We start from the raw sequence: 65,055 nt of genomic DNA, 5'->3' as shown, positions 1-65,055 counted from the left end.
ATTGTTGCAAACCATCCATGGGTTGTGTGTGTGTGAGCTCTGTGCATTTGAGTGTATGAGGGAACTGGACTGACATTGCTGCCTAATTGGGCTGTGCGACCTATGTGTGTCATTTCTCTCTGCGTTTGATCCAACACAACACCTGAGATGGGTGTGGCCTTCCAAGATGTCAGTCAAACTGCTGACCACAAGACATCACCAAGCAAGACTGCTTGTTTTGAAACCTTGCCTTATTTGGCTGGAACATTTTTGAATATCTTTTCCCCAATAAATAGAAGGTTTCAGGTGTGCTTGCTGTATTGCTTCTTCCAGCACTGGAGCTGACCCTTGGGGTCACTTAGCAGAGCTGAGCCATCCTGCCTTAGAAACTTAGGTTTGTGTGCTGTGTGGTTTCTTCACCCTTTTATTAGTTATTGATCCAGCCAGCCCCTTTGAACCCAGGTCATATCGCCATTCAACATTTCCTCCCCTTTTCCTATCACTCTCTCTCTCTCTCTCTCTCTCTCTCTCTCTCTCTCTCTCTCTCTCTCTCTCTCTCTCTATCTTCCTCTCCTCCACTAAATTTTTCCCATACCTTTATGACCCCTTACATTTTTCTCTTATTTTGCTCTAGCTTCTGCATATGAAAAATAAAAAATAAAAATCCAACCTTGATTGTCTGAGTCTGGCTTATTTCACTTAGTATGATGTTATACAGCTACATCAGTTTACTAGAAAATTCCATAATTTCACTTTTTTTATGGCTCAGTAAAACTTTATATATATATAAAATCACATTTTCTTAGCATATTCATATGCACTGCTTTTGTACTTGGCTATTGCAAATTATATGCTATAAAAGTGATAAAACTATATCATTATCATATGCTGATTTTAGTTATTTTGAATAAATACCAAGGAGTGGAATAGCTGGGTCATATGGTGGCCCACTCCTGATTTTTTGAGGAATCTGCATACTGCTTTCCAAAGTAGTTGTACTATTTTACAGTCCAATCAATATTATATGATTGTACCTTTTTCACCACATCCTCTCTAGCGTTTATATTATTTCACTTCTTGATATTGCCATTACAACAAGAGTAAGATAAAATCTTCTGGTAGTTTTGTTTTGCATTTTACTGATCACTAGAGTTTTTAAATACTTTTTCATATGTTGATCATTTGTGTTTTTTTCTTTTGAGAAATTTCTATCTAGTTCTTTTGCCCACTTCTTGATTGGTTATTTGGTTTTGGTGTTAAGCATTTTGAGTTCTTTATGTATTCTAGATATTAATTTCTTATCAGAGGAGAAGCTGACAATGACTTTCTCCCTTTATTTAGATTCTCTGTTCATGCTCTTAATCATTTCCTTTGCTATGTAGAAGCTTTTAATTTGAAGCCATTCCAAATATTGGTTCTTGGTTTTATTTTTTGAGTTCTGGTGGTTTTGTTAATGAAATTGGAGGCTGTACCAATATGTTGGAGTGTTAACCCTTTGTTCTATTCTAACAGTTGCAGAAATTTTAATTCCAGAATTAGGTCTTTGATCCACTTTGATTTCACTTTTGTGCAGGGTGAAAGATTGAAATCTAATTTTATTCTTGTCCATATAGATGCTCAGTTTTCCCAGCACCATTTGTGAAATAGTCTGTCTTTTCTTCAACATGTATGTTTGGGCACCTTTGTCAAGTATCAGACAGCTCTAAGTATGTGGAATTTTTACTATGTCTTATGTTTTGCTGTGTCATATGCTTTAGGACATAGAAATTAACATGAAACCATACTGTTTAGAAAAATAGAAAAAAATCCAAAACATGAGTTTTTATACATCATAAAAACATAAGCAACAAATTTTTAAAAATGATAAACTGATGAAAAATTGTCACATTGTATGTGATCATGAGAGACTCCTAAGTGTTAGATTAAGTGTGTTACATAGCTAGGTCATAAATAAAATTCAACTGTATAATTTGGTTTAACCTTTTTTGAGGGCACTTTAGTAAATAAATATCAAAGCCTCAATATGTTAATATATTTTTATTCTGAAATTTATTTATTTAGTGCAAAAAGCCTTCACCCCATCTAGAGACAACAATACCAATGCCTTGAAATCAAGAGAGGAAAATACTTGAAACAATATTTTATTTTCAATCCAAAGAGAACTAGAAAATATTTCCTAGGTAAAAATTGGACTAAAGTTATTGGTTAGAAAATCTTTCCAGTTTGTTGGAGATTAAAAACTTGAAGAAGCCAGGCATGGTGATGCACACATATAATCTCAGTGTCTCCAGAGGCTCAGGCAGGAGAACTGCAAAGTTACCAGTCTTAGCAACTTAGCAAGAACCTAAGAAACTTAGTAAGACCCTAAGCAACTAAGTGAGACCCTGTCTCAAAATAAAAAAGGACTAAAGAGGTGGCTAAGTGGTTAAGTGCTGCTAAGTTCAATCACTTGTACAAAAATAATAGCAGTCAAGAATTCTAACATTTTCCAAGCACCAATCATAGGAAATGGGGACGAAGGACATACACTAAGACAAGAAAACCATTCATAAAATTTTGCTATTAGGTCATCTTCATCAAATTATCCATTAGGACTCTTGTTAAAGAATCAGTTCAAGCTATTGTTAAGTCTCAGAAGAATAAATACAATGGCTATTTTATTTCATTTAAGTTCATCTTTTATTAATTTGTATACTGATTTTCTCTAAGAAGCTGGTTTGACATGATTTAACCAAATCACATGTGATTAGTTATTTGAATTATTATATAAAGATTCACAGGTCTTATTGGGTTGTCTTTTTGAATGCTGATTTTTATTGTTATGTAACAATAATATGAAATTATAGGTGATGGAACATTATTACTTTCACACCCTAACTTTCCTTTTTAAAGGAAAAAAATGAGTATCTGCACTAAAAATTTCCAATGTAACACTTTATTTGCTATTGAAAAAATTAATTATCCCTGCATTTTAAAATATAAAAATCTTTAAACTTACAACCATTTCCCTAGTCTTTGCCTCTTAAAAACAAGAAGTATTAATGAATGTTATAAGTAAGGGACATTTTGGGGAAAAGGGCTAACATGCAAGAAAGAGTTCAGGAAAGACCTTACTACCATATGATACCTCTAGGAGCAACTGGATTGAGAAGAAGGAAGCTGAAAAGAGTATCCTTCCCTTCAATAAAAATGATCCATTGTAGTTATTGTGTCCCATAGTTCTTAGGAATGACACAGGTCTTCAAAAAGTCTTTTTTGGCTTTTCTTCCCAATGGTGGTGTAACAAAACTTGAGATTTAATTGCAGTAACTGTTCATATAATTAAGAGGATATCCACCATGATCTTTTCAAATAGTGACTATTTTTAAAAAGAAATAACATTCACAATATATGCTTATTGAGTCTTATTAGAAAATGGTGGTTGGTGGGAGGCTGTTCCTGTTCATCTACATAAGATAAATACTGGAGATATTAATCTGAATATGGTAATAAAATTGTGTGACACTTGAGGAAAATCTCTAGAAAACTTGATTCAAGAACTGAAAATTTCTTAACTCTCATTTTGAAATAGTATTAAAATATTGATTGAAGAAGCATAAGCAAAAAATCTAGGGGAAAAATTTTTTTGTAGAAGACAATGATGAAATCCTTAAATATAAACTGAATAGAGAATTAACCATGGTGTAATTGTATGAATTAAAACCAAATGTGACCAAAACCTGCATCAACTAAAGGTGTCAATAATTTTTCAAAAAGATCTACCATATGGTACAGTGATTTGAGTGTTACAACTATAACAGTCACATGTGAGTTGAAGAAAATTAGTGATAGGAACTTTATAGATGATGCCCTGGTAAATGTACACAAAAGTGTCATATATATATATATTTTTTTTCTTTGAAATTACATTCCTGAGAATCATGAAATTGTGCATTGTGCAAATCATAAAATGTTTATAAACATATGCTTATTTTAGACATCTTAGCAATTGTGGAAAACAAAATGATGTATAATATCTTATTAGGAATTGGTTTACAACTTGTGGTATATTCATAAGTTTATTTTAATATAGGTAAAATTTTGAAAAAATAAGAATTTGCAAAACTAAAAAAAATTATAAACTGATAACAAACATACAATGGGCTGAAATTAGAATTAATTGCACTTATAGATATGTAAAAATATTCTTTTTAAGTATTTAAAATATTCATTTTAAGATGTCTAGCATGTAACATTGTGAATTCATATATGCAAATTTCTTGCCTTCTGGTTTGAATACATTACTGACAGATGCCTCAAGAAAACAAAAATTCACCAAAGATACATTTATCTGTTCAAGAGCTAAAACAAGGAAGAGATGACAATCAACAGTTTTGTTGGCACGGAACATAACAACATAAGCATATGAGTGATTCTTTCATAGTATGACACTTTCACAGTAGCAAAGAAAAAAAATGTCAAAAACAGGGACATATGAAATTTAAATAATTAAAATCAATGACAAAGTAATTTCAATATGAAGCCCAAATAGAACTTAAGCAAGCTTTGAATGTGTAGGCAAGTTATATAGATATGTATCTATTCATAAGATATTTCTTACACACTGCTCATAAATCTAGGATTGTGTTAGTTTGGGTAGATATCCTAGTTTAAACAAAAAAAGATAACATCCTAATTTCAACAATCTCAGTTTCTCAAGGGAAATGCTAAAATTGAAATAAAAATTACTTGTCACAGGAAAAAAAATGAACAATTAACATAGATTTTTAGAAGACTTTCTAATAGAGCAAATGCTGAAACTGAAAATCACAATAAGTAGATGGACACAGGCAGACTGTGGAGAGTTCATTTAGCATTTGGAATTTGATGTTTTACTCGATCTTATTGTTATCAAGGGGTTAGAATATTTTTCATCCTTAACAGGCTGAAAGTATATAAGTAAATTTTTTCCAGCTGTATATCCTTGATCAAGCATTTCTTCATTTATAGCCACATTTGTATCCCAGTGGACACTGAAATAAATTACATACTACCAGAGAAATGTAAGAAGAATCAAAGGAGTGAGCCAACAATGTGGCAGTTACATTTTAAAATACAAAACAAACTACATACACACAGGCTTTGTCACAGTTGGCAAAACATGAGATTTAGGTCATAGTGGACTGACAAACCTATTCATGAAGTCCAGATGAGATGTTAGATATTTGCATTTTAGACCAAATATTCTAGGAAAGACTGGAAAAAATAATTACATTTAAATATTCACCTTTAAAATACGGAAGATCTTAACCATAAAAAGAATTTATAATTTTATTGAATCACAAGAGATTGTGAGCCAAAGCCAACAATGCAGAATAATCCAGTTATTATAAATTACAAATGTAGAATAAAAGGAGTAGCCACGCCCATCAGGATATTGACAACATCAATTGCAATTTACAGAAGAAACTACATGTGTGCTGCAGTCTGGCTGGGCACAAATCACAAGCCACTCAAGGAGGAACAAACTTTATTTCCAAACTCACATGAGTGCCACCCACTCAGCCACTCCCTCCACTGGCACTTTTCCAACCAACACAAACTTTCCAGGAATCCCCATGAGAGCTCAACTGGAACTCAAGGGTAACTTCCTGGAGAACTCAAAAGTAGCTGGCACTCAAGGCAGCAGGAGCCGCCCTATTGCCTGACAGCAGGGGTCTATATACAACTGAATACACAGCCTGTTTCATTCCAGCATCATCCTGTTACAGCAATTATACACAGCTTAACTTAATTATCATCATCTTAATGGCTCTCTGGCATCACCTCTCAACCACTCCTTCTGGCAAAATGCTAGGAACCATCCCAAGGCTGTGGCTCTCAACACATGTGCATTAATTTTCTGTCTCCAGTAGTGACTATTTCTTTCGGGCTTTCATGTCACTCTTGTCAGATAAAATAGCTCTAAATTTTACATGAAGATTGACTAAATAAACATCAGTAGTTAGTGATGAAAAACTACACAATAACAACCTTCTCTCTTTTGGGACTAATAGATGACCCTCAACTTCAGATTCCAATTTTTACATTTCTATTTCTCACTTACATGTTGAGTATAACTGGGAATCTGAACATCATATCCCTCACTTTATTGGATCCCTACCTTAAAACACCCATTTACTTTTTCCTACGAAATTTTGCCCTATTAGAAATTTCATTTACATCTGCTTGTATCTCTAGATATTTGTACAATATAGTAACCAATGACAGGTTTATTACTTATAATATTTGTGTCGTTCAAGTGTTTTTTATTGACATCTTTGGAGTAATAGAATTTTTTTCTTCTGGCTCTTATGTCCTATTATCACTATGTGGCCATCTGCAAACCCCTGCATATGTCACTATCATGAGCCACAGAGTCTGCAGGAAGCTTGTCCTCTGCTGTTGGATGGATGGTTTGTTGACCATACTCCCACCACTTATTCTCTTCCTAAATTTGAAATATTGTGATTCAAATGTTACTGATTATTTTTTTGTGATGCATCTCCTATCTTGAAGATTTCATGCTTGGACACAAGGCTCATAGAGCAGTTCGTGATTGTTTGTGCTGTGCTGACCTTCATTCTGACCCTTGTGTATGTTGTTCTGTCCTACATATACATCATCAAGACTATTCTAGGATTCCCCTCTGCCCAGCAAAAAAAGAGAGCCTTTTCCACTTGCTCTTCTCACATGATTATGGTGTCCATCACCTTTGGAAGCTCTATCTTCATCCCTGTCAAACCTTCAGTAAAAATATCTGTGGCTATCAATAAGGATGTGGCGATGCTAATGAGGTCCATTGCTTCCATGTAGAATCCATTCATTTACACTCTGAGAAAGAAACAGGTAAGACAAGAGCTCAGTGATTCCTTCAAAAAACTTGCTTTAGTCTCAAAGAGGAAAGAAAATGTTCAAATATAGAAATAAAATATTAACTAAGGATAAACCATTAAATTCCATATCTATTTATCTCTGCTTGATCTGAACTCAATTCACATAAACCTTCTCAAATACTTTATACACCCAGAACAAATAGTGTCCATCACATAAATTCACTCCTTTAGTCCCCATTTAAACAAACTCTTTTCAAGCTAAGTTCCCAATCTAAAAAAGTGATAATGTTTTTGTAATTAATGTAAACCTACTTCACTATTTTTAAACTACCCCCCAAAAAATAAATAAATAAAAGAAAGAAGAAAGAAAACAAAGCAAGATAAAACAAAAGCAAAACCCAACAAGGAAATAAATAGCTTAGCTTCTATGTACTTGTACTTCCAAGAAAATAATTCATATAGATTTCTCAGTACCTCTTCCACTCTAAATGATGCTATATGGTTTTAAAAATAATTTTTTTGAGCACCTAGCTCTTAACACCCAAAAAGAAAAAAAAAATTATAATATTCTTCAATTTTCTTAGCTCACTAATAATCCTCTATATCTAAATTTTTTTAAAAAAATTACCATTATCTATAAGGGACATGATATAATTAAAAAGTAAAGAAAATTAAAATAAATGCATATCCAAATAAACGTGTTTTAAATAAAATTAGATTTGATATTTAGGATCCTAAAGTTTATTGCTAAGTATGTAATATTTGCATACATATAAAATGCTAAAATTTTAAAATTAAAGATTCGTAAATTATACAGACTAATAATGCTAGGTGTGCTAATAGCCACCATTGTGTTGCTTCTTCACATGGTCATTCCTTTATGTAAGCATATCCCTGGTAGTATCTCTCATTGCAAATTAAAACAACGTTGAGACCTTGGGCCTGCAGCATAGTGGAGTATACAGAAACTGAAACCCAGATATGTGAGTTAGCAGCTAAGTCTATGTGGGCCAAGCAATCCTGAAGAAAGGCAGATGCTGGCAGCATTTTACCCAGGGGAACACAGGTTAGAGAGGCTAAACACAGCAAGGCTCTCCCCGATAACACAGGTCATAAGGTGCAAGGGGATAGATAGGTTGCCTGTAGTGGGTTGGAAGGTTAGAAGAGGCTCTCAGCTCACCCATTCAGCTGGTTCAGCACAAACTGGTTTCCTGGGGCCCACTTTGGGCAGCACTCAGTGGACCCTGACACTAGCCAAGTCCCCATCTTCCTCCCCAGCCCAACATCTACCAATCCCTTGGTCCTGCCAGGTTCAGCATCAGTCTGGCAACCAATCCTCAGTCTCCCTAACCCTCCTGAGCCACCACCCCAGCCCAGTGCTTGCAGCTACATGGCCAGCCTGCAGATTTCATCACCTCGTCTTTATCCACCCAATACTGAACAACTCTCTGAGACAGGCACAGAAGTCTCAGTGCTCAGCCATCAGGACCACCTGGGAGAGTAGTGCCTAACTGAAAATTCAAAAGGGTGGGAGCAAGAAAGATCAAGTTTGTAGACTATACCAGGGACCAGGAATTGTGGGGTCCACAGATGATGTAAGGGCTAAGGTCAGGCTCTTACATCACATAAGTGGAACACAAAGGAGATTCCTGGGGAACAGTCTTCTAACATGGAATGGCAAATACTATACCCTACCTCCAGGAGTTCCACTTCCAGGACTAAACCTTCAACCCAAGCAACTTGAGGGTGGAGCTACCAGCAAAGTATAGACAACTCCACCTATTGGCTGAGAAAGGAAACTGAGAAACTTGAACTCCAATGGAAACAATTGTTTAATTTTCTGTTGAGATCCTGTTTTTCCCTTTCTCTCTCTCTCACATTTCAACTATTTTTGCAACCAAGTATTTTCATGCACCAGTTATTGAGGATGAGCATGTCTGAATAATATATTAAGTTTTGTTATGTATTCTTTTATTTTTACTTTTTCTTTTAAATTTTTTTTTTATATTTCTCATCTCACTTATCTGTCTCCCTGGATTCTGTTTCTCTCTTTTCTCCTGGTAACAGTCAATCTCTATTAATTCCTCTTCACTCTTTCTATAATTATTTACTTCTATCTTACCTTCTCCTTCTTAATACATCATAGCCTACACCACTTCATTCCCTCTTTGTTCATCATTTGAAATCATATACCCACTTGCAAACTTAGCATTTATATTGTAGAAAATAATTGAACATATTATTTCTGCTTATTGTGACAAAACTGTGTCTTAATATGATCTATTTGGTATAAGGTTGTATGATGTTAGTATTGGGTGAAGTTAATATTGGTCTCCCCTTTAAAGATGAGGCACTGGAAAGTTTCAGGGACACTGCAAGTCTACAGAGTAAAAATCAGACTACCAAGTGCCCCAAATAAACCAAGATGCTCTAATCATAGAATCCATTAACAACATAGTAGAAGAAATGTTATTTTAAAATGTTCATAGTTAAACTGATCCATGACATAAAGGACAATGTAAGGAGTAAAATCAGAGATAAACTTCAGGAGGTGAAATATCACTTCAATAAACAGAAAGATTATAAAAAGAAATCAAGCAGAAATCCTTGAAATGAAGGAATTAATAAACCAAATAAAAAATTAAATAGAAAGTATCGCCATTTGGAAAACAGAACCACAGACAATGAAGAAAAAATACAAAAAATATACAGTCTTGAAAATAAAGTTGACCACACAGAGATGATGGTAAGAAATCATAAACAAAAATTCCAAGAATTATTGGATAACATAAAAATGTCAAATTTAATATTTATCAGGATAGAGGAATCTGTAGAGATACAAACAAAAGATGCACAATATTTCTAATAAAATAATATCAGAAAATTTTCCAAACCTGAAAAATTAAATGGAAAATCAAATACAAGAGGCTTACAGAAACCCAAATGTACAAAATTACAACAGACCCACACCAAAGCATACTATAATGAGAATGACTAACATATGGAATAAGGATAGAGTTTTAAATGCTGTTAGATAGAACAACAGGTCACATTTAGAGGTAGACTAATCTGGATATTAGCTGATTTCTCAACCCAGAAGCTCAAGCTAGGAGATCTTGGAATAATATGGACCAAGCTCTGAAAGAAAATAGATGCCAGCCAAGAGCACTACACCCAGCAAAATTAAGCTTCACATTTATAGATGATATATAAAACTTCCATAATAAACAAAGCTAAAAGAATTCACAACTATAAAGTCTGCACTACAAAGCATACACAATAAATTATTTCAGGAAGAAGAAACAAAAATAAAAATGAAAAACAACAGTTGGAAAAACTATACTAGAAAAATAGTCCATCAAGGGAAAACTATTACAAATTAAAAACAAGAAATAAATCAAAAGACGGGAAATAAAAGTCACTTACAATAATAAAAATGAATGTAAACAGCCTAAACTCAGCTGTCAAAAGACTGCTTGGCATATTTTATTAAAAAATAAGACTCATCAATATGTTGCCTACAAGAAACTCACCTCATAGGCAAAGACATCCATAGACTGAGGTAAAAATTGGAAAAAAAAAAAGCAAAACCCAAATATATCATTCACATGGATCTCACAAACAAGCAGACTTTCTATTCTCATATAAGATGAAATGGACTTCAAGTTAAGTTAATCGGAAGAGACAAATAAGGTCACTTCATACCACTTAAGGGAATTATATGTTAACAAGACATAACAATTGTAAATATTTACGCCCCAAACTATGGAGCACCTATGTACATCAAACAAAACATTAGTGATACCAAGAATCAAATAAAACACAACACAATTATACTGGGTGACTGTGCTTCTCTCAACACAGGACAGATCTTCCAAAAACAAAACAAACAAACAAAAAAAACTAAGAAGCTATAGCTGTAACACTAAAAAATACAATGTATAATTTAGACCTAATAGACACTATAGAATACTTCATCCATCAATGGTGCTTATACTTTCTTCCCAGCAGCATATGGATTATTTTCTAAAATAGATTATATGTTAGACAACAAAGTAACTCTTAACAAATCAAAAAAAAAGATACAGATAATACCTTGTGTTCTGTGAGATTAAATAGAATAAAATTTGAAGTCAATGATAAAATAAAAAATAGAAGCTACTGTAAAACCTGGAGACTAAAAATATGCTATTATAGATTTATAATGATAAATGCATAGCAGAAGAAGTCTGGGGCAAAATAAAAATACTTAGGTAAATAAGAATAGTGATACAACATACCAAAATCTCTGGGACACTATGATGGTGGTTCTAAGAGGAAAGTTCATTTGTTCCATTGAGCTCATTCATTAAAAGAATTGAAAGACACTATATATACAATCCAATACTACATCTCAAGTCACTAGAAAAAGAAAAATCTCACTAAAATTAGTAGAAAACAAGAAATAATTAAAATCAGAGCCAGAATCAGTATAATTTGAATAAACAAATTCAAAACGCTATGAAACACAATGTTGGCTCTTTGAAAGCATAAATAAAATTTATAAACCCTTAGACAAGCTAAAAAAAAGAAAGCAGGGGAAAACTCATTATTAAAATTAGTAATAAAACAGAAAATATAACCACAGAATTTACTGAAATACAGAAGATACTCAGAAGAAATTTTGAAAATTTATACTCTTATAAATTAGAAAATCATGAAGACATTGATAAATTTTCAAAGACATATGACCTACCTAAATTAAACCAAGATAATGTAGAAAACTGTAAACATCAATTTTAAGTTATGAAATTGAAGCCACCATCAAAAGTCCACCACCACCACCAACAAAGAAGCCTAAAACCAGAATGGAATCACAGGTGAATTCTACAAGACCTTGAAAGAACTGACACCAGCACTCCTCATATTACTTCATGAAATAGAAAAGGAAGAAACTCTTTAAAATTCTTTCTATGAAGATAATATCACACTAACACCCAAACCAAAAACACATCCAGAAAATAACACTTCTCAACAATATACCTCCATGATGAACATAGATGCAAAAATTCTTCATAAAATACTGGTAAATCACATATGAAAACACATTAAAAAGATACTACACTATGATCAAGTGAGGTTCATCTCAGAAATGAAAGGTTATTTCAACATACAAAATTCAATGCAATTTACCACATAAATAGACTTAAAGACAAGAATCATGTGATTATCTCAATAAATGCAGACAAAAAATCGACAAAATACAGCATCCATTTATGTTTAAAACACTAGAAAGACTAGGGTAAAAAAAAAAAAATCTACCTCAACACATTGTGAAAGCTATGCACATCAAACCCAAAGCCAACATCATTCTAAAATACTACAACAACAACAAGAAAAACAAACAAAAACCACTGTGGAAAGTATTATGAATATTACTCAAAAAAAAAAACAAAAAAAAAAAACTAGGACCATATCCCTATGAGTTAAGGAATCAACCCAAGAGCCTACCAACAAATGAACAGGTTAAGAAAATGTAGTATGTATATACATTAGGATTTTACTTAGAAATAAAGAGAAATGAAATTATGACATTTATGTAAATGGATGGAAATGAAGAACAACATTCTTATAGATATGGGCCAGACACAGGAAAGCAAAGATCAAATGTTTTCTCTCAAATGTGGAAGTTAGAGCAAACAGAAGGGAAAAGGTTGGTTCCATTAAAATAGGATGGACATCAGTGGAATAGAGGAAGGGGATTGAGGGGGGAGAAGATAAATAGAAAAGAGGAGGAACTTAAGAATGAAACTTACCAAATTATGCTTAATACATATATGAACATACCACAGTGAATTTCACCTTTATGTATATCTATGAAGTACCAATTAAAATCATAAATTAATAGAGGACAAGTAAAGTAAAAAAGGAAACCAGGGAACGGAGAGGAGAGAAAAAGAGGCAATAAACTGTACTGGGGACTAAAATGGAGCAAAATGTATTCATGCATGTATGATCAGGTTAGAATGAGCACCACTATTATGTATAACCCTATGCTTTAATAAAAATATTATTACTATAAAGAGGCTTTTCATGTTTCATTTTTCACTATTGCCAGGTTCACAGCATCAGTTCCCACAAGGTTTTTACCCTCTTAGTGATGCTCAGTGTTGGCTCCCTCTTGGGTTGGTTTGGAACATCTTCCCTAGCTACCTTTTCAAAGTTAATTCTCAGTATTATTTTTTTTTCCAGGAGGCTAATTAACATTTCTGGATCTAGGTCCCTGGGCATTAATCTATCCCCCAATGTCTCTGCTGATTAAACTAGAAGAAATGTGCGCCACTGAAACTGGTATAAAATTGCAATGAAGTTCATTACCAATCTTCAGACAAAATGGAAAAAATAAGACTTTAAAGAGTAGGATGTTCCCTGATCTTTGATGATTTTAAATCAGCCAACTTCTTAAGGAATTATGAGAGGAGTTTTGATTTAAATCAATGGAGGAAGGGCAGCAATTGTTAAATGAAGGGACAAATAGAAATGCCTTTTTCTCAAAGCCTGCCTGAATACTTTGTGAGTGATCAGGGGATACATTAGTATTAAGAAAGAAAATATGTGATAATTTATTGGACCTTTTCATGCACATCTGACATCTCAGTTCTGACACTATGTAGCTCCAGAGATACAATCCCTAATCATCTTTCCTATGTCAAAAAGTGAGTATGTACAGAGGTCATCAATGTTATCCTTCCATAGTGGTGAAATATCAGATCTTTATCAATTTGAATTTCTACTAATCTTTGGGGCATTTTTATTTAAAATCTTGTTTTTAAAAATTTTTAATGATCAAGTAAGCATGAAGTTAAAAAAAAAAAACATTTTTGGCTGGTTTAAACAGAGGTATTTCCTCTAAACAAGTTTCAAGGGAAATCTAAACCTGTGCTCATGTGCTCAATATTCCTCAGCTACTTTCCCCTTCCTAACGCTGTTCTTCCCTTTCTCAGCTTCACAGTCAATTAAAGTTGCAATGAAAAACCACTCTTTGACTGAATTCATCCTTCTTGGACTAACAGATATTCCAGAGCTTCAGATTATCATTTTCATATTTCTCCTCCTCACATACCTGTTCAGCATCATTGGGAATCTGACAATCATCATCCTCACATTGCTGGACTCCAACCTTCAGACTCCCATGTATTTCTTCCTCCGGAATTTCTCCTTCCTGGAAATTTCCTTTACATCCACTTTCACTCCTAGGCTGCTGTTCAGCATCTCAACTGAGATCAAGACTATCAGCTTTGCTGGATGCTTCACTCAATATTTCTTTGCTATTTTCTTTGGGGCCACTGAATTTTACCTTCTGACTGCCATGTCCTGTGACCACTATGTGGCCATCTGCAAACCTCTGCATTATACCACCATCATGAACAGCAGGGTCTGCCTCCAGATGGTTCTCTGCTCTTGGCTGTGTGGCTTCCTGATCATCTTGTTCCCAATCATCCTGACCAGTCATCTGGATTTCTGTGGGTCCAATGTGCTAAATCATTATTACTGTGACTATGGACCCCTCATAGAAATCTCTTGCTCAGACACTAGTCTACTGGAACTATTCGACTTTATCTTAGCACTTCTGACACTGGTCGTCACACTGGTGCTGGTGATCCTCTCCTACACAAACATCATCAGGACCATTCTGAAGATCCCTTCTGCTCAGCAAAGGAAAAAGGCCTTTTCCACATGTTCTTCTCACATGATTGTCATCTCCCTCTCTTATGGAAGCTGCATCTTCATGTACATAAAGCCTTCAGTGAAAGAAGGAGTTGCTTTCAATAAGGGAGTAGCTGTACTCAATAGCTCTGTTGCCCCTTTACTGAATCCATTCATTTACACTCTAAGGAATAAACAGGTAAAAAAAGCCTTCAAGGATATGGCCAGAAAAATTGTGCATCTTCATTTATTTTAGTGGCTTCAAAACAAATGAAAATTGTTAAAGATGTTCCTGAGGGTGCTCTGCAGTTGTTAAAGTGATTTCTTAGATTAATTCAATGTAAGTACCTATTGAATTTTCAGACTAAATTTCCACCAAGAAATGGTTAATTAAAGAAGGTTAATTCAAATTTGTCCAGGGGATAACTTTTAGATTTAAAAAAAAAGAGGAAAGTATTTTTTAGACTATGCAAACACAGACAAAATGAACAAACAAAGAAACAAACAAAAACAAAAACAAAAAACCTGCTTGAAAACTCTTTTGCTTATCATAAATATGACAAGCTGAATGATCAATCCTCTATCCCCCAAGGAGCTCTAGGACTCATCACTAATTATCAGAGTGTTTATACAGGTCATAGTGATAGAACACTTCTCTTGAATGTTCAGAAGTTAAAAAAAAAAAAAAAGTAATTATTTTGTTCTTATCAAAAAGTTGTAAATGTACTGTGTTAAATATGACTGGCTGTTTCTCAGAAGAGATTTTTCATTAACTATGCTCCAAAATACTCTACAATAACACTTTTTCTATGATTTTAAACAGCTTTATTTCTGAAGATACTCCTTTTATTTTATTTTACTTTTTTTAGATGTACATGAACACAATATCTTTCATTTATTTATCTATCTATCTATCTATCTATTTATTTATGTCATGCTGAGGACTGAACCCAGTGCCTCATATGTATGAGGCAAGTGCTCTACCATGGAGCCACAGTCCCAGCCCATGAAGCTACTCCTTTTGATGACTCCAAAAACTGCTTCTCTGCCACCACCTACAGAAATCATTTATTATGGTACAGTGTTAGATGACATAAATATTTTTAAGGACATTTCTGGCTGTCTTATTTGAGTGCTGAAATTAGAATGAAGGGTGTTAAATGGAATCATCTTGTTTCATTGAAAAGGAGACCCAGGCAAAGAGAAATCACAGGGAACTTGGCAATGATAAAAGTCCCACAAGGCAAGAGTGTAACAAAGCTGTGTCTGACATTTAGAGGACACATTTATAGATGATTCTGGGGTGATTAGGGTGATTAATAAGGATGCTATGTCATGGTCTATTAACCTCTCCACAGCTCCTGCCTGAAGGTCCCTTGGATACCCCTCTGACCTTGCCCCTCATTGTGAGGATGGTAGACCCCTGGCTTCTCTGCTTAAGTGGAACCACCTGGCAGCTGACATCCTCAAGAATATTAACAAGCCCAACTCTATGGCTATTTATGTCCCCCATGACCATCTATCTCTCCCACCATCCTATGTGGTGTATGAAAGCCACTATTAAACATTAGTGATGCTTGTTCCCTTCTCAGAATCCTAGTCCTCATGCCCTTGGAGAATGTGGGACCTCCTCTGGAATGAATCTTTGTAGGGCCTTATAAGATATTTCTACATCAGTGAGCATTGGCCATGGCTTTTTCCAGGCTCTATGGGACACCTTAGCCATGAAATGAGGTCCTTGCCTAGATGTTAAATTCCATGTCTTTAGAAAGTTTCCCATGTCCATAAATTTTAGCTCAACACTCTTACATGCCTGACCCCTAAGCAGTATCTATATCTCTGACTCCACCCAGGACAAGTTGTCTGGTGATTACAACTATTTCAGTGTATATATTTTTTTTCTACCCCTTAAGTCACCATGTCTCCACATATATGATATGGGATTTAATGCATTAGCTTAGCAGCTAGGAAAAAAGATGAGAACAGCTCCAGAGGGAAGTCTTTCCTCTCTTGCGTAGTATAGACCCCTGAACCACCTGCTTACAACTTCTAACTAAGGAAGAATGCATCACAGTTATAATTCCAATTGTTCATAGGGTTCAAAATGTAAAAATACTCAGGCCTATATATCCAAACATCCTTTATCTCATATTTCTAGTCATGTTCCCCCCCATCAGGGTCATTAGCTTTATAACACACCTATGTTGTGAAAAATTCAGAGGTTTTTGGAGCTCCATGACTAGAACAAGCAGATCAAGATGCCACTCACATGCTTGTTCTTACACTACAGAAAATACATCCTCCTTTGAAAGCTACCATGTAGATCCTCTGGCTCTCACAATTAGCTACAAACTAGTTATTACACTCTTGTGATTCATCTTTAGGGCATCAATATAACTTACCTTTAACTATTCATTTACACATGCTCTCCAACATAAAATAAAATACTACATGTCAAAAAGAAGAAGAAGAAGAAGAGGAGGAGGAGGAGGAGGAGGAGAAGGAACCATTTTTGCTTTCTTATGCAAAACATAAAGCACTAAATATAACTATTCTCAGATATGACAGATACTCACATTATCAGACAGGAACTTGGAAATTATTTTGATGACCATGATAAGGATTTAGTGAACAAGGGGGCAAATATGTCTGAACAATTTGGAAACTTTGTGGAAGCACAAAGTATTTTTTAAGAATGTAGTTGAATGTTAAAGCTATAACACATAGTAACAGAATTAAAGAATTTCTACTTAACCTAGTGGACACAGTTCAAGAAAGAATTAGTATTTAGTTAAGAGAAAATATCCAAATTAAGTGCAAAGATAAAAAACTGAATTGAGGGACAGACTATTTCTGAATCATGGCACAATATAAATAGTATAAAATATGTGCAATATGTGTTCCAGAAGAAGAGAGCAAAAATAAGGGAAATGAAATATTTGCAGTGTTATGGTCACACAAATATTTTTAGAAAAAGGAAAAAGAAGACTTATTGCTTTGCTAGCAAAGGACAAGCACAGAGGACTATTGTCCCAGTGGCTGTGATTCTGCTTATCAAGTTGAGCAGGAGATTTTTGCTTCTGAAGAGGTGGTTCAAAGGTTATATTCCATCTGATCTCTGTTGTAATTCACTTGTTAATTTAGGAGAGGTTCTTCTTCCATCTTCAATGAATTACTTCATTCCTATGATGGGTGTGTTCTCAAGGACAGATAACTCAGAATAGAATGCAGAAGAAAGATAATCCTATTTCCCTGAGATTAGGGAGGGGAATAGATTAGGAGGAAGCAGGGAGAGAGGAAGAGGAAAAACAATGTTCATTTAAAAAATAAGTTGCAGTGGCAGAGCAGATCTTCCAAACAAAACTTAAACAAAGAAACAATAGAATTAAATAATACAATCAATAATTGAGACTTAAGGGAGATATGTAGAATATTTCATCCATCCATCCATGACTGAATGTGCTTTCTTCTCAGCAGCACATGGATACTTCTTTAAAATAGGTCATTTTTCCTGCCAAAAAGAAACTCAGAAAATGAAAAAAAAAAAATTGAGATACTACCCTGAACTCTATCAGATCATAATAGAATAAAATTAGAAATCAATGATAAAATTTTAAAAAAAAAGATACCCCTGAAAGACCTAAGAAACCTCATTTTACTAGGGAGCTCATTTTGCTCTGAAACTTAACCCCTGACCAACTGCAGTCCTAAAGTCAGGAAATACCACAGAGATCTCTGCACAAACAGTTCTTGGAAAAGCTGCAGATGATGATTGCCTAAGATAGGCCACCTGTTGAAATATTTGAAATTCTAGATGCTCTCCCCACCCCCCACCCCCCACCCCACCCTGCCAGGTTTGGTGACCAATATCTAAACCAGAAGCCCTGCAGCTTGGCACTTACCTCCCTTGCAACACCCTCATGGTTTAAACCAATCATTTTAAGTGCATCAACTCCTTGAAGTAACCAATAATCCTTTCCAGAATCTTTCTGGCCACTTGATATGCTAATCATGTTTTAGAGTTGTTTTATAATTTTCCAGTGGACTGTGATGATTTGCTAACAGATGCTATGATGTATGTGAAGTCCCTGCCTTACCCAAAGAGTGTATAAAACTGCTGCAATCTCGGAACTTGGGGCCTCTCAGTGTCACCAATTTCTGTGTGCAGAGGACCAAGCTAGCTAGCAATAAACACCTCTTTGCTGCTTACATAGATCTTGGTCTCTGGTGGTCTTTTGGGGGTCCTGAACTCAAGCATATCAACCCCAACACTTGGAGACTAAGCAATACATTTTTGAATGACAAATAGATAACAGAAGAAATCAGTGATCAATTAAAAATACTTAAAACATATAAAAACCTCTGGGACTCCATGAAGGCAGTGCTAAGAGGAGAGTTCATACAATGACTCATTCATTAAAAAATGGAAAGTCAATGAATAAATGACCTAACATTACATCTCAAAGTCCTAGAAAAAGAACAACCAACCAACACCAAAAGCAGTAAAAGATAGAAAATAATTAAAATTGGAACTGAAATCAATAAAATTGAAACAATTTAAAAAATTGACAAAACAAAAAGCTGGTTCTTTGAAAAAATAAAATTAACAAACTCTTAGCCACGGTAATAAAAAACAAGTTACTGAATTCATGATGAAAAAATTAATATCACAATGACACTACTGAAATACAGAAGGTAATCAGAAAGTTCTTTGAAATTCATACTGAAAAAAAAAAGAAAAGAAAAGAAAAAAGAAAGAAAAAGAAAGAAAATCTTTGAAGCAAAAACTAAGGTCAGGCAGTTAGTGTAGGTAGATGAATTCAGTTGGGTAGGAAGATGGAAGATGAATAGGGTTGGGAAGGTGGACATTGGATCAAAGGGGAATGGAATGTTAATACCTTCAGGACACTTCACATTTCCCTAACGGATATCCAAACAATACCTGCCACCCAGGAGACTGGCCCTCCCAGCAGGGAATTACTAATGAGTATTTCCTGGCTCACTCCCCCTGAATTGCCTCTTTCCTGCTTTTTCACCACATGGCGGGATAAAAGGTAGGACATGAGAAGTAAAAAACACAGAAATTATAAGAAGGACATGACTCACCCCCTCACATAATTATGAGAAGAACATGACTCACCACGCCAGCTCTGTTCTCCCTTCTCTGCTGAGAAGACTGTTACTATTCTTTAAATCAAACTTATTGCTTCCATATTTCCCTGTTGTTCAATCTTCACATCTGGGGATCAGAACTCATTATCACCAGTAACTGGCTGTGATATCTTGATGACATCAACAAATTTCTAGAGACATACAATTTACCCAAGCTGAGTCAGGAAGACCTACACAATTTAAAGAGATCAATTTCAAGCAAGGAAATGTCAGCTTGATGGTGGTGACTTAGGAACAAAGCACCAAGCAGCCCACTGAGCTCAAAAGAAACATTGATCAGGCACCTACAGAACGACCTGTCAATCAACAGGGTCTCCTGGCCAATCCTGGATCTTAGCCAGTTCCTCTGACCAACTCCACTGGGACAAGGGACTCTAAAAATCCTTTTTCCTGTTCCAAGCCTTTCTCTTCCTGCTATAAGCCCCATAAAATTCTAGTCCAGTGGAGCCTCCACTCAGTTTCTCCTCAGACCCTCTTCCTATCCTCTCTGTTGGTCTGATAGAGTTCTGCCAGGGAGTGGAGTCTCAATAAAGCCTCATCAGCAACCTTTTAAAATCTGCCTCCTTTTGGTTGCCACCCTTGCCTTACTTTATAGGAAATAGGAGATAGCATCAAAATTCTACCAAGAAAGAAAAGCCCAGGACCAAACATATTCTCAGCCAAGTTCTACAAGACCTTCAAAAAAGAATTAATACTAATACTCCTCAAATTATTCCATGAAATAGAAAAGGAGAGAACACTTCCAAACCTATTCTCATAATATATATATATATATATATATATATATATATATATATATATATATATATGAATGAGAATATATATATATTGTGGTTGGACACAATACCTTTGTTTTATTTATTTATTTTTATGTGGTGCTAAGGATCAAACCCAGCCCCTTGCACATGCTAGGTGAGCACTTAACTGCTGAACCACAACCCAAGTCCCCCAAATCTATTCTATGAGGTTACTATCACCCTGATACCAAAACCAGACAAAGACACATTAAGGAATAAAACTTCAGACCAATACCCATGATGAACATAGATGCAAAAATTCTTAATAAATTTCTGGAAAATCTCATACAAAAACATATTTAAAAGATAGTTCACCATGATCAATTGAGGTTCATTCCAGGGATGCAAGGTTGATTCAACATATGGAAATCAATAAACATTATTAATCATATCAATAGACTAAAAGTTAAGAATCATATGATTATATCAATAGATGCAGAGAAAACATTTGACAAAATATAAAACCCTTTTATGTTCAAACACTAAAAACAAAAACTAGGGGTAGTAGGAATATACCTCAACATTGTAAAAGCTATCTCTGCAAAACCCAAGGCCAATATCATTCTACATAAAGAGAAACTAGAAGCATTCTCTCTAAAAATTAGAGCAAAACAGGGATCCCCTCTTACCACTTCTATTAAAAATAGTCCGTAAAACTCTAACCAGAGAAATTAGACAGATGAAAGATATTAAACAGACATGATTAAGAAAATAAGAACTCAATGGGGCTGGAGTTGTAGCTCAGTGTTGAAGCACTTGCTTAACAAGTGTGAGGCACTGGGTTTGATTCTAGCATCACATACAAAGAAATAAAGGCATTGAGTACATACACACACACACACACACATATATAATTTAAATAGATATACATACATATGTATTTCTGTATGTATCTGAAGAACTCAAACTATCACTATTTGCCAAAGACATGATTCTATACTACAGGATGCAAAAAATTCCACCAGAGAACTTCCAGAATTAATAAATGAATTCAGCAAAATATCAATATATAAAATCAATACCCATAAATCAAATACATTTCTATACATCATTGATGAATCCTCTGAAAAAGAAATTAGGAAAACTCTCCCATTCACAGTAGCCTCAGGGGAAAATAAAATACTTGGGGGAATTGATTTAACAAAAGAAGTGAAAGACCTCTACAGTGAAAACTATAGAACACTAAAGAAAGAAATTTAAGAAGACCCTAACAGATGGAATGGTCTAGCATGCTATTGGATAGGTAGAATTAACATTGTCAAGATGGCCATACTACCAAAACCATTATACAGATTTAATGCAATTTCTATTAAAATCCCAATTACATTTTTCATAGAACTAGAAAAAGCAATCATAAAATTTATTTGCGAAAATAAGAGAGGCAGAATAGTGAAAGTATTTCTTAGCAAAAGACATCACAATACCAGATCTTAAATTATACTACAAAGCCATAGTAACAAAACTGATATGGTATTGACACCAAAACAGATACATAGTCCAATGGCACAGAATAGAAGATACAGAGACAAACCCATATAAATACAGTTACTGCATACTAGACAAAGGCACCAAAAACATACATTGGAAAAAAGATAACCTTTTTAACAAATGGTGCTGGGAAAACTGGAAATCCATATGTAGCAAATAAAATTAAACTCCTATCTCTAATCCTGCATGAAACTCAACTCAAAGGAAACCCAAGTCTTAGGCTCTAGAACAGACACCCTGTACCCTGTACCTCATAGAAGAAAACTTAGGTCCAAATCTTATCATGTTGGCTTTGGAACTGAGTTCATTAACAAGACTCCTAAAGCACAAGAAGTAAAATCAAGAATCAATAAACGAGATGTAATCAAATTAAAAAGCTTCTTTTCAGCAAAATGATCAAGAAGATGAAGAGAAAGCCTACAGGGTGGAAGAAAATCTTTACCACATGCACCCCAGAGATAGCATTAATCTCCAGGATATATGAAAAAATTTAAAAAAAAAGCTTAATAGCAAAAAAATAAACAACCCAATAAATAAATGGGTAGGGAAACGAACAGGCACTTCACAGAAGAAGATACACAATTGATCAAATATATTTAAAAAATGTTCAGCATCTTTAGCAGTTAGAAGAGTGTAAATCAAAACTGCTCAAAGATTTTATCTCACTCCAGTCAGAATGGCAACTATTGAGAACCAAGAGACAATAAACGTTGGCAAGGATGTGGGGAAACAGGTACCCTCACACATTGCTGATAGGACTCCAAGTTGGTGCAACCACTATGGAAAGCAGTATGGAGATTCCTCAGAAAACTAGGAAGGGAACTACCATTTGACCCATCTATTCCACTCTTCAGTTTATACACACAGGATTTAAAAATCAACATATTACACTTATGAAGTCACATCAATGTTTATAGCAGGTCAAAGCACAATAGCTAAAGTATTGAACCAACCTAGATACCCTTCAACAGATGGATGGCTAAAGAAAAGGTGGTATATATGCACAGTGGAATATTACTTAGCCTTGAATAAGACTGAAATTATAGCATTTGCTAGTACATGGATGGAACCAGAGAACATCACGCTAAGCAAAATAAGCCAACACACCCCAAAATAAAGGCCAATTTTTTTTTTGATATGCAGATGCTAATCCTCAATAAGAGTGAAGAGGCTAGGGAAGTATAGGGGTACTTTGGATTAGGTAGAGAGGAATGAAGGGACAGAAGAGGATGTTGTGGGAGGAAGGATAGTAGAATTACTTGGACATTAATGCCCTATGTGCATATATGACTACATGACCAATGTAATTCTAAAACATATACAACCAGAAGAATGAGAAATTATACTCCATTTCTGAATGATGTGTCAAAATGAATTCTACTGTCATGTATAACTAATTAGACAACTTTTTAAAAAGAAAAATCAATAAATAAATATGGTTTGTATTACTGCACAATAAAGACCTTTTAATACTAGAAGAAATTACCAATAAATTTTCAAACTTAGAATTATCTAAAAATATTTTGGAATAATGTCAAAGATAACCCCACGATAATAATATACATCCATGAAGTTTCATTAAAATATGTGCATGTCATATTTTTATGGAAAAATGCAAAAGTTACAAAACAGATGGAAATGTATAGAAATAATAAATACAGCTTAGTAGTAGAGCACTTGCCTAGACACATAAGGACCTGGGTTTGATCCTAGTATAGGAAATAATAATAACAATAGCAGCAGCAACAACAACATAAACAAAACTACACAAGATTAAAATAGGTGACATTGGATTTATGTACTTAAATTCTATTAGTCAATCATCTTTCATTCAAAAATTCCAAATCCAAAGTGCCCTAAAATCTGAAACATTTTACAGATCAACATGATGCCACAGGTGGAAAATACCATATCTGACTCTCACTCAGGCAAGGGAATGGGTTTTCCTCCAGGGGGATGGGCTAGTTGAGAAATAAAAACTAAGAAAATAGTGCTATGAAATAACCAAGGAACAAAGAACAGTAGTTTCAGAGTGGGGGCAGCAATAGGCAAGGCTGACCAGACAGGTCTAAAAAGAAAGGAGTCTGTGTTTGCTTTATTTGTATTGGGACACATCAAGGAAATTCTATGGAAAGTTCTTCACCAAAACAGGATAGAGGTGAGGGCAGGTAAGCTGCTGGGTTCTTTCACACCCATCTCCAGTGCTGCCTGAGACCTCTTAGCAGAGCTGAGGGGAAGTTCACTTGCCTTTAGGACTGCCATGGGGAGTTCCCAGTACCATATTTACCCCCTCACCGGCTATGATGCTGAAAAATGTCCTCATGCATTTCACAGATGGCTTCTTGCACCTGACCTGTGTCAGAGGCCACAGTCAAAACACAGGAACACTAAAAATACTGCCCCAAATTACCTTCACATTATATGTGTAAGTTGTATTTGAAACATCAGTGAATTTCATGGTTGGACTTGGGTCACATTCTCAAAATATTTTATTAGGAACAAGCAAATATTTCAAAATCCAAGTAAATCTCAAAACTGTGCTTCTGGTCCCTAGCATTTCAGATAAGAAATGTTTTCAAACTATAATTTCCTGTATATATTTTTTTTTCCCAGAGAATAGGTTTTCTTCAGTCCTTAAGGATCCAGCTCATGACATGGGTTTGGGTGGAGGATGTGGGGCAGCACCAGCAGATCTAAACTGGGGTAAGTCTCTTCTAACTGCACAAGGAAGATTTCTGCCTACCTTGATATGAATGGCATATTTCACACAGTAATGCAGCTTCACATAGAGCTTGGGAAGCCCATAAGCTCAGAAAACACTGGCTTTGGAAATGTCCAGGATGGCTGTAGCCTTTGTTTCAAATGAGTTATTTCTTGTTTCAATCTTTGCAGTAAAACAAATGCATTTTATTTTAATTATTAACATACATTGTACAAATTGATGGGACTCATTGTAATTTTTTTCATACACATGTATTTGGGGGGGCAATCATCCCATTCACCCTTTTTTCCTTCTCTTCACACCATTTCCATCCTTCCCATTTCCTCATGGTCCCTCTCCTACTTTCATGTTTGATTTCGTTTGCTTGCTTGTTTAGTTTGGTTTCCACATAAGAAAAAAAATGCAATATTTGTTTTTTTGTCTTTGGTTTATTTTAATTAACATAATATCCTCCAATTCTATCCATTTGTTCACAAGTGATGATATTTCATTCTTCTTTCTGGCTGAACATTCCTGTATGTGTGCATGTGTGTGTGAGCGTGTGTGTGTGTGTGTGTTGTGAGATATTTTCTTTATTCATTAATCTGTTGATAGTCACCAACATTTATTCCATATCTTAGCTATTATCAATAGCACTATCATAAACATGGGTATGTGGGTGGCTCTTTCGTATGGAACTTTGTTTTCTTTCAATATACACCCAGGAGTGGGATAAATGGATCATGTGGTAGTCATATTTTCAATTTTTTGAGGAACTTCCATGCTGTTTCCACAGAAATTGTACTAATTTACAACCTCACCAGCAATGTAGAACAATTCCTTTTTGTCCACATCCTTCCCAGCATTTGATATTTTTGTTGTTTTGATAATAACCATTCTAACCATGGTAAGACAAAACCTTATAGTAGCTTTGATTTTCATGTTCTTGGTTGCTAAAAACATTGTGTAAGGGAAATAAAAAAGGGACACAGAGACAAGATGCAAAGGCAGGAGAGAAATATGGCAGAATGGCAGAATAGCCAAGCTCCCAGCTTTATTTATATCAATAGGTAAGTCATTGGCATCATTAGTACACATTGTTCATTGTGATACCAGGCAGGTTACAGACCTACCAACATTATGCGGTTTATTCCTCAGTTACATACTAAGTTGCAATGTGAAATGTTAGGAGCTTTGTGTAGCTCTTAAGAAAGTCATTGTATAAATTTACTGTTATGAGGACAGGTTTAGGCTCAGTGAAACACTGTGGTTGTCCAACAAGAGAGTTCCTTTATTCCCAGGAGCTGTGTGCCTGAGATCAAGGGCAAGGCTGATAAGATTCTAGTGGCATTGCCACAGCAGCTAGACATAGCACATGTGTCTTACTAGTTCCTAGGAGAAACTGCAGGGCATTCTAAGGGTGGGAAACAGAGTGCCAGTTACCCACTTGGAGTTTGCTCATTAGAGGAATGCTTCCCTGGATGTGTCAGAATTCCAACAACATTGGGCATTTCTTCATTTATTTTTTGGCCATTTTATTTCTTCTTTTGAGAAGTGTCTATTCAGATCACTTGTCCATTTTTTATTGGATTCTTTGTTAAGTTTTTTGAGGTCTTTATATATATTCCAGAAGAAGAACTGGCAAGATTTGCTTCCATTATATAGATTGTCTCCTTGATCTGCTGATTGTTTTGCTGAGCAGAAGCTTTTTAATTTGAGCACAGCCCTTTTTGTTGTAGTTTTCTTTCTTCTTCTTGGAAACAAGACTGGAGAGATAAGGGATATGTTACCTGCAGTTTCACAGATATATGATTAAAGTACATTTTTCAATAAAAAATATAGTAAAATTTGTGAAAATTTGTGTGAATTATGTAAAATTCTCAGTTGTTGTCTTTCTCCTCAAAAAAGGGGTATTACCAGTTTCAAACATGTTCATATTAAGCCATGTTAAATTTATCCTTAAAATTAATGAAATGGTATACTAAAAATGTTAAAATCATGTGTTACTGTGAAAAATTATGAAAGAGCTGTTGGTGAGAACTTAGAACATAACATCCTTAAACATGAGTATGTCAGTGAATGATTGAACAAGGATAAACAGCAACCATGAGGGGAAGATTAGCTATCTGTGTAAGAGGTAGGAGAAACCAGTATCATTGTTTTTCTTAGATTGGATATTATGACTAAGCTTACATGGTATCAAATAGATTTCATAAATAGATTGATTAAGAGTTTTAAATCAAAGAGCATATGAAAAATTATACTTTGCACAACTTTTGTGTTTAATGTTTGCATTTCTGTAAGTACTACTTATAATATACCTAGGCATATCTGCAGAAAAATATAAAAACATATGTAATGAAACATCAGTTACTCATTTTATATTCTTTTTCCATATATCAGACAAAATTTTCAACTTCATAAATTACCCATATGAGAGAAACAAAAGAATTTTCAGGTCTTATGCTTTCCAATTGCCCTAAATGATATAAAAACAAGTGAAAACAATTACATTGGTATTTAAAAATTTTGTTCTTGCAGTCAGTGGCAGATGATACTGATTACTTTCTCTGAGAATACATCATTACTACTGACTGTTAGATTTTATTCATTGGTGCACTCTAATTGTCAATATTGGAAAAATCTATTAGGCAAAATATGAGAGCAATTAAATATATTATGACACATTCTTACAGAGAAAAACTATGCAGCCATTAACAAATTTAAAATATTTCCATGAGTTGATGTGGTGTGTTTGACAGGATATTATGGTTTAGTGAATAATCCCAAAGAAACAAGATAGCTGTAGTATAACACATTTAGCCTGAGGTTAATTTGTCTATAAGAAGCTATATTTTTTCCATCTTATATACTCACTTTTCCTGTCAACTTAAAAATATTTTTCTTTGTTTCTAAACCCTAAACTGTGTATCTGGGTCTGGGTGTGTGATAGGCTTTCAACTAGTACAGCAGCATACACAGAATTCTTTGGAGTCAAAGTTAGAACATGTAAAAGTAAGTGTGTGTGTGTGTGTGTGTGTGTGTGTGTGTGTGTGTGTGTGTGTGGTATGTTTGTAGAAAACACTTCTGTAATTGACAATTTAGCAATCCCTTAGGAAATGATGTTTGGAAATCTCAGTTACCCTGAGAATTCTTTGTTGTTGTTAGATATTTTCCTGTAAGACAGAAGACATAAATTCTTCATGGTATCAAGAGATGGTTAATTTTCATATTTCATTGCATATCACATTTAGCAAGGAGTACAATACTTCAGATAAGTGGGTTATAGTAAATTTTAGAAAAGAAGATAATTTGATACATTTTCTAAGAGCATGTAATAAATTAGTCAAAAATAAGATTTCTAAAGTAATATTTAAATAACTTATATGTTTTATGTAGAATTAAGTGCTTTGGGAGTAAAACAGATCACCAGTGCTCTCTGCTGACCAAGACGATGAGTTAAGCATGGAAGTGCAGAAGGTTGGCCCAAATAAGTGTGTACCAATGTGTGTTAAACTGCTAAATGGTTAGTGTTTTGACTACTAACTATACTTCAGCTTGTATATACTCATGAGATATTACAGATAAGATAAAGATAAAATAATAATTTTAATCTTGCAAGACTTTTAATTTTTAATTTTTATGGGGTATTCACTATTTTCAAAAAAACTGCATACAATTGCATTTATTGGCTCCTGTTCACATGATATTATATTATTTTCCCTCACAGTTTGTGTTGTACAGACACATGATATGTGTGATTGATAAACCAGGACAAATCAATAGTTTGATATGAGGAAATTCTAGTTTATTACAAAATTAAACATTTATATCAGTGCTGCCGTTGAAACGATTTGTGTAAATGAGATAATTTTATGATATATAATTTCACAATCATCTGAATGTGATAAAGAACTCTGGGAATGGAATGCTGCTCTTTCCAGTGTTTTATGCTTTTATTAGATTCTATTAAACAGGGGAACTCTGGATACTCTTTACAACCAAATTAGGCTAGAGCTATTTTTTTTCTTTGGCTTATCATACTTAATCTGCCTAGCATAACTTTTAATTTCTTCTAAGGCCCATCTAAAGATCCAAATACTCAAATATCTCCTTCTTTAAATTCCTGTAGAGAACACTGGAAAGACCTCTTTTGTTTGTTTGTTTTTCTGTTGTCTTAAGAATAAATTATGCTTTCATTGTTGAAAATAATTCTGTTAATATCCTCAATGCAAAACACAAGATTTTACATAGTAACAATTTAAAATAGGTGTGATTATTTTGTTGTGATCATGAAAACACCTAAGAAATAATTTTTCTATAGGGATATTACTAATTCTTTTTAGAAATAGTGTTCCATAACTTAGCTTGTAGTTCAATCTTCTATGAAAACTTGAGTAAGAGCTTTTAGAAAACTGTGTGATTTTAAAGCCAGGACTTCTGAAAATAACCACTATTAATCTGACCCCTTGCTCTGAACATAAGCCTGAGCACAGTTTTTAAGTGTTTAATCTAATTTGCCCAACATAATACATGCAGAGCATCGAGAATAGTAATTGTTGCATATAGAGTTCTCAATAAGCACAAGATTATTGACTTAGTAGCTTGTTTGCCTGACATTCAAATATCATTATTTTGAGAAGGCTGTACATGCTATCCAAAATTTGTTTGAAAAGCAGTTCAACCACCCAATGTAAGTTTGAACTTTATCACATATTTTTATCCCCCCTAGATCATTCTGACTTAAATTATACTCATGATTATAATCTATACTTTAAGGAATCAGCAAACGGGTGTGTTTTAGTAACAGAAGCATATTCAGTTTTAAAAGTTTTTTCCTTATTACTTCTTTACACATATATTTTATAAAATTATCTTTCTTGATCTTAATGATTTAATTTTTTCTTAAACTCATTCACTTACTTTTAAAAAATGTTATTTTCCTTTAGGTTTCTATTACCCTCTCTTTGTCCTCTTGTTGTATTTTCCTCTCATAACACATCCCAAACTCATTTTTATATTTATCTGATTCTACAAAAATTTACTATACATTTCACATCACTGAATCTCAACTGTTTACAAGACTATAAGAAGAAATATATATATTTTTTTCTTATATAACTACATCAGCATTACCAAATTATCTATAAGAAAATGTATTGGGGAGAGAATTATATTGAAATAGGTGTCTTCAGACAGAAAGAGTTTGATTCTCCCAAGAAAAGTACATATATTATTATCTGTTCATTTGGAAATATTTGAGGACCACCAGTATCATTCACCATAAAAAGCACTCAAAAGTCAGTCATCTTTCATATACTTAATAAAACAGCAGAGGGGTTCACAGTCAGGTTATTTACTTCAACTAGATTTGTTTCTGAGAATGTGTATTTTAAATGTCAAATACAGATTATTGTACGTGTTGTTCTACTTTACAACTTCTTAATCAAGAAATAATATAACATCTCAACTCTTGTATATTATGTAAAAAGTTTCATTATTCAAACGTTATGGGTCTTCTAAATATTTATATAAATAATCAATACTCACTACATTTATAGAATTATAATTTTGTTAGAATATATGAAGTTTTAATTTTTCTGTCAAGAAATTCAGGAAATACAATCTATTTTTCTTAGCAGCACACTACCTGTAAAACATGAAGAGCATTGCATACCTCTACCTGAAACATAATTTTGCTAACTCTAACTTAAGCACTAGTTATCACTGTTATTAGATAGAACTACTCCCTAACCTCCATCATTTAGACCTGATAAAAGACATAGTACTGGAAAACCATAAAGTTGTGACAATATTCATTATAGTGGGTTCAAATGATGACTCACGTTTGAAAATTGTGTCACTTATCTTTCTGTTTCTCAATTATTTAGGCACTGCTTTGATCTGATCATTCCTGCACTCACCCTGCTGATTACTCACCAGAACCTCGTATAATGTTTTCCTTCTTATAAATTTCCTGTACTATTACATGTATCCCTTAATTTTTAGTTATTATATCTACTGAGAAGAAAACTATTTCTTATAACCATGTGTCACTTGAATGACTATTAACTTGAAATATTAGCTAATTTCAGAAATTAAAAATATATCAAGCCAGGTGGGGTGGTGCAATGGCTGTAATTCCAGTGGCTCAGGAGGCTGAGACATGAAGACCTCAAATTCAAAGCTAGCCTCAGTAATTTAGTGAGGCCCTAAGCAATTCAGTGAGACCCTGTGTCTAAATAAAATACAGGAAAGTCCTGGGGGTGAGGCTCTGTAGTTAAGTGTGCATACGTTTAATTCCTGGTACCAAAGGAAAAAAAAATTGAATATTTGAACAGCCCATTGTGATAAAGCACTTTTAAGACTGGTCATAAATTAACATGAATCAAATTGAGGAGCTACATTTCAAATGACAATTAAGTGTCCTATAAACTGGAAAGTAGGACTTGCTCAGCTCTGGACAAGGGAAGGATCTCTCAGTGTTCTCATAAACATGATGAATGAAGTGGGATTATGTTCATTGTGATGAACTCTAAGCTGATTTGAGGAATGTCTGTGAATTAGAAGTTTTTGAAAATTGAACTTTATATCTCTGAAAAGGAAGAAACAACTTCTTACTTGTGATACTAGTTTTTATTTTCTGTAAATTTGATAGTACAAAAGAGAAATGAAGAATCAATCAGTGGAGATACAGTTCATTTTGCTTGGACTCACAGATGACCCTGTGCTACAAATTGTGATTTTTCTGTTTCTATTTTTCAATTACATCTTGAGCCTGATGGGGAACTTAATCATCATCCTCCTCACCCTGCTGGATCCCCGCCTCAAGACTCCAATGTATTTCTTCCTCCGAAATTTTTCCTTCTTAGAAGTTTTGTTCACAACAGTCTGCATTCCACGGTTCCTGATAAGCATTCTCTCAGGAGACAAAACAATTTCCTACAGTGGTTGTGCAACTCAATTATTCTTTTTTTTCCTATTAGGGATTACAGAGTTTTTCCTCCTGGCTGCCATGTCCTATGACCGCTATGTTGCCATCTGCAAACCTCTGCATTACCCAGTCATTATGAACAGCAGAGTGTGCTACCAACTGGTGCTCAGCTCCTGGACAACTGGACTCTTAATCATCTTTCCCCCTTTGCTTCTGGGACTCAAACTGGATTTCTGTGCTTCCAAAGTGATTGATCACTTCCTGTGTGACACTTCTCCAGTCCTGCAAATCTCTTGTACAGATACACGTTTAATAGAATTGATGGCTTTTGTCTTAGCTGTGATGACACTTGTTCTCACATTGTTTTTAGTGATCCTCTCCTACACATTCATCATCAAAACCATTCTCAAATTCCCTGATGGTCAACAACGAAGGAAGGCTTTTTATACCTGCTCCTCACACATGTTAGTTGTCTCTATTACTTATGGGAGCTGTATCTTTATGTATATGAATCCATCAGCAAAAGAAAGAGTGGCTTTAACTAAAGGTATAGCTGTGCTCAATACCTCTGTTGCCCCTTTGCTCAACCCTTTCATTTACACCCTGAGGAACCAGCAGGTGAGAGAAGCTCTCAAGCATTTGCTCCAAAGGTTTTGTTCTTTTCAAAACAGCAAGACAGAGTTTAGACATAAATAACATTTTCGGGAATACAAATGAGAAAATTCAATATGATTATCTATTGCATTGCTTCAGATCTCTGCCATTTTTTCCCTTGACTACTTATATCTCATTAGGTTTGCTATCTCTATCTGCATCTCTCTCCTTTTTTTTCTGAGTGAATCTTTTTAATCTCTAGGAATAAATTGCCTTTTTTCAATCCAGAATATCAAATTCCATCTTTACCTAGAAATGTCTATTCTCATAAAGGGCTGTTTTATATACTGAATGCTTTTTCAAGTGAAACTTGCTAGACATAGTTAGTTAAATATTTTGATACATATCTTAATCACTAAGCATTGCATTTGCTCTTAAGTATTTTGCATTACTAAAATTGACGGATACACAAAACATGATGATTTATTATATAATGTAATTGATATTGTAATAGAAAAAGTAAAAAAAAAATCTAAGTAATTTTACAATTTAAAGTCATCTTTCAAGAAGAATCATCACTTACAATGAATCTTCAAAAATGAATAAGGAAAATAAAAATTCAAGGGTTTTGCAATGAGAGTTAAAACATATGAAAAGGATGGATGTTCTACTGAAAAAGTTTCTCTTGTAGAATCATAATAATTACAATAAGTTATTTGTAAACATAAATAGATGTCATTTGCACTAATAATATTTGAACACCAGGCTTTGGATCTAAATTTATAGTCTCTGAACACTACAGATGATACTAACTCATGAAAGAAATTTAACCTACAATTCATTTATATCTTGGCTTGTGGAAATATTTATATATTTAAGGCATGTTTATAAAATAACCTCCACCTGCTTTTGAATCAAAGAATACACAGATGATCTTTAGTCACTGTAGATTAGTCATGCCCGTTCTAAAATTTCATTTGAAAGAAACTACACTGTTTTAATTTCATGCTTGACTTCTTTTTTTCAACATAGCAAAGTTCACCCATGCTATTGCATGCAACCATAGTTCCTTCTGTATGCTGTTGTGATTTAGCAGCATGTCTCCTGTCCTTTGGAAATAGTCCATTTTTCCTCCCTTATTCCAATATGGTTATGCATTACTTCATACCTCTGCCATTTTCTTCCCTTAACTATTTATATCTTATTAGGTTTGCTATGTGAATTGCTAAGAATTGCATCTACTCTTAAGTATTTTGCATTGCTAAAATTGACAGATACACAATTTTATTCTCTGAAGGAATCTCTCCACAAAAGTGAATCATTTTCTTTGGTGTGAAAATGAGTAAATTGAAATGCAAATCCTTAAAAATTATCCTTCCATGTGTCTTTTTGAAATGAAATATGTCAAAGAGGTGTTAATAGGAATAGGCTGTCCTCATGTCTTGTTGAGTCCACACCTCAATTTCCATCATCCAGGCAGAGAAAAAAGAAATTATCCCTCAAAGAAAAGAAGGACATCTGTAGAGGAATACATTCCACATTTTGTGGCTCTCTTTATGAGCCCACTTCAGCAAATAAATAAATAAATAAATAAACTAATTAATTAAACGAGATTACTTGTTTTTATAATTCAACAGACTCCAATACTCTACTTGCTTTTCAAGACTTGAGGGAGCCAAAATCCAAACTTTGAGTGTTGATGACAGAATGTTGAGAAAACTAATACTGAAGATTTCAGGTTGGAGGCCTGCAGAAAAGGTGCAGAAAATGTGAAAGGGAAATGGCAATGAATTTCTGTAATTTCTGACTGAGTGCTTTGGATACTGCTGTTTACCAGGTGAAGAGTTCTATTTCCCCACATGTTGAAATATAACATTAGAGAAGCACCTGAGACAAGAATATAAAGCTGGGTTTATTTAAAAAGCAGTGACATAGACTTCCCCTGGCAGAGAGAAGGCAGCCATAGCTGCTATCCTGGTATCCTCAGGGTGAAGGCATTCTGGCTTTTTTTTAATAGGCCTTAGGCTTCCTTTGTTCTCCTGCTCTCTTCCCCTGCATGTCTCTCTCCTTCCTGCTTTCATGATTAAACCCAGGTGATTCTCTGTGGGATGTCAAAAAATGAGAAGCAGATAGGCTGGAGGAGCCAAAGTGGGGTGATCTGGCTGCAAGGGGTTGTAATTAACAACTCCCTGTAGGGAAGGACAATCCCTGGGATAGGTTACCTTAGCAACAGGTTGGCTCAGGGGCAGGTTATCTTGATAAGGGCAGAGGAAGGGCTCCAAAGGCATTAGCATTTTGATCCCTCTACAACTTCCAGATTCACTCAAATTGGCCTCCTTGATCCAACCTGACTAAATTTACTTATATATACTGACTGCTGTCTAATTCTGGCTCCACTTTCAAACCTTAGCAGCAAATTAGATAATTCTCAAACACTTAATTAGAAGATACTCCTGTTAACTCAACAGCCTGACTACAAACCCCTCTGGAGAACAATAACTTTTGTTTCTCTTCTCACTTCCAACTTTTGCACAAAGTCCTCTCATGACTTTAATATACCATACTGAGAAGGAAACTCTGAGAAGTGGCCTCCTAGTTGGTCATCTTCTCTTAGAGAATGACTAGGAAGGTCATGTGTGAGGTTGACTCAATTACATATAATTCAATGTAGATTGTATGAAAACCAAAGCCATGGTCAGGAGTGCAAATCACTGCTTCTATCACTGGCTGGACTCAAAGTGTGATATTGCTGTTGCAGTGGCACATGCCTGTAAGCCCAGCAGTTCAGGAGGCAGAGACATAAGGATTGTGAGTTCAAAGACAGCCTCAGCAAAAGTGATGTGCTAAGCAACTCAGTGAGACCCTGTCTCTAAATAAAATACAAAATAGGGCTGGGAATGCAGCTTAGTGGCCAAGAGTTTATTCCCCAGTACAAAAAAAAAAAAAAAAAAAAAAGAGAGTGATGTCAGTGTTGTGGACAGGTAGAGAGGGATGAGAAATACTTTTAATCAAGTTTCCTTGATCATATAGTGTTGTTTGAAGTTTCTGGCCATTATGAATGCTTAAATCCATGAAAATACTCATGTTGATGTCCTGGTTCATTTTACAGGGCATAGTAGATGATTTCTGATACAGGGAAGAATCAGGAAAAAGAGGAAAAAGCATAAGAAAATATTTTACTATTAAAGCAATTGTATTTTGCCAAGCTAAAATAGGTCTGGGTTTTAAAATCTATGTGTTCCATGTAGAACAGTATCTCTACTCCAAGATCTTCTAGGACAAATTCTTCTCAGTCATTGATTCACAAACCCTGGGATGAAAACTATGCTCATTCATACATTCATTCATTCATTATCTCACCAAACAACTACCCAAGAACTTGTATCATACTAGACAAAATGGACAACTCTTCAAAAATGAATAACAGTAGAGTAAGGTTTATAAAATAAAATGTCATAGTACAAAAAATATATTTGGATACTAAAACATGTGATAGAGAATTTTAAGTATTTAGAGAGTCAGGAGATTTTTTTCCTTATTTTTTATTTTTTTAATTTTTTTGCTTACTCCTTATCTAAAGAAGCCAAAGTCCACTAACATAAGGAATTTAAGTTTCAACTATGAGAAAGTTAAAGATCCTCTCTAGTCCAGTAGGGCATTGTTAGTAATAGGTAGGATAAATACGGATAAGCAGGAGGTCACAGGGTTACAATCACAGAACCGAGATAAAATCAGCTTTCTCAGGCAAACAGAACATGCAGTCAGCTTTCTCTAGAGAACAGGGTGTCTCAACCTGATCCCAAGGGGAAACCACAAACCACAAGGGCAGAACAAGGACTGCCCCCCTTCCCACGTGGAATTCAGGCCTTGAAACAAAAACCAATTGGTAAATGTTCCTCAACATACCCCCATGGTCGTACTCAAAATTCGTCTGTAGGTCTGATACATCCAGGAACTAAAGGAGTATATATATGGACTCAACAACCAGGGAACACAGGAAATGTTCTCTCTCTGGAAAAGGACTATTCAGTGTCTACACTGAATATTCTTTTGCTTTCAATAAACCTTTTTGTGTGCAGCCATGCAAGGGAGGAAGATCAGGCTATCACTAATCTTGCCTAATCAGAACACAGGAAACAAGGGACCCACTCCCTCCTGTGATATTCCTGGCCTTCCCATGACATTAGGACAAGGTGGACTTGACACTCAGGCAAATACTTCTTGTTTGTGCTCTATGGCTTCATACTTTCTAGATAAACATCTGTGATATTCTCTGTAATGAACCCAGTGCCTCACACATGTAGGCAAGTGCTCTGCCACTGAGCTACAGCCATAGCCCCTGATCCATCTTCTTATGCTTATCTGTTATTTGTATAATTTCTTTGATAAAACCACTGCTTAAATATGTACCCATTAAATGAAGGAAATGGACTGAGTGTTATTTTTAAAAGATCTTCATAATAATCTTGTGTTCTGGGGAATCAAAATACTCAAAACATTTCAGAATAAATGGAAAATAGTACTCTAGGAGTTCTATTTTTGGCTGGTACCCACTATTTGGAAGGTTTAGAAGATTCTCAGTATTAGTAATAATACTAATCAGGCATTTAGTAATAAGTAAAAATTTTACAAATTTGAATATTAAATGGGAACTCCAGGTTCTTCACGAATTGCTATAGGGGTCCAAAATATAGGACATAACTAATCAGATTCTAAATATAGTCATAAAAAATTCGGAAGTATTAATCTTATAAACAAATAAACAAAGGAAGTAGATTGCAGAAATAATGTGGTTCTACCTCCTTCCTGAAGCTGGCTAAAATATTGAATGTACAGAGCCACAGCGGTGATTACCTGAGAAAAGTCTGTGTGTTTTGCCCCCAGATCAGAATTATTTAACTTTTTTTTTTTTTTTAAAGGTAGAAAAGGAACTAGGTTTGGGAGGAAAATTTTGTCTTTTGAGAAATAAACCTTATATGTGCTAATGGTTTTAATTGCCACTGTCCTTACATGATACAATATTATACTTTTTGTTAACAGTACCATTTTAAAAAATATGTTAGATTGTACAGGCAAAAACCACATGCTTATTCACCATGATGGTTCAATTTTTGTCAATATATTTAAAAAAGTTTTATGAAGGTATACTAAATAGTAAAGCACTCTCTCAGCATTCTTCTGGAATGGTTGATTCACTTTAGGTCTCTGTAGATTGTTTTCCACTTTCTAGAATATTATATAAAGGATATAATATCATATTCATTTAAAGTAGTCTAATTATTTTGATATTGATTTATACTGTTCCATCTATAGTTCCTCACCAGTATTCCATTTAATTGCTCTACCTCAACTAGCCTCTATTGAGGGGCATTGGGTTTGTGTCCTATTGTTGGTTACAATGAGTAAAGCTTCCATGAACCTTTGTCTACAAAAATCTTATGGGGTCATAAGCTTTCATTTTTCCAGAGTAAATATTCAGGACTATAATGGCTTGCTTATATGATAGGTAGATGTTTGATTTTTTAAGAAAGTGCCAAACCATTTTCTAAAATGATGATATAATTTTATATTCCATCAGCAGTTTGTGAAAGATTCAGTGGCTTCACATCCTTAGCAACACAGTGATCTCTCAAATTCTGGGGAAGAATTCTTCAGTATTTTTTCCTACATCAATTCACCCATGCCAATAATTTATTAAAAGGGTCAAAGGAAGAAAATAAAACAGAATCAACAATATGGGAATAAAATAGATTATATTACTTATTAGTATATAGAGTTGGGAGTTACTCCTTATTTGTTTGCCTTGGTTTCTGATTTTGAAATTAAGTCAAAATTATCATGGACTTATTTTTTTTTTGAGCTATAATTTATTTTGAGCTATAATTAATTCCCTTGTATGACAATTTCACTTGTTTATATAGTAATATTTTATAATCCAAATAAGGAGATTTATTACCAATGCTTTTGAGGAGAGATGTAAAGAAAATAATTTCCACCTTTCCTCAAATTCATACATATTTGGAAACTTGAGATTTAGATGTCAAAAGCTTTAATAAGAACTTAGCTTCCATTCCAAATATGCTGAATGCTTGAAATTTTGTTCTTAAAATTGAGATTGCTATTATTCCAAACCTCAATTGGATACATGCTGCTTAAAATAAAAGAAAAAAAATGGGAAATAAAAACTAAATCACTGTGGAAACCTAAATAACTCTTCCAAGAAAGAGAGACCACTTATAAATGCTGCAGTCACATCATTTTCTATTTACTGCAACCTCCAGGGAATCACTTGAAATAAAATAAAACAAACTCTTCTCTGGGTACAAGTGTGACAAAAGTACTAATTATTGGTAGTAGTTTAAGTCAAAAATGAAGAGAAAATATCTCTGAGAAGTATCATAAATGATTAGGAAAAAATAATAAAATATTTAACAGGAACATCAACAATTCACTGTCTGAAGCAAAAATGGAAAATCCCAAAGTGATTTACACATACAATTGAATGAAATACCAATATGTATAAAACATGAATGAATCCTAAAAACTGTATACTGAGTGAAAAAAAGTGATTTAAATTGGTTTTATAATCATACAAAATACTATATAATTCCATTTATATAACTCTGGAAAATACTGAACTATTGAGACAGAAATATAATCAGGGAATGGTTTTTTTGGGCTGGAGGCAGAGACTGACTAGAAAAGTATCATGAGGGAACAATTGGGAGTGACAGGAATACTTTTTATTTTGATGTTGGTAGTAGTTGCATAATTTTATATATTTGTCAAAGTTAATATAACCATATAACCATAAAGGATGAACCTTGCCATTGAAGTCAAACTCAATCATCTTTCCAACACAATCATTTGTATATTAAATGTCTTTTTTAACCAGCTGTTGAAAAGACAAGTTAAGACAATAATGCCTAAGAAAATAGCTACTATACCCATATGAGGAAGGATATATATTTTTAATTCAAGTTAAATATTCAGTTTCTAAGTCAAACTAACAACATTTTAAACACTAAATAGATATACTGGCAATCAAAAGGTAATTTTGCCAATAAAAATGTAAAATAGATATACTGGCAATAAAAAAAGGTAATTTTTCCAATAAAAATGTAATTGGAATTTTGATCGAGTTACACTGACCCTATAAATCATGATGGAAAGCTTTGTATGGGCATTTTAATAATAACAAATTAACTAATCCATGGACATGGGATGTCTTCCATTTACCTATGTATTCCTAATATTCTTTCATCAAGGTTTAATAGTTTTTAGTGCACTAGGCTATCAACACCTTAGTTAAATGTCTTCCTAAAATAGTCCTTTTCATATTATTATGAATGAATTTTTAAAATTTCCTTTTTATATTTATCTTTTGCATTTTTATCCCAGCCATATTTTTCTTGAGAGATTTTTATTTACACTTGATTCCTTAACATGATGATTAATGTCATCAGATTAATTTATTTTTTGATGTCTTAGTGTAAAACACGAGGATACATGTCTGTTATAGTTAACTTTTCATTGATGTGACCAAAGTACCTACAAGAACACATTGCAGTGGTGAATTGTATGGGGCTCATGGTTTCAGAGGCCCCAGCCTAAGATGGACAACTCCTTTGCGCTGAGCTCAAAATGAGGCAGCACATTACAGCAGAAGGGCCCAGGGGAGGAAAGCTGATCGAATCATTTCAGGGTTAGAAAGCAGAAGAGGGTAATAAGGAGGATTCACCTTTCCATGGCCTGCACTCATCTCTTCCAGTCATGCCCCTTCTGACTACAACTACCACCCAGTCCATTCAAAATAGGATGGACTGATCAAGTTACAGCTCTTATAATTCAATCTTTTCATCTCTGAAAATCCCAGAATTAACAGAAGATTTGAAGGAACACTTCATATCCAAATGATATCAATGTCAGTGAAGATTTAAATAATAAATTTTGAAATTACAGCTTCTCAAGTAATGCATAGTTAATGAACCCTTTGAACAATTTTAACTAATTTTTTTTCATTGAGAAAATTAAATTTTGGAGAATTTGATGTTTCATTGATTTTTTACTGAATGATCTATCTATAGGCTTAATAAGATCATATTATATGTTTCTATTCAAAGATAAACATATTTTAAGTAGTAGATCTACTAAATCACCATTTTTATTTAAAAAATAGTATCTAAAAGACATTGCAAAAACAGCAAATGTTTTTATTTAAAAAGGTGCTCTGTTTTGCTTAAACATGGGAATGATTAAGATGAAAAGTTACTAAAGTAAAACACATGAAATAAATGAAAAGTGAAAGGGTAGACATCTAGGAATAAAACTTATCTCGTTGAGCATACAATAATTTCGTCATGATGTCTGAGAACCATCAGATTTTTAAATAACAGTTTTTCTTCATTAGGTTTGGAATTTCGAACATGTTGTCAGATGATGCCAATACTAATGGGCTAGATCACATTTCTAGCAAGTTTATTGGAAATACTGAATAATTTCTATAGATGTGTTTATGATTTAAAAGTTGATAATTTTTTTAAGAAATCCTGCAAATAAGAAATAAAATAAAGGTTAAATTTTTGTGGTATTCAAACTCTTAAATATTCATTCATATACTGGACCATTTTCTTCCAGTTATTTTTGTTTAGGTATAGTTGAAAAAGACACTGAGTTAAAGTGTCTAACTTTAACTACTTAAAGTAGTTAACATCTTACTTTGTTATTTGCCAAACTATAGACATTTTCACCATGTATTGATTATTTTTTCTTAATTTTTGAATGCATTTTATTTTTGGTAATCATGCATTAATTGTGGGTTCAAAATAACATCTCAACACATGCATTCAGTGTTTGCTAATCAAATCCAGACTCCTTTACTCACTCTTGACACACTCTAACTCTTATTAAACTCTGCTGGTCACTGTTCTACATTCAAATTAACTTTCTTAAGTTTCTACATCTGAGAGAGGACATGTGATATTATCTTTCTGCATCTGGCTTCTCTCTCTCTCTCTCTCTTTCTCTTTAAGATTTTAACTTTTTATTTATTTATATTTTATGTGGTGCTGAGGATCGAATACCCATTCTAGGCAAGAGCTCTACCTACTGAGATACAACCCCTTCCAGGCTTATATTTCTTAACATAATGTCCTTCAGTTACATCCACTTTTCAGCCAAAGACAAAATTTCATCATTTTGTGGCCAAGTAATATTCCTTCGTATGTGTGTATTTATGTATATTTTACAACATATTTTATTTATTTATTGATACCCTGATGAGCAACTAAATTGATATTGTGAGTAGAGTCACAATAAACATGGGAGTGTACATGTTTCTTTGTTATACCATTTTCATTTCCTTTTAATATATAACCAGGACTATGAAGGAGTATGATGACTGGAGTATAAAGCAATCTGTTTTTAGTTTTTTGAGGAACCACCATACTATAGTCTCAAATTGCTGTACTAATAATGTACATTCTCACCAACAGTGTTCAGAGTTCCCTTTTCTCCACTTCCTTACCAACACTTGTTATCACTCATCTTTCTTACAACAGGCATTCAAAAATTTGTGAGGTGATATTTTATTGTGGTTTTAATTTGAATTTCACTGATGATTAGAGAGGCTGTGCAGGTTTTCACAAACTTGTTTGCTATTTGCTTTTTTTCTTTAAAGGAATGTCTGTTCTGATTCTTTGCCAATTTTTAAAAATATTTTTGTTACTTGTTGATGGACCATTTTTATTTATTTATATATGGTACTAAGAATCAAATCCAGTGCCTTGCACATGCTAGGGAAGCACTCTACAAATGAGCCACAAGCCCCTCTTCATCAATTTTTAAATCTAATTATTTGTTTTCTTGCTCTTTAGTTGCTTTGATTCCTTATGTGTCTTGGGTATTGGTCCCTTGTCAGATATATGATTGGCAGATATTTCCTCTCATTCCATGGTTGCCTCTTTACTCTGTTAATTGTTTCCTTGACCATAGAGAATATTTGTAGCTTGTTGTCATCTCATTTTTGTCTATTCTTGCTTTTGCTGCCTGTGTTTTGAGAGTTGTTTCCAATAAATTATTGTCCAAAGCAATGCCCTGAGCTCATCCATGTTTCCTCCTGGCACCTCAACACTTTTAGTTCTTACATTTAAGTATTTTATCCATTTTGTATAGATGTTTGTTTAGAAGTCCAATTTTACTGTGTGAGATGAAACTTCAGCTTTGCCCTTCTGTATGTGGATATTCAGTTTCTCCAATACTATTTATTTTAAAAAAATATTCTTTCTCCGTTGTATGTTCATGACAATTTTGTTAAAGATAAACTGATTTGGGGTTTATATTTGGGCATTTTATCCTTTTCTGTTTCTTGTCATTTCTGATTATATATGCCAGTGTCATGCTGTTTTTAATATAATGCTTTCATAATGTGTTTTTAAATCAGGGGACTTTAGGGTTATAGTTTTGTTCTGTTTGCTCAAGATTGCTTTGGCTTGTTGGGGTCTTTTCTGAATGCATATGAATTTTAAAATTAGTTAAAATTGTGATAAGATAAGCATTGGCTATCAAACAGATACCTGCACCCTTGATCACCCTTCTCATTTTCAATCTAGAGAGATAATTTGCAAATGTTAAATTCACCTTTTTATTCTTCATAATTTAGGAGATGCAGGACTTCTGAACTCTGTCAACTCCAAGAATACAATGATTTAGTAATAAATAACCTTGGTGAATACTGAAAAATTGAGACACTGAGTGTTTGCAGAAACTATATGCAGAGTGAGTTTAAAGATCTGGATTTATTGCTAGAGCAATCCAGGGAAGAAGATGTGGTGAGTACCCACTCTCCTGCCTAAATAAGCAAAGGTCTCACATCCTTCTAGTAAGGATATGCTTCTGGTATATACTTATTGCTAAAGCAATCTAGAGAGGAAGGTGAACTTTGTCTTTTAGGAATGTTGAGGTCTCTCTGCCTTCTTTCAGTGAATGATCATAGGAATAAATCTCAGGAACAAGTCTGGAGAAGTAAAGACAAGGAGTGGGCGTGGGTGTCCTTTCTGGTCTCACTGATGGAAAACCTTGATCCATGGAGAGATTGTAGGGCTGTTACTATCCCTGAAGGAAGCAGAAGAAGAATGTGCAAAAAGCAAGCAGAAGTCTCACACTCTGGTAACAAGGGGAGACTTGTGGTCTGCAGTTATTGCTGAAGCAAACCATGGAATATGATGTACAAAAAGCGTCCTATTTCTTTTGAGGCAGGATGAAGGTACTCTAGCCTCATTTAGTGAAAGATTACATATATTTATGCCAGGAGTAAACCATCGATGAAGGTGTGGGGAGTGCCATCTCTCCTGTTCTTGGTAGCAGCACCCTCCAACTTCTTTCCATGGAGAGATTTTAGGAATAGAATTATCATTGGAGAAATCTAGGGAAGAAAGTGCAGGGAGTGCCAAATGTCCCATTTGAGTATTCTTATTGGATTTGGGGTATTCTCCCCAAATTCCTGTGACAATGTGGGAATGTTTGTAGGTATAATTATTAGATTGTGAGTGGTGTAACCGTCAGTCCATTCTAGTTTTAATTGAGTGGGTAATAACTGTAGACAGGTGGAGTAGGGCTAGAGAATGTGGTCACTGAGGGCATTCTCTGAAAGAGTTGTTCTCTGTGTCTCCTTTTCTCCCTCCCTCTCTCTGCTTTCTGTCTGCCATGAACAGAGTAGCATCCTCCACCATGCCCTTCTGGTATGATGTTATTCCTCACTTCAGATGTAGCAATGAACTCAGCTGACCATGGACTGAATCTCTGGAACCATGAATCAAACTAAACTTCCTCTCCTCTAAGTTGTTCTCTTGTCAGGTATTTTGAATACAGTTGCAAAAATATAGGGTCAGCCAGGCACTGTAGCCCATGTCTGTTATCCCAGCAGCTCAGAAGGCTGAGGCAGGATGATTGGGAGTTCAAAGCCAGCTTCAGCAACATTGAGGTGCTAAGCAACTCAGTGAGATTTTTGTTTCTAAGCAAAATATAACAAAGGGCTGGGGATGTGGCTCAGTGGTTGAGTGCCCCTGAGTTTAATCCCTGATAGAAAACAAAAGAAAACAAAGAAATAGGGTTAAAAAGTTTTATTCTTCATTCATATGTAGGCTCCCAGATAGTGCATTGTAAGAGTCCAGAGCCACAGGGAACTGCTAGAAAAGGTTGATGCGAAACCTTACCATGAGGAAGTTTGAAACTGGGCTGATCCAAGAGGTACAGCTTCTAAGAGTGCTTTAATGGTTGGGAACCTCTACTTTGCTCTTTGGGTGTCAGGAGAACCCTCCACTTTTCTGTCCTTGCCAATCCTCAAATGGGGGTTATGTAGAAGATAAGCTCTTTGAAAAGAACTGTTAAAGGTGAATACTATATGTGGATGTAAGCTGTTCACTTTTTGTAAAGAAGCTGAGAATTGGAATTTCTATCCCAATTATAAGGTGACTTACTTAAGTTTAGAGCACAAGACTATCTCTGCTTTTCCTACCCACTTTTGGTATGCCAGTTTTCTCAGTTGTCTGGTCTGTAGGAGTTTTTCAACTGGATTCTGGTTTTCTCTTGAATGGAACTGATCTATTTGTACTGTTTGCTCAGTGTGAGTGTAGGAGGAGGGAGACTCCAGGTCCCACATTTCTCATCACATTACGGCTGTTTTAGAGTCTCAGATTGTTTTTAGTGTACAGAAAATTAACTGCTTTTTGTATGTTGATTTGTATCCTACAAATTTACATTTAGCAACAGTTTTAACAAAGGTTATTTGTTGTGATTTAATTTTGGAATGCTTAGGATTTTCTATTTATAAGATTATTTTGTCATTAAATACAAGTAATTTCGCTGGCCATAGGTACATGCCTATTATCATAGGTTCATGCCTAGTATCATAGCTACTTAAGAGGCTAAGGAAAGAGGATTTAAAGTATGGGTAATTTAGTGAGACTCTGTCTCAATATAAAAAAATAAAGGGAACTGGGAATGTAGTTCACTGGTAGAGTACCCTTTAGCTCAATACCCAGTATTTTTTTAAAAAAGCATTATTTTATCATATCTGATTTGATTTCTTTTTCTTGGCACTGGATATTCCAGCTAGAATTTACAGTACTATGTTGGATAGAAGTGGTAAGATTGGTCAGCAATTCCTTGTTTCTGGTGTTGCAGAAAATTTTGCTTTTGTTTTTCACCATGGAGTATGAGATCATCTGTGAGATTATAAACATGGGCTTTTATGTTGAGCTAAATTCTATCTGTTCCTATTGCTTGAGAGTATTTATTATGAAAGTCTTGGGTGATCTTCATATGGGGAAGATCTTGGATTAACTAGATGAGCCCTAATGCAATTATAAGTGTCCTTTAAGTGAGAAGAGAAGAACAGAACAGAAGAATAGAAAATGATGTAATGACAGAGTTGGAGATTTAATAAGATGATCATAAGTCAAGTGACAATAGCAGCCCTAAGAACCTGGAAGAGGCAAAGAATAGACTTTACTCTAGAACAGTAACATGCAAAGGGCATGCTATTGCCAACACCTTGATTTTTGCCCAGTAAAAGTTATTTTAGACTTATGGACTCCAAGATACATGAAAAGATAATTTTTTTATTGTCTCATGTCAGTCAGTTTGTGATAATTTGTCACAACCATCATAGTAAGCTAATACAATGGTCACTAAAATAAGTTAGATTATATACATAGTTATGCTATCAATAATATAAATTAAAAAGAGTCTTCATAAAGTAAAGAACTCAGATTTTTCTTTGAAAAAATCTTTATGTTGCCAAAACATGAAAGTTGTGATAGAAACTGATAATATGAAGAGATAAACCAAAAGAAAACCAAAAGAAAAATGAAAGTTTGCAGTGTCCAGAAAGACAGAAAAGTGAATATATAAGAAATGGAAAATGACAGACTCCAAAATAGTGTGGCTTGGGAAGAAGGAGTGAGAAAGATCATTGATAAGATTGATCCTTTCCCAATACATCCTTTCAGTGACAGGACAATCCCTGGGAAGGGGATATCCATCAAGCCTAAAATGGCCGTTGCTGGGAGAAAGCAAAAGCATTGATCTTTTCCCAAATAAATCTTTTCCTAGTGACAATACAATGGGACTCTGAAGGGAAAGAGATAAGCACTAAATACTGACCCCAGACCCTCCATTCTTCCCCATGTAAAAATATTGCCCAGTTAAAAAAATATTCAAATTCTCACAAACCTGTTTCCTGAGGGCTCAAACTGACATGTTCTACCAATAATTAAGTCTTCTCCAATGTAACATCAGTAAACTAAGATTCTACCTTTGGCCAGTGTCTTATTTTCCATCTGGAAAGTGGGTCTGTTAGATACATGACTTCATTGCTGAATAAAGTCTTTGCTGATCAGTGATGGTTGCATCCAGCATGGTCATTTTGTGCTAGCAGAATGAGTCCTGAAATAGATCATGATGTGAATTAAAAATGAAGTGGTAATTTAGTGATTGGGTATTACTCAGATTAAGGAAAATTAACCAACATGTAAATTCTACATAGATGTTGAGTTGTGCTACATGCAGATATATTGAGGTGTAACCAGAAATTCTAGCTTACTCAAAAGCAGTATAAGAAAATCTAAAGACCAAGATGTCATCAAGACTGTGTAAGAAGAGGTGCCCTGCTCATAATTCTCAGAGGAAAAATAATTTGGTAGCTATCCAATAAGTGCCTATATAGGATCTTTCAGAGGTAGGTAGGAGCTTGTGAAACCCTCTTGAATCCCAAGATAGGTGAGGGCTATTTTAAACAAGATAAAGGACAGCATGGTATCCCTAAAAGACATGGAAACATTTTCTTTCCCTCTGAGTTTGACTGAAGTGCCCTGAAATAGATCTCTGTTACCATTTCAATTCCATTGAACAGGTCTTAGAGACATTTCTGATCCCATAGAGGGATCAGAAAGCATCAGTAGCTGCCCAAACTCCTAGTTTGACCCACCAACTATAGACCCCACTAAAGACTGAGAAGCAGCCAATGTCCTGGTTCCCATCATATTTGGCTATAATACTACAAGTACTATTTTCATCAGTATGAATATATTCATGATGGAATTCAAAAGAGAAGAGAAAATTAAATAATGGATGTAAACCTCTCAAAGAATCATATACACCTTATTCAGTATTGAATTATTCTTTCAAAAAATTATGAATGCTCATAATTTTATCATGTTTATGTTTTATTAGCAAATAGAAACAATTCATTGAATCTTTATACATTTTTACATAAAAGCATAGTATACCTCCCCAAATTATTGATATTAGATCTACTGCTTCTAGTTTCATTAAGCCTGTTTCTTTGGTCTTTGAAAACTTTCTATAGAAGTATTTATTCTTTTGTGATGTGCTCAAGAAAATGTTCATTTTTTTTATGTCTTCCTTCACAGCAGATTTTTCATGCATTTCTTCAGATTTTTAATCTTAATATATAATGTGTGTTTGTTTTATGTGCTATAATGTTTTCCCACTTACTTGTCTACCCAAAATTACTTCCTGACTATTCTCCTACTAATAACCTTCATATTTAGATTTCTCTTCCACGCTTCCTAAGATATGACAACTCTATATCCTCACCTCTTACTGCCTCAGCACATCATTCTACTCTTCATTCTCAGTTCTATGTCCACCATCAGAAAGTGTAAACCCTTTTACAAACCTACTGATTATATTGTAGATAATAATTGAATTCACTATTTCTGTGCATTGTGATCAAACTGTAAACATCTTAATAGAAACTAATTGTTTTTAAAGTTGTATATTTTTATATTGGGGTCTGTTAACATTGTCCTTCCACTCAATGGAGAGGTATTGGAAATCTACAGGGACTCTATAAGTCTATAGGGTAAAAATAGTAATGCCTCGGGTCCACAGTGCTGGAAGGGTAGACACACAAGCAACATGAATAAACAAGGGAGGAAAGTGCCCCAAACAAATCAAGATACCACATTATTAGAACCCATAGATAGAACAGCAGAAGAAATTGCAGAGGAGGGTTCAGAATATACATAATTAAAATGTTCTGTGAATTAAAGAATGATATAAGGAAGCAAATATAGTCAGCAAGAGATCATTTTGATAAAGAGCTATGTAAGCAAATACAGGAAGCAAAAGATTACTCAATAGGGAAATAGAGGTTTAAAAAATAACAGAAATTCTTGAAATAAAAGAAACAATAAACTAAATTAAAAGTTCAATTGAAAGCCTCACCAACAGATTAGACCACTTGGAAGACAGGATCTCAGATAATTAAGGCAAAAAATATATATAATCTTGAAAAGAGTGTAGACTACATAGTGAAAATGGTAAGAAACCATGAATAGAACATTCAAAAATAAGGGATAGCATAAAAAGTCCAAATTTGAGAGTTATTGGGATAGAGGAAAGCATAGAATTCCAAACCAAAGAAATCTATTCAATAAAATAGTATCAGAAAATTTTTCCAACATCAAGAATTAATTGGAAAACCAAAGTTAAGAGGCTTAGAGGATACCAAATGTAAGAAATCACAACTGATCCACACCAAGACAAATTAGAATGAAAATGTCTCATATACAGAATAAAGAGAGAATATTAAAAGCCACAAGAGAAAGGAATAAGATTATATATATGGAAAACCAGTTTTGTTATGTGCAGATTTTTCAAACCAGATTCTGAAAACTACAAGATCCTGGAAAAAGATATATCAAGCTCTGAAACAAAATGGATGTCAACCAAGAATGTTGTATCCAGCAAAATTAAGCTTTAGATTTAGTGATGAAATAAAAACCTTCTATGAAAAACAAAGTTAAAAGAATTTACAACTCAAAAATCTGCACTACAGAACATCCTTGACAAAACATTCTATGAAGAGAAAATCAAAATAAGCAGAGAGAGGTGTTATACTAAAGAAAAAGCTAATCAAAGAAGAAAGCTCATAAAGTTAATTATCAAAAATAAACAAAAATGGCTGGGAATAGATTAATCATGTCTCAATAATTACCCTAAATGTTAATGGCCTAAACTCATCAATCAAAAGACATAATCTTGAAAAGAGTGTAGATTGGATTAAAAAGATAAATAAATAAATAAATAACAACCAATATGCTGCCTCCAGGAGACTCACCTCGTAGGAAAAGTCATACACTAACCAAACGGAAAAATTTGGGAAAAATCATAGTCACATGGACCATGGAAGCAAGCATGGGTTTCCATCCTCATATTAAATAAAGTAGACTTCAAGCTAAAGCTAATCCAAAGGGATAAAAAAGGACATTCCATACTGCTCAAGGGAACCATATACCAACAAGACATAACAATTATAAATACATATCCCTCAAACAATAGAACATTTATGTTCATCAAAAAAATTCTTCTGGAGTCCAAGAGTAAAATTGACCACAACACACTAATCTTGGGTGATTTTAACACACCTCTCTCGCCTCTGGATAAATCTTTCAAACAAAACCTGAACAAAGAAACTGTAGAGTTCAATAGTACAATTGAGAATTTAGACTTAATTGACATACATAGAATGTAATGCCTCAATGAGCGAATACACTTTCTTCTCAGCAGCACATGAATCCTTCTCTAAATTATACCATGTATTATGCAAAAAAGCAACTCTTAGCAAATACAAAAAAAGTAGAGATACTATCCTGCATTCTATCAGATCAAAAGTGAATGAAATTAAAAATCAATAATAAAATAAAAAATAAAATATACTCCAACACCTGGAGACTAAATAATTGAATGAACAATGGGTTGCAAAATAGATCAAGGAGGAGATTAAAAAAATCCCTAGAGATAAATGAGAAAACTGATACAACATGTAGAAATCTCTAGGACACTATAAAGGCAGTACTAAGAGGCAAGTTCATTGCATGGAGTTCATTCCTTAAAGAAAGAATAAGTCAACAAATAAATGACCTAATATTACATCTCAAAGTTCTAGAAAAAGAAGAACAAATTAACACCAAAAGCAGTAAATAATTAAAATCAGAACTGAAACCAAGGAAATCAAAACAAAAGAAACAATTGAAAAAATAAAAAGTTGCCTTTTTGAAAAAGTAAATAAAATTGACAAACCCTTAGTCATGCTAATTAAGAGGAGAGAAAATTCAAATTACTAACATGTGTGATGAAAAAGGCAATATTACAACAGACATTACAGAAATACAGAAGATAATTAGAAATTATTTTGAAAATATTTACTCCAATAAAATAGAAAATATTGAAGACATCAACAAATTTCCAGAGCCATATGATTTGCCCAAATTGAGTCAGGATGATATACAGAATTTAAACAGACCTATTTTAAGTAATGAAATAGAAGATGACATCAGAAACCTACCAACCAAGAAAAGCCCATCACTGGATGTGTACACAGCCAAGTTCCGCAAGATCTTTAAGGAAGAACTAATATCAATACTCTATTTTAGGAAATAGAAAAAGAGACAGCACTTCCAAACTCATTCTATGAGGTCAATATCACTCTGATTCCCATACCAGGCAAAGACACATCAAAGTAAGAGAACTTCAGACCAATATCTCTAATGAACATAGATGCAAAAATTCTCAATAAAATTCTGGCAAATTGAGTACAAAACGTACCAAAAATATAGTACACCATGATCAAGTGGAATTCCTCCCAAGGATGCAAGTTTGATTAATCATACAGAAATCAATAAGTCTAATTTATCATATCAATAGGCTTAAATAATTTTCTTATCACTTTCTGACACCCCATTTTTCTGGTGCTTATTTATCATAACTTCTTTTTTTAAAATTTTTATTGTTGGTTGTTTAAAACATTACATAGTTCTTGACATATCATATTTCACACTTTGATTCAAGTGGGTTATGAACTCCCATTACCCCGTATACAGATTGCAGAATCACGTCAGTTACACATCCACTGTTTTACGTATTGCAATACTAGTGTCTGCTTTATTCTGCTGCCTTTCCTATCTTCTACTACAATCAATAATTATTTTTTTAAATATTTATTTTTTAGGTGTAGATGGACACAACACAATGCCTTTATTTTTATGTGGTGCTGAAGATCAAACCCAGCTCTCATTCATGCTAGGCAAGTGCTCTACTGATGAGCCACAATCCCAGCCCCAATCAATAATTATTTTACAAAGAAAATTGCAATTTGAGTTCTGTTCAGGAAAAAAAAAAAAAACAACATACCCCTTATATAGGAGACACCACTTAAAGATATCGATATATTTTTAACACAACTAAAGATATAAATTGGAATTTCATATATATTTTACAGAAATTCCCTTGAATTTTCTTGCATTTTTTCTAGGAAATATCTTAAATGCTACATAAGTGAATGAAAAAATGTATTTTTTTATTTCATATAAAACCAAGAAATGGGATTGGGGTTGCAGCTCTATGGTAGAGCACTTGCCTAGCATCTGCAAGGTCCTAGGTTCAGTCCCCAGCACCACAATAATTAAAAAAAAAGAATCCTAATAATAATTCAAAAATTAAAAATAAAAATAAACCAAGAAACTTGTTATTTTTCTATTCACAAAGTAACATGGATCATTAATAATACATCTTTAGACTTGGGTGGTAAATAGTCTTTCATATTTCCAAATCCTACAATCTCTCCATAGATGTATAAGTAGGCATACATATAAGTATATACATACATATTCATATAAACAAACGAAGATCTAATGAACACATGCTATAGAAAATAGTGAAGAAATAAGCGTTAGATATATGCAATAAATTTATTTTCTCAAATTCTATCTTGAGTAAGCTCCTTTTTGAATGTGAGCATGCTTATATGTGTATATGTCTTCTTGTGTGTGTGTGTGTGTATTCACATGTGTGTATATATATATCAATATATATATTCATAAATACATACATTATTTGAAACTAATCCAAAACATGATATATGCATGTATGTGTATATGAAATGTGTATATATCCTTTAAATATATTATATATGTGAATAAATATTTAGGTATGGGTTTAGATAGCCTTCTCATGTTTTGGACTAGTTAGAAACAGGGCATATTTCCAAGTTTACTTAAATAAAATATTTTAAGTTACTTAAGTAAATACTTAAATACTTAAGTAAAATATTTTACATTTCTGTTTTGTATAAAATACAAGCTCCATTGCAAAATATTTCATTATATATAAAGTTATGGTTTTATTTGTTAAAATTTCTATTCCAGGTTGTATGCTTACAAATCTAAAATAATGTCTAAGGTAAAAAAAGAAAGTTCTGTATGCATCTGTGTGTGTGTACAAAACTTAAGAATATGGTACTGAGACATATTCTAAAATTTGAGAAAACATACTGTAATTCTATCAATGAAGGTACATTCTTAATGTTATAATTAATTGAGAGATTGAGTATGAAATTTATTGAGATAAAAAGTGATACAAGCTTGAAGGAGACTCTAAACTTTGGAGGAAATTATAAATGACTTCTAAATTACATTTCTTCCAAATGAATTACAATTTTTATGTTAAGAAGTAAATAGTTGAATAACCTTAGGTTTTTATAACCTGTAAGTACATACTTCTTAACCAATAAATAAGGTATGCTATCAGATTAATGAAAAATAAATAACTTATTATGAGGATGAAACCAAATCTGTAAAGCATATAGAATGATTTTCTATATTACTAACTACCAGCAATTATTATAGTTTTCTCTAGATCCAACTGACATAGTTTTGAACATTTTCAGATACAAATTGTTATTAGGGTAAGAACAAGTGACATAAGATCTAACCACTTGGGCACATTTTAAAGGCATGATACATCATGTTTAAATATAGACATAATATTGTACACTATATCTGAAGAATTTATTTATTTTGCATAAGGGAAATCCTATGGACCTCTTCAATGATAACTCCTTTTTCCTCTTCTGCCAAACATGTAGCCACTACCATTGTACTCTCTGCTTCTATGAGTCTAGTTTAGATACTTCATATAGTTAAAATGATTCAATGTTTATCCTACCATGACTGGGCTTATACCACTAAGTACATTATGGCAAGATTGCCTTTTTACAAAATAATATGTGTGTGTGTTTAAAATGAAATATATATATATATATATATATACATATATATATATATATTTTTCCATGTCTTTGTTGTGTATAATGATACAATGAACATGATGGTGAGATAGTTCTTTATGGTCTTCATTTCCACTATTTTGGATCTATACAAAGTAGTGGGATTTCTAGATCATAAGTTGGTTCTACTGTAAATTGTTAAAGGAGCCTCTGTGCTGTTCTCCATAATGACTGCACCATTTTATATTCTCATCAACCATGGACAAGAGTTCTGATTTCTCCACATCCTCCCCAATGGTTGTACATTTTTTCTCTTGTATAATAGCTCTCTGAACTAACAGGTATGACATGATATCTCACAGTTTTGATTTAATTTTCCCTAATGATCAATAATGTTGAGCTTTTTTCTATATACTTCTTGGCCCCTTATATGCTCTTTTGGAGAAATATCTATTCAAAACCTTTCATATATTTTTTAAATGAGCACATATTCTGGCTACTTCCCAGCAGGTGTCTGCTGAAGTTGAGTTTTTCTAATAAAGTGTTGAATGCATAGTTTCTTTCAGGCATGTTTGGACCATTTTCCAGGCCAAAATTCTACATATTTTTTCTTTACAATCTCTAGAGAAAGCTTATGATACGAAATTCGACAGAACCCAAATGTAATGTATGTTTCAAATTTATCAGCTAATATTAGGATAGTTTAGAGAAGATGTCATTGGCTGAAAAAGATTGCCTTATAGATGGAAATGTTAGTCTGTAATGTAGAAATAGGTTCTATCTGCATTGTGTGATTAGTGATCCTTGAAATTTATCTCTCTTGTCAACTAGAGTCTGCAACAAGAGAACTGTATTTTTATTAATCTCTTTTATAAATATAACAGTAGCTTTATCACTTTGAGAAAAATTCTGCCCTAATTAATATTTTCATAAAGAGTTGATCATTTCCTCTACGCATAGTTACTATATGCCAGGTGTCATGGTTACCATATATTATCTGAAGAATACAAATCAATACATTCAATTTTGAAGAAATTTTTCTGAGCTAGTGCATATACAGAATGAATCATGATAAAACAAAAATAAACTCTCTGGATGTCAGGCTTTTTTCTTTACCAATATGTAGTCTTCTGCAGGTGTAGAGTAGTTTAAACACCTAGATCTTATAGAACAGCTGTTTTAAAATCACCAGTTAGAAGAGAGATGTGTCAGAAATCACTCCCAGCATGTAAATAAAGGGACCTAACTCCTAGAGCAACAATGGCAAGAAATAGAAATTTGCCAAAATCAAATTTTCAAGAAACTACAAAATAGAATGCACAAAGCTGACAAAATTGACATGTTAAAAAGCTAAACAATATTTTGAAAAAAAAAACAAACATAATCTCAGATCTCATAATCTCATTAAGTAAGTATAAACAGAATTCATTTTAAGATACATCATTTTTCTAATATTGAACTTAAGAGGAAGTTGTAGAATATCCAGTTCTTAATTCCTGAAAGATATTTTCTCTAAATTCCTGGAAAGGAGAGTGTACTAGTAAAAGTTCTCCAAAGAAACTGAAGTGATAGGAGATATAGGTACAGATAGATATATAAAAAGACATTTATTAGAAAGATTTGACTCATGCAGCCATAGTTACAGATGTCACATAATCTGCCATATGCAAACTGGATGCCTGCAAAGCCAATGGTGTAGCTCTAACCCATGAACAAAGATCTGAGGTGGGGTAGTACATAGCTGAAGGCCTTGTCTGAGTTTTAAACCTTAGAACTGTCCAAAGGCAAGAGTAGCTGGATTTCTCAGATAAAAAGAGAGAAAATTCCATCTTTCTTCTACCTTTTTGTTTTGTTTAAGCTCTCAACAGATAGAATGATGTTCATTCACAACAGAAAGGCCCTTCCTGTTTAAGTCAGTGCATCAATTCAAATGGGAACACCCTAACAGTCATACCCAGAAATAAAATTTTATCAGTCATCTGAGTATCCCTTAACCCAGCCAGGATGACACATATAGTTAACCAGCCCACCCTTAATTCTTCTAGAACCAGGTTAAGTGGGAAAAGGTATAGTTTGATATATTTTAAAAATATTTGAGGAGGACTAACAAAACAAGTCGTAAACTGATTATCTTTAATTGACTCTATAATATGTAACGAGGCTTTGTGTGACATATAACATAAAATATTGAGTCATACAAACAACCTCTCAGTAAAACTTATAGGTCATAAATTCTATATGATCATCTCAGTTCTTGTGTTTTCCTGACACAGTCATAAAAATTTCTGTCACTGAAATCTCCTTAATGTCTTTGTTTGAGCATTGCTATTTTAATGAGCAAATCCTAAACATCTGACTTAATCTTAAGCCTATCTGTACTGCAGGACTGCACATAATCCTTAGCCTAGTCTGTGTGTGAGCTTTTAATTTTTTATAGCATTTTATCACCTAATAACATAATTTCAAAAATTATTATGTTTATTATTTAGTGTGCCTCCATCCAGTTCATGCAAATTAAAGTCTATGTCACTTTTCTTGATTATAGTTTCTCAAGCATGTAATAGAGTGCTTGATGTGAAGTTTGTACCAAAAAAAAAATAAAAATAACCTTTGCTTACTAAATACAAGAGTAGATAGGCCATAATAAACCAAAGGGATCAATAAAGCTAATGAAAAATGAAAGAAAACAACAGCATACAAAAATATATATGGTAAGTCAAAAGTTGAAAATTTTTACTGGAAAAATGTGATTACAATTTTAGGAGATGTTGACAATAAGTCTTGAGTTTCTCTTCATCTCAGTACTCAGACAAGACCACTAGGAAATACAGCTTCAGAAATCTTTATAATGATGTCTGAAGATGCTGGGGATTTATTGGGATCCTCAGTACATCAATTTTCTTGGGATCCCCCTTACACTTTCCCCCTGCCCTTATTTTGTTTTGGCTTCTGTATATGATGAGACCAATCATTTCTGAATCTGGCTTATTTCACTTAGCATTATATTCTCCAGGTCTACCCATTTATAGCAAATGTCATGATTTCATTCTTCTTTATGACTGAGTAACAACTCTATTGTGTTTACATATCACATTTCCTTAATCCATTCATCTGTTGACAGGCACTTAGCCTTGTTCTATGATTTGGTTAATGTGAATTTCACTGAGATTAACATTGGCATGCATATATCACTGTAGTGTGCTGATTTTAGTTCTTTAGGATGAATTCTGAAGAGTGGAATACCTGGGTCATATAGTAGTTCCATTCCTAATCTTTTGTAGAACCTCCATACTGCTTTCCTGAGTGGCTGTGTGAATTTACAGTCCCACTAACAGTCTATTAGTTTACTTTTTTCTTCACATTCTCAACAGAATTATTTATTATTTGTATTCTTTATGATTGCAATTCTAATTGGAGTGTGATGAATTTTCAATACAGTTTTGATTTACATTTCTTTCATTTTCATGAATGTTGAATTTTTTTGTGTCTATTTGTTGGCTATTTGTATTTCAACTTTTGAAAAGTGTCTGTTTAGTTCTTTTGCCCAGTTATTAATTGAGGTATTTATTTTACCGGTGCTGTTTGTGTTCTTTATATGTTCTAGATATTAATCCCCTGTCAGAGGAGTAGCTGGAAAAATTTTTCTCCCATTCTGTAGGTTTCTTTTTGGTGCTCTTAATTCTTCCCTTTGTTGTACAAGAGCTTTTCAATTTGATTCCATCTTACTCATTTATTCTTGGTTTTGTTTCTTGAGCTTTGTAGATATTCTTTGGGAAGTTGGTGCCTGCACCAATACATTGGGTGTTGACCTCATGTTTTCTTCTTAAGTTGCAACGTTTTGGATCTGATTTCTGAACCTTTGATTCACTTTGAGTTGACTTAGTGCAGAATGAGAGATCAGGATCTAGTTTTATTCTTCTGTATATGGCTGATCAGGTTTCCTACCACCAGTTGTTAAAGAGGCTAGCTTTTATCCAACAGATATATATATATAATTTTAATAATTTATTTGTTCTAACCATGCCGCAGTCTGGCTGCAGCAGAATAGCCGGGGGGGGGGGGGGTGACAAATAAATTGTGCGCGTTGATACAGCAGGAGAGGGAGCCATTTATTGTAGGGCAACAGAGCTATTTATACATTTCACACAGCTTATCTAATTAACATAAACTAGATACATCAGTCAACCAATAAGGAATCTCCACACTTAATGGCTCACTTTTGTTACTTCTCAAACCACTCCCTCTGGCATTTTGCCAGGCACCATCCAGACTTGTTTACGAACTCTTACATTCCCCTGGCAAAATACCAGGTGTTATTTCAACTTGTTTACAGACCTTAACATAACCAGTTATACATGACAGCAGAATGCTCCTTGATTCATTGCACACAAATGGAGCACAATTTTTTACTTCTCTTGTTGTTCACAAAGTAGGGTCACAGGGTCACACCATTTGTGCAATCATACATGTACCTAGGATAATGATGTCCATCTCATTCCACTATCTTTCCTATCCCTCTTTCCCTCCCCTTCTCTCCTGCCCCTTTGGCTAATCCAAAGTTCCTACATTCATCCCCTGACCCCTACCCCCACTATGGATTAGCATCCACTTAACAAAGAAAACAATTGGCCTTTGGTTTTGGAGATTAGCTTACTTTGCTTAGTATAATATTTTCTAGCTCCGTCCATTTACCTGCAAATGTCAAAATTTTATTGTTCTATTGCTGATTAATATTGCATTGTGTATATATACCACAGTTTCTTTATACATTCATCTATTGAAGGACACTTAGGTTGGTTCCACAGTTTGACTATTGTGAATTTTGCTGCTATGAACATTGATGTGGCTGTTTCACTGTAGTATCCTGTTTGTAAGTCCTTTGAGTAGAGATCACAGAGTGACATACCTTAGTCAAATAGTAGTTCCATTCCAAGTTTTCTAATGAATCTCCATACTACTTTCCAGAGTAGTCGTACCAATTTGCAGTCCCTCCAGCAACGTTTGTGTGTACCTTTTCCTTCATATCCTTGCCAACAGTTATTGTTGCTTGTATTCTTGATAACTGCCATTCTGACTAGAGTAAGATGGAATTTTAGAGTAATTTTGATTTACATTTCTCTAATTACTAGAGGTGTTGAATATTTTCCACATATATCTGTTGATCGATTGTATTAGTTTCCAGGATATATAAAGAACTCAAAAAAATTAACACCAAAAAAACAAAAACAAACAAACAAACAAACAAAAAAACTACCAACCCCATCAATAAATGGGCTAAGGAGTTCAAGGTATATTTTTGACACCTGTGTCAAGCATCAGATGGCTCTATGTTTGTGGGTTTGTCTCTGTGCCTCTTATTCTACTTCAATGATCTTTATGTTTTGATGCTAATAACATGTTTTTTTTTGTTATTATAACTTCATAGCATAATTTTGGGTTAGATATTCTAATGCACCCAGTCTTGCTCTTTTTGCTTAGGATTGCTTTTTTATTCTGGGTCTCTTAATCTTCCAGATGAATTTCAGGAGTGTTTTTTTATACTTCTGTGAATAATGTCATAGGTATTTTGATGGAAGTTGCATTAAATTTGAATGTTGGTTTTGATAATATTCCCACTTTGACAGAATTAATTCTGCCTATCAAAGAATATAGGAGATCTTTTTATCTTCTAAGGTCTTGTTCAATTTTTTCTGAGTTTTATAAATTTTTTTGAGGTTACAATGAATGGAATAGTCTTGATTTCTTTCTCAGCAATACCACCATTCATATATAGGGAATATATTGATTTATGAACTTTTGTCTTGTATTCTGGTACTTTGCTGAACTCATTTATCAGCAATAGAGGTCATCTGTTGGAGTTTTCTTTCTTTCTTTCTTTCTTTTTTCAGGTGAAGTCTTGTAGACATAGGATTACATTATCAGCTAACAGAGATTATTTGACTTCTTCCCATATGTATCCCTTTAATTTCTTTCTCTTGCCTAATTGCTCTGATTGGTTCAACATACATAAATCAATAAATGTGATTTAGCACATAAATAGAATTAAAGGCAATAATTATAGTATCATCCCAGTAGATGCAAAAATAAGTTTGAACAAAATACAGCACCTAGTTATGTTAAAAATCCTGAAGCAACTAGAGACAGAAGAAATTTACTTCAGCATTTTAAAGGCTGAATATGATAAAACCGGGGCTAGATTCTTAGTTCACAATTCCTAATAAATGTAAGAAGACTCTATAAATTATTTATTGCAGGTCCAATGCAGGAAAGTGCTGAAACAATCTGGAAAAAGTACTAGATAAGAAAAAAGAAATCAAATTAAAAAAAAAAAAAAACAACATCAACAACAACAAAATACCAAAACAATTTGCATTAACTGAAGCACTCCACAGAGGTAGAATTGTCAATTTTAATTTTCCTTGATATGTTTATGTAAAATACTATGTGGTATAAAAGAACTTTTTAAAGTTATAAATTTATATGTCCATATAATTAAACATAAAATACAAGAGAACCAACTTTATCTTGTTCCCCCAACTCCTCTACTTTCCCTTTGCCACCTCCTTCTTTCTCTCTTTCTCTCCTCCTTCTTCCTGGCTTCCATGAGTAAGAAGTTCTACTCCACTATGGCCCTTTGACCATGATATTCTGCCTCACTGGGGCAAGGAGCAATGGAGTTCACAGACCATGAACTGAACCTCTGAATCTGTGAGCCCCAAATAGCTTTCCTCCTTTCAGTTGGGTCTTGTCAGGTATTTGAGTCACAGCAATGAAACACTGAAACATCTGATATTTTATTTTTATTGTGAAAATATTTGAGAAGCATGAAGAACATGAAAGAGAATAAATAGGTATAATCCACTAACCAGATTGTCATATAAATAAAGGCTTATCAAATTGTGGTTATTTCTTATTAAAATGTTGAAATGATTTTAAATAAATGTAAAGCCAAGAGGAATCATAAGATTAGGAAAGTTGATATGGCAATTAAATATTCTACTTTATAATGAGGATGAAATTAGTTAAAATAAGTAATAATTTTTTCTTAAAGTATGAGAAAAATACGTACATTATAATAGTGATTCTTTAACTTATTATAATAGAGTAATCCTTAGTTTACAGGTAACCAACATCTAGCAATGACAAAGTATTAACAATCAAAAAGGCATACATAGAAAATGTTTATATTTTAAAAACATAATTAAATATGATTTAGATTAGATTTCAGGTTTTGTAACAAAGTATGTTTCATAGTTATTTTTGTTGTTCATGAAATATTACATAATAATAAAATATTACATAATTGCAATCAATGGAAATAAATAATTTGTAGAATAGCATTGAGCATTGTAGATTCTCTGTGGTATACAAAAAAAAAATGTAACCATTCTCAAGGGAGATCCACAATAGAGAAAAGTTAGGAGCCTACTGAGAAACTGAAGGATGGCTAACAGAAATCCCTCAAGGTCAATAAGATAGCAGAGATGTGGCTTGGACTTATCTTGTTCCCATGAGATCAAATCTTCAGAAAACAAAAGAAGTAGACTTGAAGTATTTATATTTGAGATATAAAGTACAACCAATTGAGAACAGGATTATGATGTAAGAATCTATACTTATAATACCCAATAATGTCTTATTTTTCTCTGTTCTTTATTTAAATATTATTTTCTTAAAATTCTAGATCAAATGAATGAAGGGGAAGATAGTATATTGTTACATTTTCTGAAGGTTTCTGATGTTACATTTTTATTTCCTAAAATAATTCCCTTTCATCATCATAAAATGGAGAAAATATAAAATCAAATTTGATTACCATGAACTTTGCTAATGTCTGTCCTTCACAGCATAAATTTTACTATGTAAAATGTGGAAAAGTCAGGTGTCATGACTTAGCCGGACCAAATCCACAGAACAGTATACCCAGGGCAGTGTTTGAAGAGCTGGGGACTAACTGAATGGGTTAAGGTGAATGGGAGAGGTCTTCCTGTACATTTCTAGGTATCCTAGTGGATTAGTGGATCCATGAAATGAGTGTCTCATGTGGGACAAAATGTCTAAGGAAGAAAACATTTTTAGATAAAACTTAATGGCTAAGGAAGAATGACGTTCAAATGGAAAATATACTGGGCTATAATCCAAGTGACAGAGCTGCCAAGATTTAAGGCAAGTATTAATTTTAAATTTATGCTTCAAAATGAAATGAAAAATAAATATATGTTCCTTTAAGCTCATGAATGAAAAATTTCTGTGTAATGTGTGCCTCATATGTGTGTGTGTATATATGTGTGTACATATATGTGTATATATGTACACACATATATTTCTAAAAAAATCATCAAAGACATCAAACATTAAAGATTTTAATAGAATTATAAGATAAATCTAGAAGTAATCACATTCCCTGGTTGCTACATGAAATGATCACATTATTTATCTTATAGTAAATTTATATATATACTATGTATATAATGTTCTTGTGTTATTTTGATAATTACTCCAAAACAGTAATATTAAAATACAATGAATAATTAAATCAAATATTTTATATTTTAAAAATGTATTTCATATTTTAATAGAATTATTAATTGATTTCTTATATCATAAAAGGAATAATGGATTGTTACTTTAGTCTTCAAATTTTTACTTTTGCCATTTGATCAAATCAAGATAATTTATTTTTGTTTTTAGGTTGTAGTATGAACTTACATATTTACCACAGGAAAAGAAAGAAAAATTCATGATTCATATAACTGTTTCAACAAAAAAGGTAATAATATTTTGCAGAAATTTGACTCAACATAAAAATTATTGGTTTTATTCAACATCGCTCTATCATGTGGCTTAATTTATAAAAATTCCCTAAACACTGTTGCTAGATTTAAAATAAAAGAACCAGTAGCAAACAAGGTGGCCTTACAAATATGTCATAAAATATAATGCAAAGAGAGTAATAATGTAAATAAAATTGTTAGAGATTATGGAAGATATTTCAAAATTGTATCAATAAGGACTGTATTGTTCATAATAATTATATCTTTCTTCTCTCTTTAATTTCTTTTATCCCCAATATCTTTAAAAGAGGAAAAAGGAGAGACCCAGAGACAGGGAAAAACAGAAAGAAAGAGAAAGAGATGAACCATACAGTGATCACAGAATTTGTGTTCCTAGGTCTTTCTGATGATCCTAAAATTCAGATTGTAATTTTCCTGTTTTTATTTATCACTTACATATTAAGTGTCACTGGGAATCTGACTATCATCACTCTAACCTTGGTGGATTCTCATCTACAGACTCCTATGTATTTCTTCCTCCAGAACTTTTCTTTTTTAGAAATCTCATTTACAATTGTTTGTATCCCTAGGTTTCTAGGCGCTATTGTCACCCAGGATAAGACCATTTCCTATAACAATTGTACAGCACAGCTTTTTTTCATTATCTTCATGGGAGTGACAGAATTTTACATTCTCACTGCCATGTCCTATGACCGCTATGTTGCCATCTGCAAGCCCCTTCATTACACAACCATTATGAGCAGGAAACTCTGCACCCTGCTTGTGCTGTGTGCCTGGGTGGGTGGGTTTCTTACCATATTCCCACCCTTGATGCTTCTGCTTCAGCTGGATTACTGTGCTTCCAATGTCATTGATCACTTTGCATGTGATTATTTTCCTCTCTTACAACTGTCTTGCTCAGATACATGGCTCCTAGAAGTCATTGGTTTCTACTTTGCTCTGGTTACTTTGCTAATCACTTTGGCATTAGTGGTTTTATCTTACATGTACATTATCAGGACCATTTTGAGAATTCTCTTTGCCAGACAGAGAAAAAAGGCTTTCTCCACCTGTTCCTCTCACATGATTGTCATTTCTATTTCTTATGGAAGTTGTATATTCATGTATGCTAATCCATCTGCCAAAGAAAAGGCATCACTGACTAAAGGAGTAGCTATTCTCAACACCTCTGTTGCCCTCATGCTGAACCCTTTCATCTACACCCTGAGGAACCAGCAAGTAAAGCAAGCCTTCAAGGATGTGCTCCACAGAGTAGTATTTTCTGCAAATAAATAAAAGAAACTTTTGTAAAGAAACAAACAAACAACAACAACAACAAAAAAAAAAAAACAAGGGACACTATAAAAAGCAACTCAGTAAAATCTTGAAATTCATAAATATCTTTACTAAATATTCTTGTTCACTAATAATTTCTTTAAATGTCACATTATACTTAATTTTAAATTTTTTCTGGTCCATTCCTTCCACTTCCACACCCAAGGACATCCAACATATTGTTTACCAAGTTATTTAAAAGTATGACAAAGTTTTCCAATACAGAATTTTCTTTTGAAATGGCATGTATTTATTTAAAACATATAGTAAATAGTTTTAATTCTGTTTATATCACCACATTGTACTTCAGATGGAATTTCTCTCATGTTTTCAAGGTGAATATTAATAATGTCATAATGTATTTAATTCTAAATGTTCTGTAGAATTCATTAAATTCAATCCCTATAGGTAATGTGTTCTATTGTATTGTATCTTTAAATGTACAGATTTGTAAAATTTAAAGGGCATCACTTTCATTTTCTCTGTAAATTGAGTTCCTTGTTTAATATGCAAATATAAATTTAAGTTTCATTATAATTATATTAATCATATGACCATCAACTCAACAATTAAACTTTTGTCTTGAGTTATCAGTTAATAGTTATACCACAGGAGTATTTCAAATTAAATTGTTCCATTTATAATTTTTTTCCCAAGTAATGTTGAGTAGAAAACTTGAAGACTAATACATTTTATTTCTAAATGTGTAGACTAGTATAATTTACAAAGTAAAATACAAAATGAATTTAAGTATTTATAAAATAAAAATCATTATACTGATTTTAAAACATTTCAAAGAATTCTTAGTCCTTACATCTCAACTGTCTGCTAATATCTGGAAATCAAAGGATTCTAATATAAGATATTAAAATGTTGGAAGGGGGTTGTGGCTATGTGGGAGCGTGCTTGCCTAGCATGTGTGAGGCACTGGGTTCAATTCTCAGCACCACATACAAATAAATAAAATAAAGGTCCATCAACAACTAAAAAAACCATTATATTAAAAAAAGAAATTAAAATGTTAATGTCTTTCTGAGACATTAGGAATTCTTATGATTTATAGATGATCACATGGCTTTGAATGAAATGTTTTCTGGTAGTTTTTTGAATTAAATATTTTCAAGGAACTTTCACATATGTATTACATTCATTTTTTAAAATTACGTCCACTAAAATATGATTCAGCAATTGAAAAATTTGTTCTTGTTCTTATGCAGTCCTAAGCAAGAGATAATAAAATAAGTAAATAGGTTATCACAATGTAATTTTATAAGTATTATGTCTCTATGAGGAATATATTGTACATATATTTTAGATTTATTTTTATACATATTTGGGCACAATACCTTTATTATATTTATTTATTTGTATGTAGTACTGAGGCTCAAACCCAGTGCCTCATATGCACTAAACGAGTGCTCTACTACTGAGCTACAATCCCAGCCTCTATACTGTATATATTTAAAAATATATTGAAATATAAATAATAACACTTAACTCACAGCATTAACAATTTACATGATTTTACAAATAAGAAAGATAAAATAATTATTATTTTTATTTCTTGTACCAGGATAATAGCCATGATATGGATTACATATATATATATTTTATATATATATATAATATATATATTCCCCTCTTACAACT

At 33.5% G+C, this 65,055-nt stretch overlaps 3 protein-coding genes across 3 annotated transcripts; all 3 read left to right on the top strand.

The window, feature by feature from the left end:
• Window positions 1-13,839: 13,839 nt before the first annotated feature.
• Window positions 13,840-14,775, top strand: LOC101978663 (olfactory receptor 6C4). The gene has a single exon (XM_005342238.4). It carries the CDS (start codon window positions 13,840-13,842, stop codon window positions 14,773-14,775), a length of 936 nt encoding a protein of 311 aa, XP_005342295.2.
• Window positions 14,776-31,344: 16,569 nt separating this feature from the next.
• On the top strand, window positions 31,345-32,307 carry LOC144378366 (olfactory receptor 6C6-like). The gene has a single exon (XM_078052385.1). It carries the CDS (start codon window positions 31,348-31,350, stop codon window positions 32,305-32,307), a length of 960 nt encoding a protein of 319 aa, XP_077908511.1. The 5' UTR covers window positions 31,345-31,347.
• A 30,123-nt stretch (window positions 32,308-62,430) lies between these two features.
• Window positions 62,431-63,366, top strand: LOC144378365 (olfactory receptor 6C3-like). Its single transcript, XM_078052384.1, has one exon. The coding sequence runs from the start codon at window positions 62,431-62,433 to the stop codon at window positions 63,364-63,366; it is 936 nt and encodes a 311-aa protein (XP_077908510.1).
• Window positions 63,367-65,055: the final 1,689 nt, after the last annotated feature.

The sequence above is a fragment of the Ictidomys tridecemlineatus genome, chromosome 6 (genome assembly GCF_052094955.1).
Source record: "Ictidomys tridecemlineatus isolate mIctTri1 chromosome 6, mIctTri1.hap1, whole genome shotgun sequence".
NCBI classification, from domain to species: domain Eukaryota; kingdom Metazoa; phylum Chordata; class Mammalia; order Rodentia; family Sciuridae; genus Ictidomys; species Ictidomys tridecemlineatus.
Note: the sequence above shows the minus strand (reverse complement) of the source record. Positions and strands in the feature narration are given on the sequence as shown.

Excerpts from the sequence above, each read along its gene's own strand:
- LOC101978663 (XM_005342238.4), top strand. The coding sequence starts at position 13,840 with ATGAAAAACCACTCTTTGACTGAATTCATCCTTCTTGGACTAACAGAT.
- LOC144378366 (XM_078052385.1), top strand. The coding sequence starts at position 31,348 with ATGAAGAATCAATCAGTGGAGATACAGTTCATTTTGCTTGGACTCACA.
- LOC144378365 (XM_078052384.1), top strand. The coding sequence starts at position 62,431 with ATGAACCATACAGTGATCACAGAATTTGTGTTCCTAGGTCTTTCTGAT.